Raw genomic sequence first — 71,098 nt, 5'->3', positions numbered from 1 at the left:
CAGCATCAGCAAGAGGAACAGGGGAACCCGCAGAATCAAAGCTCGGCATAAGCACGGGAGGTTTTGCTGGATGAGGAGTTTTGGGAGGCAAGCCTGAGAGCTGCAGAGCAACAGCTCCGCGCAAAGGCTCTTGCTGGTGTTTAGCCCTGCAGCGGGCTCCTGAGCCACTGCTGCTACAGATCATGCCCGCAACTCCTCATTTTGAAGTGTGAGGGTCTCCAGCTACCCTAAAGTCACTGACGACGCAAGTTTTGGGGGTCAATCGTGAGCTGCGCAGCCACTCTGCTTGCGGCCAGAGCCCCGCGATCACCTCCTGCAGCCCTGCCCGTATATTTGACTTTCCCCACCAACCTGACTGCTGGTTTCTATGGGATGCTCAATAAAGATGCAGGTGGAGAAAATTGTGCCAAACACCTTCAAACTCATCTTGCCCGGGGTCCTGGTGCTTGGTGGGGCTTTACCTGTCACGGTGTTGCCTTGGGATATCCAAGTCGCTGGTCTTCCCCAGCTGCAGCTGAACGGAATTTGCAGCAGCAGCTCCCATCACCTCTTGGGACTCCTGACGTAAAAAGGGGACAAATCAAGCTCTCTGCCTTTGGGCAAAGTGGAGATAAACTAAACACCCCGTAAAAACATATTAGAATCGATTTCTACGCAGCTCTGATCTTCCCCCAACACCTGAAGACAAGCTGTGATAGGAACAGGCAATCTCACAGCCCGAGGCAGAGGGCCAGCCCCGAGCACCCAGCAAGCTTTACCTCTTCTTCTTCGCCTTCATTTTTGGCATCGTCCAACTTCTGCTGCTGCTTGCTTTCTGGCATGAGGTCATCCAGAAAGCTGAGCTCTCGCTTTGAGAAGCAGAAATCCATCACTTTCCGCACAAAAACGAGAGCCAAAACCTTCACGAATAAGAGGGAAGATGCGGTGAGGCCAGAGATGATGCTCCATCTCCCTCCAGCGCTGCAAACATCCCGCTGCCAAGCAGCACCGGCTCTTACCATCAGGGGAAAGATGATGGCAGCACGGGACACCTTGATGGCCCAGAGCAGGACGAGGCAGATCAGCTGGATCATGGTGAAGAAATGCACCTTTCGCAAGGGGACGTGCCGCAGGTAGATGAAATCCGGCTGGTGTTTCGCCGGCATCCAAAACAGCTTCAAGCGATCGAAGAACTGCAAAACAAAAAAGTGGAAAAGTTGCCACCTTGGCACTGCGGAAAGTTTCTGGCCCTCTTGAGGCGTGGAGGGAGTTTTCAGGATCTCGCCTGCAATGAGAAATCGTGGCTCCCACTATCTTCCTCCTGGGAGCAGCACCCGTCTTCCCTCCGCTCCACCTATCAGCCAGCTGGCCCATGAGAGCTGCCCACCAAACTCCAGTTATTCCACATGATTCTATTATTGGCATTTCTCGGCCCTCTGAATCCCCCAGCAAGGATTTCCACCAGTGGCAGAAACTGCCTTCCCTTTGCACGGAATTCCCCCACTTGCACGTAACCAAACACTGACCTGCCCTAAGCCGGGAAACAGAGCGCGCTGAACTTGCCTGGTCCTCCCAGCCCTACACACCTCCTGTGCCTCCACCAAGCTTTTTCTTACGCTAAATATGTTCATTGCTTGCTTTCGGAGAGGTTTGTCCCCACTCCCACTGCTGTTTCCCTGCTCCTACGCAGATGAAATACCAGGGAGCAGACATGCTGCACGCTGTGAAAAAGTCCCTACCTGAATTCCTCGGAGCGACGACACGCCCATGTAGAGAAAGACACCGTAAAGCACAGGCATGGGTATAAACTGGAAGAAAAGAAAAAAAAAAAAAAAAGAAGGCCACAATTTCTTTTTTTAAATTGCATTTTCAGTATTACCACTCTCCTCTACAGGCACTGCCTAAACTTGCCTAAAGCCTTCCACAGTTTCCACAGGGTTAGAGATGTGCCGGATTTTAACCGGCAGAGATTTTGTGCGTGCCAGCGAGCTAATGCTCTGCTTTCGGCTGAACTTTTGAGATACGTTTTGTCAGAAGAATGCCATTTTCCAGAAAGGCTGGGGGAAAATAGGTGATTTCACCCATGCTACCATATGCCGCGTTCCGTGACGGTAGAAAAACATTTCTACATCTTCCGGCGGCAACACGCCAAAGCGACGTGCCTCCTTTTAGCCTAGAGAGGAGATTACCTTGTGGGAGGAACAGGCAAGGAAGCCCGTGGGGATGATGTCAGTGTGTTTAGCTACTGGGAAGGGCTGTTCGGAGGCATTTGCGGGGGCAAACGGCAACCAATAAAGTGCTGCCTGTTTGAAAGAGAGCAGACGTACTGGTCTGAAGAGGCTGCATTGTAACCCGTACACACGGGTGGGCCTGAAAGACACCTGAAAACTAAAGCAGTTGTCTTGCTCGCTTGCCTCGAGCGCACCAAACTGGGGTCTGAAGGGCTGGAAAGCATCACCGAGGCTGCTTCCCACCGTGGGTCAAGCCCCAAGGTTTGGGATCACCTCCTCCTCCGCTCCACAACTACTCAGGCCTGGAGAGAGGGGACTATTTTTGTATAACCTCCAAAGAAGCTTGTGGCTGTTGGGCGTTCCGCATTTTCCTCTTACCTTTAACACAGAAGTGAAGAAGACAGAGCAGCCCATGAGCACAAAGATCATCAAGCCAGTGACTCTCTGCTCTCGTATCCCCAAAAACTTGGGTTGTTCTCCTGGAGCCGAGCACTCAGACTCCACTTTGAGGCTATTCACGTGGCTGATGGACAGGACGGTCGCAGCCACAAACCAGGGCAGCCCCATCACAGAGCACACCCCGAGCATCACAGCCACCACAAAGAGGTCCAGGTGGTACCCGCATCCTTTCTGCAGGCAGCAAAACAAGAAACAGAGCATCCCACAGCACAAGAGCCAGGACCACGTCGCAAGCCAGACTCAAACCCTACTCAAGCTCGAGTCAACTTCTTGAAAATTCAAAACAAGACTTGGAGACAAATAAGGAGGTATCCAGGCTTTGCGCAAGCACCTTGCGTGAAATCCCGGCCGGAGTTCAGACAAAGTGGATTTGGAGCGTTTGTGTGGTATCTACTTCCCCCCCAAAAAAGACCCCAACCAAATTCACATTTTTTTCATTCATTCATAAAGAAATTTCCACCACTGGCAAGCAAGCTGTGTTCTGTGCAAGTAAGAGTTATCCCTGGCAGCTCATCAGACTGAGTCGTTCCCCCAGCTGCTGCTGACATTTTAAAACAAAAACGCTCTTCTCTATTGCTCCAAGATGAATTTGCTGCTCGGGAAGATTGCTCATCTGAACTCCCCTGTCGTTTGCTCCCTGTGGCATCATCAGTCCAGGAGAGCATCCTGCCACGCAGCCTGACGTTGTCCCAAACCACTGCCTTCACAAAGCTTTTGGAATAGGAGCTTCTCCCCAGACCTGCAGCCCCGAGCGGGTTGGGGACGGGGTCGTCTCTTGCAGCCCCTTACCTTCAGCCTGTGCTCCTTCCTGTTCACAATAACGGCAGAGATCTGCTGGTCCATGAATACCAAGATGGTGCAGAGCAGAGCTGGGATGAGCGCAGCCAACACCGTCCACCAAGGGTTGGCTCCTAGGGGGTTGATGAACCACCCGCGGTCGTCTCTGGTAGGCTGCAACAAAGCACACACACCAGCATCATCTCCCAGACCAGCCACCCCACTGGCTTTGGTTTTCCCCTCCACCCCTGGCTCAGAGCATCTCCCAGCCCTGGCTTCATGTCACCCTCTCCCATGGGGGTCAGCACTGCCAGCGGCCTCTTCGCAAGCACCTACAGACACTTCTCCTGTAGCTGCCTAGTTTTGGGGCTGTCGCCCTGTTTCCAGAAGGAAACAATGCACTTGGAGGCGCAAGAGGAGATGGTCACACCACCAGCATCTCCCCCAGACTCGGCCCTGTCCTGCCCCGGCCTCGCCTTGTGGCATCCCCAAGGGCTGAAACCAGCTCCATGCCAAAACACCCCATTACCTTGAACTTATCGGGGACGTGGAGCTTCGGTGAGGGGATCCCAACCATGAAGTCGATGAGCACCATGACGACGATGCTGAGGAAAACGGCAAAGTCGCTTACTGTGGACCGTACCTGGGGCGAGAAACCAGAGCTGAAAGGGGCATCGCAGACGGCGCCATAACGTGGCACGGGGAAGTTAGGGACACCAACAACATTAAGGCTGGTTAACAACATCCCACCGCTCTGAGGACGTGCAGCCAAACCCCTTGGTTAGATACTCTTGCTGTGTTTGTCCCCGTGAGATCGGGTGTCAGACAATGAAAAGAGGTTAATTAGGTGGAAAAGGGTTGGTTTAACTCAAACCTTAAAAACATCTTGGAAAAATAAGGAAGCAGATGTCTGCCACTACAGCCACGCTCACAGCTACAATGGGAAGAAGGCACTGAGGCATCATTTGCTCCTCAAAAGGAAGAAACAGTGCCTTTTCCGTGGCAGCTCCTCATTTCAAGCAACTTTCCCCTTGAGCACACAACGCACAGAAGGTGAAGAAAAAAAAGCAGCTTTGGAAGACCCCATCTCCCACCGCCTGAGCACAAAATCGCCCTGGGGCAGGTCGCGAGGCAGGTGGGAAATGCTACCATCGTTTTGCATTCCTGCAAATGAGCGAGGGACATCCAAGCTGGTGGAGAGCTTGGCCTTCAAGGTCAGCGTTTCCCAGCTTGACCAAGGGGTGGCAAATACTGCTTAGTGCTCCAGGAAAGCCATTGTGGGAAATGAGTGGGGAGACTGCTGCTGGCCACCATCTTCTACCTACTCTGGTTGGGAAGTAACGGCTGGTTTTAAACTTCTTCAGTAAGCTCGACAGGACAAAGGTGGAGAAGAAGAGGATGCAGCACCAGAAGAGGACATTAGGCGTGTAGGGGCCATTGCGTCCACAGGCAGGTCCTTGAAACTCTCCATGCAAGTCCCGACATTCCTGGAGAAACAGAGCATCAGGACACAGAGGCAGGGCACGTGCGGCAAGGAAACCTCAGATAACTCAGGGGGTTTTGAGGACCTTGGTCCAAGATCCGTGACCTTGTAACTGCTGCTGCCGATGGAGATTTCTATGTAAGGAGCAGCAGCAGCAGCAGCAGCAGCTGAACAAGGGACACATCGAACTACACAGAGGAGAGCGGAGAGGAGATGTGACGGGACACCATACCACAGACCCCCGGCACATCCTCCGCTTGAATGGCAGGTAACCATGGCTGAAGAAGACGCCAGAGGGGAAGGAAAGGCTGGAAATTCTTGGGGATAGAGACAGAGGGAACGGGGACGGAGGGCTAAGGCAACCGTGACAGGAAAGGAGAAGAGACAAACCGTCCCTTCCCAGGGGAGGCCTCACAGAGGGGACGTGGCCAAGAGGGGATGACGATGTCCAGAAGAGCCTCCCATGCTATGCCTGGGGCTCTGCTCCCAGCAACAACAGCCCGAGAGGCTGCTCAGACAGGCAAATTTATGCACGTAGCCACAGACATTGGATTTCAGCAATGCCTTTTCAGAGCAGCACTAGCACAGTTTCAAGCCCATCACCACCTGAAGGGCTCCGAGTTTTGCACCACGCAAATGCCCCTGGACCCCGTGGCCGCGGCGCGAGGAAGCAGTGGCTCGGGGCACTTACAGTCACCGTGAGGTTTTCCCAGGCGATGCCAGACACGTTGATCTTGTTGCTCTCCCAGAAACGCAGGGTTTCGTTGCTGGGATGGGTCGGTGCCTCACACTTACAGCTGCGAGGAGAGAAGCCGAGACAGGCGTAAGGGAAAGGCGATGGAGGCGCAGCCCTGAGCTCCTGCCAAGGGGCAGCGGCGTTTTAGGAGGGAAAAAACCCACGAGTAGATGGTGAGGAAGTCGAGCTTGCTGTGCATGTGCACAGGGTAGGTCTCTCGCAGGTGACTCAGCTTCTCTAGAGCCTCGTAGATGAAGATGAGGCAGATGAGGGAGGCAAAGGCTTCTTCCGTGAAGCGGGTGATGTAGCACACCAAAGAGCTGGCGTCGGTGGCCACCAGCACGATGCAGAAGAAGGCGGTCCACAGCCCGATGCACGCCCGCAGAGAGAGGTAGGAGAGCGTGTACTCCCTGCAAAACCAAAACAAAACGCAAGGCCAGCAAGAGGCTCCAAGCCATGCCTGCCTTCGGGGAAAATCGGGAGCAATGTAGGAGCCTGTCAAGGCTGCGGATGATAAATGCAGTTTCCACAGACTACTCCAGACAGCCTTGGGGCTGTGGTGCAGGGTGTGGACCCACAGGAGGAGAGGCCAATTATTTAATTGTCACTAGTTGGCAATTGTCTGGTGTTAACACCTTGGAGGCTAATTGAGGTCAGGTCCCTGTTGTGGAAGCTGGTGCTCTCCCACATCACCCTGAGGCCCTTTCAACACCAAAACCAGCTGGTTTTGCACCCAGTCACCTGCTGCCAGCCAGTTGGGGCTTAACAAGAAATTTCATTGCAGGAAGGATCAAAGTCATCACAACAGAAGGACTGTCACGGAAAACACCCATTTCACATGGAAAGCTCCTACGTTTTCAATCGAGTCATCACAACTCAAAATATTCCAGCAGAAAACTACCTGGATATTTGGGCAAAATATATTTCCACTTCCAGCAAAAAATCAGGCTGAAAAGTGCCTGGGTTTGTACCCAGAGGGAAGCAAATCTTCCCTCATTCCTAAACCAGAGTGATTTGTCTCATCTTCCTTCTGCAACCCATCTTGGGCATCCACATCCTTGTGGGCTCTCCTCCTCCCACTGCTTCACTTTCACCCGAAAAACCCCAGACCACCCCATCCAGCCTTCAGAGACCGAGGGCTCTGGCACCACCACGGACTAAAGCAGCAGTGTGCCATGTCTGTGACACAGAAGACAAACTAAATCTAACAACTAACACTGAGAAAAAGAAAAGAAAAACATCTTTTCTCCATGACTGCTGCCTGCTGAAGCCTCGCAGCACTCGGCCAAAGCAGCCAGCCTTACTTGCAGAATTTGTAGAGGATCTTCTCAAACACGAGGACGGGTCCCGTGCTGCCGAGGATGGTGAGAGGCTGGCCAGCAAAGAGGGAATATACCACGCCGGTCATGGACGCGCCCAGCAGCGACTCCATGGCACTCTGTCCGGGCAAGAGAGGCAGCAGTGAGTAAATAAATCGTTAGGGGCTGGGGGGGGGGGGGGAACCAACAAAGCAAATTCACTGCAGCAAGGACTTTTGCATGAGTGTTATCCTCCCCCATGCCACCCAACAGAGAGAGCTGCTCACTATGTGGCCATTGGTCGCCTCCCCCAGCAGGCCCCCAAAGGTGATGACAGGGGACATGCAGGCACAGTAGAGGAAGAGGAAGGACGCCAGACACTGCAGGCTCAGACCATCCCGAAAGTCGCTCCAGAACCACGGGGCTTTTCGCTTCACATCCAGGACCAAACCTCCAAAGAGCCTGGAGGAAGGAAAAAATAGACACTGTTCTCCTGGAAGAAGGGCCATCACCAGCACAGAGTAACTTGCATTGCTAAACAGAAGCAGTCTCCTTCTCCCATTTTATACCCAGTAGAAGCAGAGGCACACAAAAGAACCCGCCAACAACCACAACCACAACCACAACAGACCTAACCTGAGAGCCCATCCCCTCTTCTTGCAACAGTCCCTGGCTTTGAGAAGCAGCAGAGCTCTACCTGGAGGTATTGACACATCTGCTTCCACCCCAAATCAAGAAAACCTGTGTGCAGTGATGCTGTGGCTGAGCCCAGCTGCCCAGATCTCCCACCTGCCCAGCCCAGGGGACCAAGCTGGTAACGTGGAGCCCCTTCACTGAACCAACTAACCCCCAAAACCTGCTAGAAGGGAGGGGCGTGCTCAGGTTTTAGAGGCAAACAGAAAAAAAAACACCAAACTATTCAAGCTCACACCTTCCTGTCCGCTCCAGTTCAGGACCACTGTGTTTCTCCGCCTTGCTCTGAGAAGCACTGTCATCGAGAGCTCCTGGCACCTTCCTTTTTTCCTGTTACAATGGAAATAAGATCAAGATACATATTTGAACCACTGGCTTGTTTTGCTGCCGGTCTGGGTAGGTGACTGTGTCAAACTGGGACCTTGTGAACCTGGGCCCCTGAACAGCATCCCCAGCCGTGCTGCCATCCTGCCCGCCCCCCTCGCGCCTCCCTCCTCCTCCGCAGCACCCACCTGCGAAGGGACGTTTTTCGGGGGCTCGATTCGGATCGAGGGATCCCACTCTCCTGGCGGCAAGACCGTGACCTCATCCAGGAACTCCTCGATGCCGGCCACGAGGTCAGCCCGGTTCTTGGCTTTATAGGCAACGTCACGGAAAACCTGCCGATAGGAGACAACCCGGTGAGAGGACAACCCATCGCGGATGTCCTCAGCAGGGCAATAAGCCCTTGGCTAAAGGGGGCAAGATAGTTTTCCCCACAGGTCCTGTTGGAAAGGGCAGGGAATGTTCCCCCAAAAGGAACATCTGCGCATGGTGGTATTTGTAATCATCTCCAGGAGGCTCCCGTCCCCCACGGCACACCACAGCCTTTTGCTGAAAGAGGAGAAGTTGGACCGGCCCTGGCAATGCCACCACTGGGGACAGCGTGCTGGGCACCCGGGGAGAAGGATGAGGTGCAGGATGCACCCCGGGTGGGATTTCAGCCTCCGGGATGGGGGGTGATGCAACTCCGCAGGTTTGCTTTGGGGTGCAAACCAAGGGTGGGCTATTTGGAGAGCTGCGGGCAGCTGGCACAGCAAAGCCTCTTCCTCACTACTACAGAGACAGGGAGAGGTGAAGAAAGCCAAAAAGGACCCAGAGATCTCGCTTAGCTCGTCGCACCTCATCCGTCATGAGAGTAGCCATGGACCTGCCGATCTCATGGTACTGGTGGGCTTTTCCTTCCGGTCCAAGCAAAACAAACAGGAACCTGGGCAAGGAAAACACAGTGAGAGAGAAGAACGTGCCCTTGCTCAAAGAGCACCCAAGGAAATCCCTGGGAGCTCCCAGCCCAGAGTGCGGCTCGAGAGGGGACACGTAAGCTCCCCGACTCCGGTGATGAATTTGACATTCATCAGAACCGATCGCAAATCTAGTTTTTGGGCCAACTTTCCGTACAGTTGGCCAGTGGGTTTAAAAGCTACAGCAGGGAAGGGAGAAACGAAGGCAAGGAGATGTGGGTGCGAGAAACGTGCTTGCTCCCACTGGCCTTGTTCCCTTGGGACGCCAAACCGATGCATGCAATTCGATGTTTTCTTGGGGTTGTTTTTTTTTTTTTTCAGTCAAAACTTTGTGCTCCTCATTTGGACCTGGTTGGGATGGGAACTTCCGTCATGCCCGAGAGGAGGACAGCCGGGGTCAGGCGGACAAATGCCACGATGGGCTGGCGAAGGAAATCCAGCTCTCCTACGAGCACGTTGGACGCTTCAGCCCCTCTGGGAATTTTCTTCATGAAGTGCAGCTCCGCCTGGGCACGACAAGCGATTTTCAGGCAGTTACCCCAAAAGCAAAGCCCACAGCACTCTGCAGCACACTCTGCAGCCAAGGTTGCAAGAGCAAATCTGGCCCTAAAGGCGTAAGAAAGCCACGAGTGTCTCACCTTGCTGAAATCCATTGCGCTGGCCTCATGGCTCACCCCATTTTTAGCTTCTGCAGTGGTGGGAGAAGGATGAGGGGTGAGTGTTTGGGCTGGTGGGACAAAGAAAGACACTCAGGAGGAGGGACAAAGAGCAACTGGGACGCTTCTCCTTTGCCAGGGCAAGTCTAAAGGGGCCAAAGCCCTGCAGAAACCTTCACCTGCTGCCAAAAGCCCTGCAGAAACCCTCACCTGCTGCCATAGCCTGGCAGAAACCCTCACCTGCTGCCAAAGCCCTGCAGGAACCCTCACCTGGCTTGTCGAGGACGTGCGGGTCTGACTGCTTCTCCCTCACATCTGCAAACGAGCAGGCGATGGGGAGAAGGTTGTTTCTTTTCTTCTCGTTCTGATGGTGGTGCTGCTTCAAAAGGACTTGTCGAACTTTGGCCCGCACGCGCTCGTCAAACTCCACGGACTGTTCTTGCTGGCCCAGGATCATATCTGGGGATGGCAAAGGGAAATGAAGCTGTCAGAGCAGAAACGCCCCCAAGTCCTGGCCCTCGAAGCCCCCGGGGAAGGCTGTGCCACGCGGGACAGCCTAACGCGGGCTCCGCCTTGCTTCGCAAGACATTTTCATACAATTCAGTGGTTGCAGCAAAAGCAAGAATTGTCCTTTGCTAAGAAACATCATCAAAGTGCGTATTCACCACGCCGCTAAGAGAGTTCTTTCCCAGTCTAAATAAGGCAATTTTCTTGCCCCATCTGGCCTTTCTGCCTGACTCTACACATTTAACCAAATTATAAGCAATCCATAGCTCAGACTTTCCCAGAGTTCCCTTGGCCGATCGACTGCAATTTGCCGAGCCCAGGGAGAAATGGGCTAAGAAGAGCTGCGACTTCTCCAGCTCTTGAAAGGGCTGCATGGAGACCTGCCAGCCAAAGATCATTTCTCCAAAGCTGCTTTTTCAAGGAACTTCAATTCTCTTCCCCACAGAAATACACTGCTTGGGCATCTGCCAGACAAACTCAGCCTTTACAACTCTGAAATCCTGGATGTGAAGGCAAAAGATTAAAAAGAACGTGAGGAAACGGCTTGTGATAAATACTTGATTTGAGGAGGTTCAGCTCTTACGCGGGCTCCGTCTTTCGGAGAGCTACGCCCTGACACACACTCCTTTTTGGCTGGAGGATATTCTCTAATCGCTTCTCTAACCCCACAAATTGCTTTCAAAAGGATCCCATCGTGGAAGAAAAAGCTGGCGTGACTGTTGCACGCCCAGTCTGCATCCAAAGACAACTCACGACTGAAAAACACAGTGGCGCTTCTGGAAAAGGACGTGCCGTTGGGGCAGGGTTGGATTCGGGAGTGAAGGGCACCGCGGCAAACCGAGCTCGGCTGTTCCCGGAGGCATGTGGCGCCCACGGTACCTGCAATCTCTTCCATGCTGTTGGCGCAAATGTCCAGCAGCACCGTGCCGTTGATGATGCAGCTCCTCAGCTCAGAGAGGCTGTGCAAGGACAGCGTGGCCACGTAGGGCTTGCTCCAGCGCTCGCCGCCATCTTCCACATCCTCCTCAAACTTCAGCCACCTGCGGACATCGGGTGCGATCAGCCCCACGGCAAGAAAACAGCCTCAGCTCTGCAAGCCCTTTCATAGAGCTACGGGGTAGCAAGAGGAGCAGGCTCCTCACATCGCCACCTGCAGCTGCAAAAGCTTTGCGTCCCGGAGAGCGGAAAGCAGTGCCCGCGCGTGCTGCCGGCGCGGGGACTCCTCTCCCACCGCAGCCGGCAGCAGGGATTTACCTTGCCGTTTCCTTCCACCCGGCATCTTCGCCCTCTTTCACGCAGATCTCATCCAGCTCGGTGAACAAGTCACGAGGGACGTGCTGCTCGTCCTCCTCGGTCCCGAGGATGAACTGCACCCGCTGGGACGGGGTGTCTGGGGGCAGAAGACAAAGCCCCGTCCCGTTACCGCGCCTGAATACGGCCCGTCACGCTCACATGCAAAGTGGCCATCGGATCGGCACCAGTTCAGCCACAAATATCGGGCTGGCCCCTCTCCCCTGGGCCACATGCACCTGCTTGCAGAAGACCCCAGTGCCCACGTAGCCCCGAGGAGCTTCGTGAATGCTGTGGCGGGACTTACAGTGGTAGCCCTGCTCCGTCGGGGCAGAGTCCTTCTCCCCTTCCCGTTTCCGAGGCTTCTGGCTGCGGGGTCGGTGGTGCCGGCGGCTCTGCCTCGCCAGCGGCTTCTGCACGCCCACGTACACGGTCCGGTGGCCTGCAATAAAGCGGCATTTGCAGCGCTTTCGGCATTGTGGCAGTGGTTGACGCGGCCGGTGCCTCGCTAAGCCACGGTTAAATCCCAGGAGAAAAAAACAACTTCTCTTAATTTTATTTTCACTGGACCTCCTTTCTTCCAAGCCTATTGTACTCAAGCTTTGCAACAACAGAGCAACAACAAGTGATGGCTCCGGCTCATCTAAAAGTGCCCTCAAAGCAGCGAACCTCTTCTCAAATTCCAGCTTCGGCTGGACAACACTCACACTTGCTCATTAAGCAGCGACAGAAAGTAATTATTTTTAAAATCTTTGTATGGCACAAGGCGACAAGAGAAGATCAAATCGGTCCCATGATAATCAACTCCAGAACAAAAAAAGACAATCACAGCATCTGCAGCCATCCAATTCTTCTCCTGACCTCTCCAAGTCAGAAGCAGCTTCTGTGAGAAAACAAGCCATGAACTACCCAGGCCCACGGCTAAAACTCACACCGTGGCCTCCGCGGGGGCTTTCTCCCTCTGTTTAAGAGCCGTAATAAGAAAAAATGTCAAAATAACTGTGCTGCTTTATCAAGAAGCACGGCACGTTTTGCTGCACATGACGTGACACCGAGCAAGGGACGTTGTAGGGACTTTGTGCTACGGGAAAACGCCCTGGGCTGCTGGCCCCTCTGCCAGGATCTCAGCAGAGACTCACCTTCCAACTCCTCCTTCTCATAGTGAATACTGACAACGTTGCTCGTTCTTCCCTGGTCAATCACTGCCTCTTCGTCATGTCTCTGTTTAGCAATGAGAAGAAGGTAAAAGTTGGGGCTGCGTGTGTCGAGCTCCCGTACGTCCTCCCGGCCATCATCCACCCCTGCGTCCACGCCAGTCCACGAGCATCTCGCCTCTGCGTGCCTCCTCCTCCTCCTCCTCCTCCAGGCACGGCCCTAAAAACACGGACTTGTAGGAGCTTTGTCTTCCCATACCCAAATAAAACAGCCTGTAACATCACCTATACGGTATATAATGTGTGCCTGGAAGTATTCACCATACGGCCACAGGACATGGCCACCAACAACCTCCCAAGGCCCTCAAGAACCTGCAAGGGCAAAGCTTCGTCTTTGGCCCAGCGAGGCTCGGGCTTCCCTTGGTGCAAGCGTGCTTTCCATGGAACACATCGTTTTTCTCCTTGCAAAAGCCAAGGGCTGAGAGCCAATGCCCTCCTCGGCTGAAATACCACTGCCGGCGCTGCATGAAGAGCAGTTCTGCCTCAAAAGCCGAAGGAGAACTACAGGAGCCAGCAGAAAGAAGTCCTTTGGCGTCTCTTTTCCCCCTGCCACCAGGGCTGGGGAAGGGGATTCCCAGGCTGCGTTCAAAGAAATAAAAACCCAACCATGTCTCACAGCCGAGTCGCTACCCCAACCCCAACCTCGGACAAGGCACGGGGGGAAAGGGCTTAATAAAATCGCTTAAAATCGCAATTTAAATGAAATCGCGATTTGAATGAAATCGCCATTTAAATGAAATCACAAACTCGAGCCTGTTACGTGGCTGTCGGAGTGGGAATAAAAGGAGCGATTTGGGAGTCGCAGCTTTCAAACGCCCCGCGGGTGACACGGGGAAAGTCTCCTTCTCTCTTAGAAAGCGTTTTCCCTCCCTGCACCGACCAGCGACGCTAAACCTGCCCCTGGCAGCCCTCCCCGGTGCAGAGCATCTCCCCCTGCCCATCCTGCTGCGCTCCGGGGAAGTGCCAATGGCATTTCAGGGAGAGTTTTCCCACTCTCCGGGGGATGATCAGCCCCTGGGCAGAGCCCCGGCCGCGCTACCTGTAACTCTTCCAGAAGGGTCATTTTGTAACCCCCATTCCGGTTCATCCTCACGTCGGTCACCGGTCTTGGGGAAAACTGAACCTCCAGATCAATCCCGGGACACCGGGGTAGACCTCACCGAGAGGAGCTCAGTGGCACCCAGTGTGCACCAACTCCAGAGACACAAAAAGTGACCGTTTATGACATCAGGATCTACCGGATGCAGATCCAGGCAGTTATTTAAAGCCACGCACCCCAAAACTCTTCCCGCTTGCAAAACTTAGTGGATGGGGAGAAGCCAGCTCTGCTCTGAGCAAAAACTATCCGGAAGAGAGAAATGGGGTCTAAACGCCGCACCCTGCCGGGGAGAAAGGCGTAAGCAGCGTTTTGCTGTATTTGAAAGCACAAGCTGCCAAAAGACAAGTGAGGTGCAAACCGTTGTGAAACTACACGTTACGGGGCGGCTCCGACTTTCATCAACATTGCCTGGAAAATATCAGGGCGTTTCAGGAAGGTCTCGCTTTGGCACGGCCTCCATCCCTTTGGTGCTTCAACAAACCCTCGTTAGCCAGACCAAGTCCTAGCACGGTACGGAAACGTCCAGAGAAGCGACATTTTTTACTCTCCTCGCTTCCTCCAGCTATCTCCAGCTCTACTTTAGTTTCCCAGCTGAGCTAATCCGTCATTTCCATGCTGCAAATTCATTTGCTCTAGTCAACTTCCTCCCCGGCACCGCTTGGCACAAAGGTGAACTGCCCGGCTTGCCCTGAAAGGCGACACGGCGTGTAAAATAACATGGCGAAGGAAGGTGACACCGAGGTCTAAGCACTTAAAATCCCAGCGTGATCCAAGCTCGGATCCCCGCTGCTTGTTTGTTATTTAGTATTAAAGCTTCAGGAGCAAACATAGGAGGAAACGGGACAAGTGGGCACCTCCGGGTCCGCGGCAAGATGCTCCGAGCATCCCATCGCCCTTCCCCGGCCATTGCAGCATCCCCAAAATCGCGGCAAGCCTTGCACGGAGAGGCCACCGAAGGAAACGGCCCCACTCAGAACTCACTCGGTCCCGCTTAAGCCACTCGGATGGACTCGGAGTGGTTATTTCATTGAGGAAATTGCTGGAGGAGTTCAGGATTTCATAGGCTGCGGGATTTGTGGACCCGTGGGCTTGGGATGGGATGGAGCAGGAAGGAGAGAGGCCTCCGGAAAGCAGGTTATCCCATCCCAGGTTGTGTACCAGCACTCGCAGATGCTTTGCCTTCCCTCTCTGTCCTTCTCCACTGCCGACAGGCACCTGCAAAACATCAAATCGTCAAAACCGGGCTGGGAAAGGGGACGCCGAGCTTTGCATCGCTCACTTTTGAGTTTTGGAGCAGCCAGACTTCTTCCACTTCACTGTGTCCTAAGCACAAAGCTCCGGCTGGCTGCTTCGCAGCTTCTTTTGCTGGGAGGCTGAAAGTCATTACTGCTCGTAAAAATGAAATCAGGAGTCACTGGAGCAAAGGAGGAAGGTCCGGCTCCTCGGGGAAGGGTTGTCTTTGCAGAAGGCAAGTGCCTTTTCCTCCCTTCTTTACTACCAATCTCTGAAGAAATTAAACCAGAGAAATGAAAGTGCTTGCTGATAGGCAACCAAAAGTCTGATTTTCAGCAGCTACAGGGTGGGGGCTGGCATTTTACTCCCCCGAACCCCTAAGGCATCCAGCAAAGAGAAGAAAGGTAACACTCTCATTAATAACTCTTCTGAAGGTGCTTGTCTGAGCAACTAACGGTCGGGAAAGCTCTCCGGCACTCTGGTGATAAGCTCAAGATAGAAATATTGCTCCTCGCTAGAAAAGGGGAGGTTTGTGATAAAGTTTATTGCAATGAATTGTACCTTTACATTACACAAACCCGTTCTTGCGGCTGTGTGCCTGCACCGAAGCAAGGGTAGACGTGCCGAGAGGTAACTGTGAGGATGCAATTTTCACACGCACCCATCAAAATGCTGCCCAGACGCCTGCGAAGGAGGTTGTCTGATGCTGGATCTGTCCCGTGCCACGCTGCCAGCGCTCCCGCAGGGGCTGGGGAGGTCAATGCAAGCAAATAGTATGGGATAGGATTTTGCATATAGTTGATGTCAGGAGCAACCCTGGCCAGGCTTGGCAGACCCCCCTGAAACCAAAAATTATTTTTATCTATTATTATTATTATTATTATTATCATCGCTTTTCTGGAGGATGCTCCACACAGTAAAGTACTTTACAGGACACAACCCCTGTTCCGGGCACCTCCTGCAGGGAGGAACCAGGATGCCACCATGTGCATTGAACCACGTTTGCTTCCCCCATCCTTCTCTCCCGAGCAGAGGGCAGTCGTACGAATCCCAAAGCGCCCAAAGCTTCACGGCCAACCTCAAGCGGCACTCGGAAGGCACCTTCACCGGCGCTATGGATTTACGCACGCCGGCCACCCTCACAGGGTCCGACCCTGGGATCCCACTGAGAATGCAAAGGCCGAGTGAAGGTTTCCAATTCCTCTTTGATTAGTTCTCAGGTGCCAGCTCGAGCTGGATGCTTCCGGAGAGGGATCCCTCCCCCCGATCGCACCCCGCAGTTATACCCGAACCACCCCTATCACCCGATCCCCAAGTCCAATCACTTCATTCACCCAGACGCACCTCACGGTCACTTTGATTCCATCCACCTCCTCGGGCTCTTCCCCGGCCTCTCCCTCCGCTTTCTCCAAACCCTTCCCTCAGCACAGCCCCAAACACACTTACTTCCTCCTTCCTCTGAGGTCTCTTTGCCTTAACCCTTTCCTCATCTCCATCACTGCATACAAACGTAGCCAAACACACTACCTCCTCCACTGACTTCCCCGGCCAGGCGGGGACATGCTTAGAAAACTGTTTTTTCATAGCCGGAGCTGTTTGCTCCAAAACAGTACAGACCATTACAGGTCCATTCGCTTCCGACACTCCCTTATTTCAGACCAATTGGCAGGTTTTTGTCCTGCCAAACGTACAGCCTCTTCTTCGAAGCCTTGTCTGGCTAACTGCAATCGTCTGTCATCTGCCTCTCCACTAGGATTCCACCCGGGATCCACCGTCGGCCCGGCTCTCCGGGCAGCTGCATCTCCCCCTTGCTCTGCCCAGCGACGGTTCGCATCAAGAATTGCCTGCTTTTCCTCTGGGCTGTGTCGCGGAGGCTCACGTAGTCAAATTAGGCAGGTGACAGATTCAGAAAGAAACCTCATTTTAACCCAAAGCCTGGGGCAGAAAACTACCTGGAAATGAGGCGTCAACGCTCCGACAACACCAGTAAAGCACAGGTTCAGGAGGGCGGAGGAGGGATTAACACTGCACAGCCGGCTTTAGAAGTGAGGATCCAAACTGTGCACAGTCACTCACCTGGAAGATGAGGGCTCTCAACCGCGAGGACTTTCCTCGGGCGGCGTCCCGAGCCCAGGGGAGAGTCCCCGACTGCAGACCCGCTGCTCCCAGGAGGAGGACCGGCTCCCCTTGCCCTGCGGCGGGGCTCCATTTCTACCCTAGTCGAACCTCATCTCTGGTCAGTTCGAATTGCCTGAGGGCCTTCACTTTCTTACTCCTCGCCCGAGGTGTACACGGGACCATAAGGACTGGCCCAAGGTGGCTCCGCCACGGTCAGCACTCCCCACCTGACAGGCGCGAAAAGCAAGGGCGCAGCGGTCCTAATGCCCCCGGTCGCTCTCAGGGCGGGGGCACCTGCCGCAGACAGAGAAGGACTAGTTTTCCAAAAAAACAACCTCCCAAAAAGCAGGGAGGAGGAACTGCTCGCTCCGGATGGGGCAATTTCTGTCTGGTGCCGGCACCTTCACCCCCCAGTCCCATTTCTGAACTCCCTGCACACCCCCGGGTCTGGCAGAGGTGACATGTGTGACACTGCTGTCCCCTCCCTCCTGCCACACAGAGCTCATTGCACTTACTTGCAGAGAAAAATAAAAAAGAGAAAAATATTAAAAGGATATAATTAAAATTTTTTAAATCTAAAAATAAATTCAAAATACATTCTGAAAAAAAATTTAAAAATTAATAAATAATCAAAACCCCCAACCCACTAACTTCAAATCTTTCCCCAGTCAGCTGGTTCCTGACCCAAAGCCCCAGGGAGATGGATTTCCCCCATCACCTCCAAAACCCCCCTGAAAAAGCTCCAAAGACGCCTCCGACTCCTCTCCACCCTTCAAAAGACACGGGAGCGGCACAGCGAGACAAACGAGACTTTTATTGTATTGTTTTCCCATTACGTTCAATGGGCAACAAGAGAAAAATCAAAGACAGACACGGCTCTGGCAGGGGGAACCCCCACACGGGACCCACGAGACGGCGACACGCATTTATGTTACCTGCGTTTCACAGAATGAACCCGCAATAAATCAAGTTTAAGAAAAAAAACAAAAATCCCAAACACACAAAGATTCAGAGTGATAAATAACACAGATCTGCTTGATGGATTTTCCCCCCCCTCGGTTTTATTTGCAACACGGAGCGTTTCCAAACTAGATCATCTCTTACAATAAGAGAAATATATTTCAGCATCTCCAAAACAAAAATAATTCCTGTATTTCTACAGGTAGCACACTGGGGGAAAAATAAAATAACAAAAAAAAATGTGCCAGCACCTTATTTATTACCTTTTCACATCTCTTTTCCCCCCCCCTTAGGGATTCCATGCGCTTCCTTTTAGGAAACTTTTTCAAGGGGCCCACGGGAGATTCGCGGAGCTGTTTTAAGGCACCAAAGATGAGGAAAACGCCCAGCACCCATCCCGCATTGATGGGAAGGGGCTTGGCTGCCAACTAAAGCATCGCCGGTCACTTCAAGGGGGGGGGGTTCAGTCCTAAAGCGACTCCAGGAACACCTTTGAGAGGGTTCGTACCCCCCCGTATCATTTTCCTCTGCACAAGGAAACATTAAATCCTCCCAAAATAAGGAGCCGTCCAGGGGTTTCTGGTGTCTAAAGGGGGCAGGCAGCCGTAGCGCCGGGACTCACAGCCAGCCCAGGGGCTTACAACTACCTTTCAGATGGCCCCGAGTCACGTCATGAAGCAAGACCTCAGCTTTCATTTAATTCAAAAAATTAAAATAAAGAAAGAACAAATGCTAGCCCTGTAAACAGCAAAAGCAAAGCTTCAAATGGAGAAGACGGCTGCGCTCGGGCACGTCGAGGAAGCCTGCTTTACTTTTTCAATAAGCAACTGCCAAGGCAGCTGCCAACGTTTTGCAGCCCCCTGAGGCCAGGGGAGACGCAGACCCCCGCAGAGCTGGACCCAGCCCGCTCCTCATTAAAACCGGCATCGTTTCCCTTCCGGGGGGGGGTTCGTTCGTTCTTTCTTTCTTTCTTTCTAAGCTGGAGAGATGCCAGGCACATGCTGAAAACAATCCCAGCCCCTGGCCCGGGACCCTACCAGGAGGGAGCGGAGTTCAGCCCGGCTCTCTCCTCTTAAAGAGAGGAAAATCAAAAGGGAAAAACAAAATTCTCCTCTAGTAGAAGCCCAGTAAGTCCCTTTTAGGGGCAGGGCAGCCACAGGACTGCTACCACAACCACCCAGCGCCGCACCCACTGCGGTTCACGGGCTTAATGCCTATACCTCCACGGGAATTAAAGTCTATTTTCCAAATGGTGGAGAGATCAGGGATCTCCTCCACCGGGACCTTGTCTCTCTGGGGAGGGAGAGACAGCATGTCGGAGCAGCAAGCACAGTCCCTTCCTCAGAGCCAGGCACAGGAAGGCAGCGTGGACAGGACGGGCATGGGCATCACGGAGGAATAGCAGCCAGAAAACCCAGCCTTTGCACCTTTCCCTTCCTCCAAGCCTTTGCTCTTTTGCCTCCCCTCCTTCCTGAAGAGCTAAACCGGTTTCCTCCCCCTCCGACACTCACCACGCCACGCTGGCAGTAGTCACACGACAGTTTGCAAAACCCCATGCCGTAAACGCCGTCTCATTTTGGCCCGGCTTGGTGATGTGCCGCTTTCATCCTTCCAGAGCAATTTGGTGTTTTCTTTTCCCCACCCCTTTGCACGGAGCAACACCTTGCCGTTGTCGGTTTGGGCTGGTTTGATGCACGAAAAGGCTCCCGCAGCGGATGGGACAAGCCGATGGCAGGAGGGTTCGTGCATCCGTCCCAGCTGGGCTCGGGGCACCGGTTGCAGACGCCAACAGCCTGGAGCACGCGCTGAGCCCACAGCAAGGTGGAGGGCTGCAAGGGGACCTTTTCTTCTGGGCTGTCCTCTCCTCCCAGGCTCCATGGCCACCCGACTCAAACGCACGTGCCGGGGCTGACACCGCAGCCCAACAACCCCCCAAAAGGCAAAGAGAGCACGAGAACCATCTCTGCTTAAGGAAAGTGGAGGAACAACGGAGGGGGCAGCCCAGGGGCACAGAGCCCCAGCTGTGTGCGGTACCTGCCCGCTCCCATGACCATACAGCGTATTCAAGGTTTTCGATTTGAAGCGCTCCCTTATATTCAGTTTACAGCCAGGGGACAAGAAGGTGGCATTTCTGCATTTTGCAGCTTCCAGGCTGATGGCAGAGCCAAAGCAAAAGAAAAAAGAAAAAAAAAAAAAAAAAAAAAGATGTAAAACCGGAGCGCAGGCAGCAAGTGCTTTTCCTTCGCCTTAGCCCAACTGCTCGGACGCTCTTTACGCTGCCCCGCCATGGAGAGCATCCCTCTCGCACCAGTGAGAGACCTAAGAGTGAATTAAAGGCAGGACCCCAAAGTGATGTAAGTTTGCAGGAGGCTGTCATTGATTCATGTGCAATATTTTGCCCAATGCTTTTGTTAAGCATTCAAGTGGCTGTTTAACGTAGGATCTAAGAAAACTGTGACACAATAACCTCTTTTGCTAAGTGAAGTCTCTGTCAAGCGAAACCTCAAAGAATGGATAGTGGCGATCCAAGCCTGAAATAACCAATTTGCTGCAGGAACCGAGCAGCAGCGGTTGAAGCATGAAGCTAAAGGTGAAGAAGAGGCAATTGCGGCAGGGGGAGATCACGACCACCGACTCACGGCCCACCGACCCAAGAAACCCTCCGACCCAAATGCGGAGAGACACTGAGCATGCAAACGAATTAGCATAAGAGGCGAGAAGACCATTTGACAGAGACTATAACTAGCGAAAGGTTTTGATAATCGGAGAGCTAGTCTTTTGTGGGCTACCACCTAGCTCCCTACTTTGCGCAAACTAGAATAAAGAAATGGAAATACCTCGTCGCGGTGTGTGAATTGGCATTGCGCACCGGGCAACGAGCCCGCATTTGGGACAACAAAACCAGACCAAGAACCCGGTCGTGATGAAGAAGGAAGTGGAGAATGCGTCAAATAGAACAGAAAACGGTTTTGTACATTATAGAATCATAGAATAGTTTGGGTTGGAAGGGACCTCTAAAGGTCATCCAGTCCAACCCCCCTGCCGTGGGCAGGGACATCTTCAACTAGACCGGGTTGCTGAGTTTTTACTGGGGAAAAAAGAGAAAGGAGAGGAGGAATTAGATATTAAAAAGATAGCACTGAATGATAAAGCAGTCCCTCTACCACTACAAAACCGCACCACCACACACACGTACACACGGAGGCTTACCACCACCCAACTCCCATGGACTGTGATGTGCGCCTCAGTTTGCTGCTCGAGAGATACTGAATGCCTGAAGCACACCAAGGATAACTGAAAACATCTGCATGGCTTTAATGGGAATCCGCCAGTTGGAAAAAATAACAAACAACAGTTTCTCCCCGTGTCTGCGTTGGCACATCCCTGAGTCACGTTCTCACTCCTCTCCTTCAAAGCCAAGAGTCCTAAACGTGAAAACTGGGCGGGGGAAGAAAGAGGAAAAGAGGGAGAGCATCATCAGTGGAAGACCTGCCGGCTGCTGCTGATTCGGCCCCGGTCGTGGGACCACCCCGGCAGAGAGGAGCTGGTTTGCATGCCTTGCCGGCCAAAGCACGCTTGCAGAGGAGCACGGTCACGTTCACGTGCAATCCTTTACCTCTTTCCTCCCCGGATTCAGACCGTTTCCGTGTTCATAGGGAGAGCCTGCCAGACGGTCTTTTTCGACATTTCATCCGAGAGATTAATCTTGAAAGGACCAGCCCTGCAGGAAATATTTTACATAGCAACCCGTGATTATGGGAACTGATGCCAGCGAGTGCATCAGCATCAGCAAGAGGAACAGGGGGACCCGCAGAATCAAAGCTCGGCATAAGCACGGGAGGTTTTGCTGGATGAGGAGTTTTGGGAGGCAAGCCTGAGAGCTGCAGAGCAACAGCTCCGCGCAAAGGCTCTTGCTGGTGTTTAGCCCTGCAGCGGGCTCCTGAGCCACTGCTGCTACAGATCATGCCCGCAACTCCTCATTTTGAAGTGTGAGGGTCTCCAGCTACCCTAAAGTCACTGACGACGCAAGTTTTGGGGGTCAATCGTGAGCTGCGCAGCCACTCTGCTTGCGGCCAGAGCCCCGCGATCACCTCCTGCAGCCCTGCCCGTATATTTGACTTTCCCCACCAACCTGACTGCTGGTTTCTATGGGATGCTCAATAAAGATGCAGGTGGAGAAAATTGTGCCAAACACCTTCAAACTCATCTTGCCCGGGGTCCTGGTGCTTGGTGGGGCTTTACCTGTCACGGTGTTGCCTTGGGATATCCAAGTCGCTGGTCTTCCCCAGCTGCAGCTGAACGGAATTTGCAGCAGCAGCTCCCATCACCTCTTGGGACTCCTGACGTAAAAAGGGGACAAATCACGCTCTCTGCCTTTGGGCAAAGTGGAGATAAACTAAACGCCCCGTAAAAACATATTAGAATCGATTTCTATGCAGCTCTGATCTTCCCCCAACACCTGAAGACAAGCTGTGATAGGAACAGGCAATCTCACAGCCCGAGGCAGAGGGCCAGCCCCGAGCACCCAGCAAGCTTTACCTCTTCTTCTTCGCCTTCATTTTTGGCATCGTCCAACTTCTGCTGCTGCTTGCTTTCTGGCATGAGGTCATCCAGAAAGCTGAGCTCTCGCTTTGAGAAGCAGAAATCCATCACTTTCCGCACAAAAACGAGAGCCAAAACCTTCACGAATAAGAGGGAAGATGCGGTGAGGCCAGAGATGATGCTCCATCTCCCTCCAGCGCTGCAAACATCCCGCTGCCAAGCAGCACCGGCTCTTACCATCAGGGGAAAGATGATGGCAGCACGGGACACCTTGATGGCCCAGAGCAGGACGAGGCAGATCAGCTGGATCATGGTGAAGAAATGCACCTTTCGCAAGGGGACGTGCCGCAGGTAGATGAAATCCGGCTGGTGTTTCGCCGGCATCCAAAACAGCTTCAAGCGATCGAAGAACTGCAAAACAAAAAAGTGGAAAAGTTGCCACCTTGGCACTGCGGAAAGTTTCTGGCCCTCTTGAGGCGTGGAGGGAGTTTTCAGGATCTCGCCTGCAATGAGAAATCGTGGCTCCCACTATCTTCCTCCTGGGAGCAGCACCCGTCTTCCCTCCGCTCCACCTATCAGCCAGCTGGCCCATGAGAGCTGCCCACCAAACTCCAGTTATTCCACATGATTCTATTATTGGCATTTCTCGGCCCTCTGAATCCCCCAGCAAGGATTTCCACCAGTGGCAGAAACTGCCTTCCCTTTGCACGGAATTCCCCCACTTGCACGTAACCAAACACTGACCTGCCCTAAGCCGGGAAACAGAGCGCGCTGAACTTGCCTGGTCCTCCCAGCCCTACACACCTCCTGTGCCTCCACCAAGCTTTTTCTTACGCTAAATATGTTCATTGCTTGCTTTCGGAGAGGTTTGTCCCCACTCCCACTGCTGTTTCCCTGCTCCTACGCAGATGAAATACCAGGGAGCAGACATGCTGCACGCTGTGAAAAAGTCCCTACCTGAATTCCTCGGAGCGACGACACGCCCATGTAGAGAAAGACACCGTAAAGCACAGGCATGGGTATAAACTGGAAGAAAAGAAAAAAAAAAAAAAGAGAAGGCCACAATTTCTTTTTTTAAATTGCATTTTCAGTATTACCACTCTCCTCTACAGGCACTGCCTAAACTTGCCTAAAGCCTTCCACAGTTTCCACAGGGTTAGAGATGTGCCGGATTTTAACCGGCAGAGATTTTGTGCGTGCCAGCGAGCTAATGCTCTGCTTTCGGCTGAACTTTTGAGATACGTTTTGTCAGAAGAATGCCATTTTCCAGAAAGGCTGGGGGAAAATAGGTGATTTCACCCACGCTACCATATGCCGCGTTCCGTGACGGTAGAAAAACATTTCTACATCTTCTGGCGGCAACACGCCAAAGCGACGTGCCTCCTTTTAGCCTAGAGAGGAGATTACCTTGTGGGAGGAACAGGCAAGGAAGCCCGTGGGGATGATGTCAGTGTGTTTAGCTACTGGGAAGGGCTGTTCGGAGGCATTTGCGGGGGCAAACGGCAACCAGTAAAGTGCTGCCTGTTTGAAAGAGAGCAGACGTACTGGTCTGAAGAGGCTGCATTGTAACCCGTACACACGGGTGGGCCTGAAAGACACCTGAAAACTAAAGCAGTTGTCTTGCTCGCTTGCCTCGAGCGCACCAAACTGGGGTCTGAAGGGCTGGAAAGCATCACCGAGGCTGCTTCCCACCGTGGGTCAAGCCCCAAGGTTTGGGATCACCTCCTCCTCCGCTCCACAACTACTCAGGCCTGGAGAGAGGGGACTATTTTTGTATAACCTCCAAAGAAGCTTGTGGCTGTTGGGCGTTCCGCATTTTCCTCTTACCTTTAACACAGAAGTGAAGAAGACAGAGCAGCCCATGAGCACAAAGATCATCAAGCCAGTGACTCTCTGCTCTCGTATCCCCAAAAACTTGGGTTGTTCTCCTGGAGCCGAGCACTCAGACTCCACTTTGAGGCTATTCACGTGGCTGATGGACAGGACGGTCGCAGCCACAAACCAGGGCAGCCCCATCACAGAGCACACCCCGAGCATCACAGCCACCACAAAGAGGTCCAGGTGGTACCCGCATCCTTTCTGCAGGCAGCAAAACAAGAAACAGAGCATCCCACAGCACAAGAGCCAGGACCACGTCGCAAGCCAGACTCAAACCCTACTCAAGCTCGAGTCAACTTCTTGAAAATTCAAAACAAGACTTGGAGACAAATAAGGAGGTATCCAGGCTTTGCGCAAGCACCTTGCGTGAAATCCCGGCCGGAGTTCAGACAAAGTGGATTTGGAGCGTTTGTGTGGTATCTACTTCCCCCCCAAAAAAGACCCCAACCAAATTCACATTTTTTTCATTCATTCATAAAGAAATTTCCACCACTGGCAAGCAAGCTGTGTTCTGTGCAAGTAAGAGTTATCCCTGGCAGCTCATCAGACTGAGTCGTTCCCCCAGCTGCTGCTGACATTTTAAAACAAAAACGCTCTTCTCTATTGCTCCAAGATGAATTTGCTGCTCGGGAAGATTGCTCATCTGAACTCCCCTGTCGTTTGCTCCCTGTGGCATCATCAGTCCAGGAGAGCATCCTGCCACGCAGCCTGACGTTGTCCCAAACCACTGCCTTCACAAAGCTTTTGGAATAGGAGCTTCTCCCCAGACCTGCAGCCCCGAGCGGGTTGGGGACGGGGTCGTCTCTTGCAGCCCCTTACCTTCAGCCTGTGCTCCTTCCTGTTCACAATAACGGCAGAGATCTGCTGGTCCATGAATACCAAGATGGTGCAGAGCAGAGCTGGGATGAGCGCAGCCAACACCGTCCACCAAGGGTTGGCTCCTAGGGGGTTGATGAACCACCCGCGGTCGTCTCTGGTAGGCTGCAACAAAGCACACACACCAGCATCATCTCCCAGACCAGCCACCCCACTGGCTTTGGTTTTCCCCTCCACCCCTGGCTCAGAGCATCTCCCAGCCCTGGCTTCATGTCACCCTCTCCCATGGGGGTCAGCACTGCCAGCGGCCTCTTCGCAAGCACCTACAGACACTTCTCCTGTAGCTGCCTAGTTTTGGGGCTGTCGCCCTGTTTCCAGAAGGAAACAATGCACTTGGAGGCGCAAGAGGAGATGGTCACACCACCAGCATCTCCCCCAGACTCGGCCCTGTCCTGCCCTGGCCTCGCCTTGTGGCATCCCCAAGGGCTGAAACCAGCTCCATGCCAAAACACCCCATTACCTTGAACTTATCGGGGACGTGGAGCTTCGGTGAGGGGATCCCAACCATGAAGTTGATGAGCACCATGACGACGATGCTGAGGAAAACGGCAAAGTCGCTTACTGTGGACCGTACCTGGGGCGAGAAACCAGAGCTGAAAGGGGCATCGCAGACGGCGCCATAACGTGGCATGGGGAAGTTAGGGACACCAACAACATTAAGGCTGGTTAACAACATCCCACCGCTCTGAGGACGTGCAGCCAAACCCCTTGGTTAGATACTCTTGCTGTGTTTGTCCCCGTGAGATCGGGTGTCAGACAATGAAAAGAGGTTAATTAGGTGGAAAAGGGTTGTTTTAACTCAAACCTTAAAAACATCTTGGAAAAATAAGGAAGCAGATGTCTGCCACTACAGCCACGCTCACAGCTACAATGGGAAGAAGGCACTGAGGCATCATTTGCTCCTCAAAAGGAAGAAACAGTGCCTTTTTCCGTGGCAGCTCCTCATTTCAAGCAACTTTCCCCTTGAGCACACAACGCACAGAAGGTGAAGAAAAAAAAGCAGCTTTGGAAGACCCCATCTCCCACCGCCTGAGCACAAAATCGCCCTGGGGCAGGTCGCGAGGCAGGTGGGAAATGCTACCATCGTTTTGCACTCCTGCAAATGAGCGAGGGACATCCAAGCTGGTGGAGAGCTTGGCCTTCAAGGTCAGCGTTTCCCAGCTTGACCAAGGGGTGGCAAATACTGCTTAGTGCTCCAGGAAAGCCATTGTGGGAAATGAGTGGGGAGACTGCTGCTGGCCACCATCTTCTACCTACTCTGGTTGGGAAGTAACGGCTGGTTTTAAACTTCTTCAGTAAGCTCGACAGGACAAAGGTGGAGAAGAAGAGGATGCAGCACCAGAAGAGGACATTAGGCGTGTAGGGGCCATTGCGTCCACAGGCAGGTCCTTGAAACTCTCCATGCAAGTCCCGACATTCCTGGAGAAACAGAGCATCAGGACACAGAGGCAGGGCACGTGCGGCAAGGAAACCTCAGATAACTCAGGGGGTTTTGAGGACCTTGGTCCAAGATCCGTGACCTTGTAACTGCTGCTGCCGATGGAGATTTCTATGTAAGGAGCAGCAGCAGCAGCAGCAGCAGCTGAACAAGGGACACATCGAACTACACAGAGGAGAGCGGAGAGGAGATGTGACGGGACACCATACCACAGACCCCCGGCACATCCTCCGCTTGAATGGCAGGTAACCATGGCTGAAGAAGACGCCAGAGGGGAAGGAAAGGCTGGAAATTCTTGGGGATAGAGACAGAGGGAACGGGGACGGAGGGCTAAGGCAACCGTGACAGGAAAGGAGAAGAGACAAACCGTCCCTTCCCAGGGGAGGCCTCACAGAGGGGACGTGGCCAAGAGGGGATGACGATGTCCAGAAGAGCCTGGGGCTCTGCTTCCAGCAACAACAGCCCGAGAGGCTGCTCAGACAGGCAAATTTATGCACGTAGCCACAGACATTGGATTTCAGCAATGCCTTTTCAGAGCAGCACTAGCACAGTTTCAAGCCCATCACCACCTGAAGGGCTCCGAGTTTTGCACCACGCAAATGCCCCTGGACCCCGTGGCCGCGGCGCGAGGAAGCAGTGGCTCGGGGCACTTACAGTCACCGTGAGGTTTTCCCAGGCGATGCCAGACACATTGACCTTGTTGCTCTCCCAGAAACGCAGGGTTTCGTTGCTGGGATGGGTCGGTGCCTCACACTTACAGCTGGGAGGAGAGAAGCCGAGACAGGCGTAAGGGAAAGGCGATGGAGGCGCAGCCCTGAGCTCCTGCCAAGGGGCAGCGGCGTTTTAGGAGGGAAAAAACTCACGAGTAGATGGTGAGGAAGTCGAGCTTGCTGTGCATGTGCACAGGGTAGGTCTCTCGCAGGTGACTCAGCTTGTCTAGAGCCTCGTAGATGAAGATGAGGCAGATGAGGGAGGCAAAGGCTTCTTCCGTGAAGCGGGTGATGTAGCACACCAAAGAGCTGGCGTCGGTGGCCACCAGCACGATGCAGAAGAAGGCGGTCCACAGCCCGATGCACGCCCACAAAGAGAGGTAGGAGAGCGTGTACTCCCTGCAAAACCAAATCAAAACGCAAGGCCAGCAAGAGGCTCCAAGCCATGCCTGCCTTCGGGGAAAATCGGGAGCAATGTAGGAGCCTGTCAAGGCTGCGGATGATAAATGCAGTTTCCACAGACTACTCCAGACAGCCTTGGGGCTGTGGTGCAGGGTGTGGACCCACAGGAGGAGAGGCCAATTATCTAATTGTCACTAGTTGGCAATTGTCTGGTGTTAACACCTTGGAGGCTAATTGAGGTCAGGTCCCTGTTGTGGAAGCTGGTGCTCTCCCACATCACCCTGAGGCCCTTTCAACACCAAAACCAGCTGGTTTTGCACCCAGTCACCTGCTGCCAGCCAGTTGGGGCTTAATAAGAAATTTCATTGCAGGAAGGATCAAAGTCATCACAACAGAAGGACTGTCACGGAAAACACCCATTTCACATGGAAAGCTCCTACGTTTTCAATCGAGTCATCACAACTCAAAATATTCCAGCAGAAAACTACCTGGATATTTGGGCAAAATATATTTCCACTTCCAGCAAAAAATCAGGCTGAAAAGTGCCTGGGTTTGTACCCAGAGGGAAGCAAATCTTCCCTCATTCCTAAACCAGAGTGATTTGTCTCATCTTCCTTCTGCAACCCATCTTGGGCATCCACATCCTTGTGGGCTCTCCTCCTCCCACTGCTTCACTTTCACCCGAAAAACCCCAGACCACCCCATCCAGCCTTCAGAGACCGAGGACTCTGGCACCACCACGGACTAAAGCAGCAGTGTGCCATGTCTGTGACACAGAAGACAAACTAAATCTAACAACTAACACTGAGAAAAAGAAAAGAAAAACATCTTTTCTCCATGACTGCTGCCTGCTGAAGCCTCGCAGCACTCGGCCAAAGCAGCCAGCCTTACTTGCAGAATTTGTAGAGGATCTTCTCAAACACGAGGACGGGTCCCGTGCTGCCGAGGATGGTGAGAGGCTGGCCAGCAAAGAGGGAATACACCACGCCGGTCATGGACGCGCCCAGCAGCGACTCCATGGCACTCTGTCCGGGCAAGAGAGGCAGCAGTGAGTAAATAAATCGTTAGGGGCTGGGGGGGGGGGGAACCAACAAAGCAAATTCACTGCAGCAAGGACTTTTGCATGAGTGTTATCCTCCCCCATGCCACCCAACAGAGAGAGCTGCTCACTATGTGGCCATTGGTCGCCTCCCCCAGCAGGCCCCCAAAGGTGATGACAGGGGACATGCAGGCACAGTAGAGGAAGAGGAAGGACGCCAGACACTGCAGGCTCAGACCATCCCGAAAGTCGCTCCAGAACCACGGGGCTTTTCGCTTCACATCCAGGACCAAACCTCCAAAGAGCCTGGAGGAAGGAAAAAATAGACACTGTTCTCCTGGAAGAAGGGCCATCACCAGCACAGAGTAACTTGCATTGCTAAACAGAAGCAGTCTCCTTCTCCCATTTTATACCCAGTAGAAGCAGAGGCACACAAAAGAACCCGCCAACAACCACAACCACAACCACAACAGACCTAACCTGAGAGCCCATCCCCTCTTCTTGCAACAGTCCCTGGCTTTGAGAAGCAGCAGAGCTCTACCTGGAGGTATTGACACATCTGCTTCCACCCCAAATCAAGAAAACCTGTGTGCAGTGATGCTGTGGCTGAGCCCAGCTGCCCAGATCTCCCACCTGCCCAGCCCAGGGGACCAAGCTGGTAACGTGGAGCCCCTTCACTGAACCAACTAACCCCCAAAACCTGCTAGAAGGGAGGGGCGTGCTCAGGTTTTAGAGGCAAACAGAAAAAAAAACACCAAACTATTCAAGCTCACACCTTCCTGTCCGCTCCAGTTCAGGACCACTGTGTTTCTCCGCCTTGCTCTGAGAAGCACTGTCATCGAGAGCTCCTGGCACCTTCCTTTTTTCCTGTTACAATGGAAATAAGAGCAAGATACGTATTTGAACCACTGGCTTGTTTTGCTGCCGGTCTGGGTAGGTGACTGTGTCAAACTGGGACCTTGTGAACCTGGGCCCCTGAACAGCATCCCCAGCCGTGCTGCCATCCTGCCCGTCCCCCTCGCGCCTCCCTCCTCCTCCGCAGCACCCACCTGCGAGGGGACATTTTTCGGGGGCTCGATTCAGATCGAGGGATCCCACTCTCCTGGCGGCAAGACCGTGACCTCATCCAGGAACTCCTCGATGCCGGCCACGAGGTCAGCCCGGTTCTTGGCTTTATAGGCAACGTCACGGAAAACCTGCCGATAGGAGACAACCCGGTGAGAGGACAACCCATCGCGGATGTCCTCAGCAGGGCAATAAGCCCTTGGCTAAAGGGGGCAAGATAGTTTTCCCCACAGGTCCTGTTGGAAAGGGCAGGGAATGTTCCCCCAAAAGGAACATCTGCGCATGGTGGTATTTGTAATCATCTCCAGGAGGCTCCCGTCCCCCACGGCACACCACAGCCTTTTGCTGAAAGAGGAGAAGTTGGACCGGCCCTGGCAATGCCACCACTGGGGACAGCGTGCTGGGCACCCGGGGAGAAGGATGAGGTGCAGGATGCACCCCGGGTGGGATTTCAGCCTCCGGGATGGGGGGTGATGCAACTCCGCAGGTTTGCTTTGGGGTGCAAACCAAGGGTGGGCTATTTGGAGAGCTGCGGGCAGCTGGCACAGCAAAGCCTCTTCCTCACTACTACAGAGACAGGGAGAGGTGAAGAAAGCCAAAAAGGACCCGGAGATCTCGCTTAGCTCGTCGCACCTCATCCGTCATGAGAGTAGCCATGGACCTGCCGATCTCATGGTACTGGTGGGCTTTTCCTTCCGGTCCAAGCAAAACAAACAGGAACCTGGGCAAGGAAAACACAGTGAGAGAGAAGAACGTGCCCTTGCTCAAAGAGCACCCAAGGAAATCCCTGGGAGCTCCCAGCCCAGAGCGCGGCTCGAGAGGGGACACGTAGGCTCACCGACTCCGGTGATGAATTTGACATTCATCAGAACCGATCGCAAATCTAGTTTTTGGGCCAACTTTCCGTACAGTTGGCCAGTGGGTTTAAAAGCTACAGCAGGGAAGGGAGAAACGAAGGCAAGGAGATGTGGGTGCGAGAAACGTGCTTGCTCCCACTGGCCTTGTTCCCTTGGGACGCCAAACCGATGCATGCAATTCGATGTTTTCTTGGGGTTTTTTGGTTTTTTTTCCAGTCAAAACTTTGTGCTCCTCATTCGGACCTGGTTGGGATGGGAACTTCTGTCATGCCCGAGAGGAGGACAGCCGGGGTCAGGCGGACAAATGCCACGACGGGCTGGCGAAGGAAATCCAGCTCTCCTACGAGCACGTTGGACGCTTCAGCCCCTCTGGGAATTTTCTTCATGAAGTGCAGCTCCGCCTGGGCACGACAAGCGATTTTCAGGCAATTACCCCAAAAGCAAAGCCCACAGCACTCTGCAGCACACTCTGCAGCCAAGGTTGCAAGAGCAAATCTGGCCCTAAAGGCGTAAGAAAGCCACGAGTGTCTCACCTTGCTGAAATCCATTGCGCTGGCCTCATGGCTCACCCCATTTTTAGCTTCTGCAGTGGTGGGAGAAGGATGAGGGGTGAGTGTTTGGGCTGGTGGGACAAAGGAAGACACTCAGGAGGAGGGACAAAGAGCAATTGGGACGCTTCTCCTTTGCCAGGGCAAGTCTAAAGGGGCCAAAGCCCTGTAGAAACCCTAACCCTAACCCTAACCCTAACCCTAACCCTAACCCTAACCCTAACCCTAACCCTACCATCGTCCATCAAATATTTGGGGGCTTTCTGAGATCCAGAGGTACTTTCCCATGACTATTGCTCTCCTTGGAATTGTCTGTGCCCTTCTGTCTGCCTGTGATAAACAGCTGGTCGTGTGACTGGCGTAGTAGGTATGGAGGACGTAAACCGGCACAGCCAGTCCACTTCCCTTATCGCTGAGCATTTCCATTTGCCTTCCAGTCACATGCTTGAGCTGCAAAGCGGTTTCCGATTCCTACGAGGCCTTCCTGGATGTCCCTTTGGATATAAAAGTAAGAGGGTTTGTAGCTGTGATTCAAGACGTCCCAAGGCCCCTGTAGCTTCCCAGAATAAACACAGGGGGCGGAAAAACACATACTGTGAACAAAAGAGAGCTGAGTGGTGGGTGGGAGGTGGAACGGACTGTGTCCTTCTGGGGAGGCCGTGGCAGCGGTCCCCCTGTAGGTGCTGGCTTTAAGCTGGACAAGCACGCATTATCCTCTCCGCACCCTTGACGTACTCTCATCCTTCTTCCCTCTGCCCTGCCTCAACACCCGTCTGGCTCCCAGGCTGATGGGTTGTATTGGTTTCATTATTGATGACCCTGCACACCATCGGTAGCTGAACTGCGGTGTGCCACAGGGAGGTAGCTCTTGAGTGCCCCAGGAATCCCTGGGAAAGGAGGGAAATGTTCAGCATAATACCCGCTTTCTGCCTCCTTCTGGACACTGCTGGCGGGTTCACAGTGGGTCTCCTCAGCCTCGGGTACCTGGGCTGCCTTGTCAGCTCCTAGGAAGTGTTTGGGCGAGGGCGTTTCCCCGAGCTCACTGCTCTCCTTTCTCACTCCTCCAGGCAGCCTCATCTGTCACCGCAGCTCTGGAGGACTTTGTGAAACCCGAGCAGCTGGACGGCGAAAACTGCTTTAAATGTAGCAAGTAAGATGATTGCCATCGACATATTAATATTAGATCCTGCGTGAAGGTGCTGCATGTCATCGAGCGTAAGTCATCTTTTCACGTATGTTCAACGCACGATCATGACACGCAGCTGTTTTGTTTAATATGTCCTTATGCAACTGAAGAGCCTTAAAATAGGGTAAGGATGTGCGAGACATGAAAGCCTGTCTGGCTTTCTGGGTGGGAAAAAGGGTGCATTTCAGCACTTGGCTCTGTGCTTGGTTTCAAGGTGTGACAAGATGGTTGCCGCCTCCAAGAGGTTTACAATCCACCGTGTGCCCAAGGTTCTCACGCTGTGTCTGAAAAGGTTTGAAGAGTTCACCGGCAGGAAGATCAGCAAGGTGTGTACGCCAGTGGAGCGCAACTTTCTCTTCCCGGAGCAGGAGATTTCCCAAAGCAGTACGCTCTTTCACAAGCTGTTCAGGTTGAGTTTTTCGTGTTCCCTTCTGGGGAGGGGAGAGGAGAGGTCCCGTGGGAAGACAAGCATGTACTCCACTCCGACAGAGCTGCTTTGGCCGGGAACAGTTTCCTGCCACCCAAACCATTACATGTTGAAGGCTATTTCATGTAGTATTTCAGGATGATTTCTGAGCCCTCTTGGTCTCTCCGTAGGTGGTGGAGTATCCCGAGTACTTGGATCTTCGGCCATACACATCTCAGGCGGCTGGAGAACCGCTCCTCTACGCCTTGTATGCTGTCCTGGTGCATAGCGGTGGCAGCTGTGATGCAGGACACTATTTCTGCTACACAAAGGTAAAGAGCAACTTCCTTCCTAGCAGGGGAAAAACGTGTGCTGGGGAAGACACGCTTTCACAGCAGTGTTACTGGCAGCCAAGGCTTTGGGGGAGAAGGTCTCCTTACCAGCTGCATTGGATTTGTTTTAGCGTACTCTTGGTTCTGTTGCTTTCTGCCTGTGTTATCGTTGAGAAACCATGCAGTTCATCTCCAGATATCGTTGCCCTTTTTTACAGGCCAGCAATGGACTGTGGTACGAGATGAACGATTCGTCTGTGGATGGTCGTGGCATCGATACAGTTCTCAGGCAGCAAGCCTATTTGCTGTTTTATGTCAGGTAATAACAAGATTTAAAATGTGTTCAGAATACGTTTCCTTTTCCCGGCTTTGCTGTTTTTCTTCTCATCCTCCGGAGTGTTTCTCTTTCTGTCACAGGAGACAATTACTACCTGCATTATTCGGTGCTGTCAAATGTGAACTACCCCCCGTCAGTCTTTCTCTCTCCTAGCTGGGCTTTAGGCTCCTGCCCTGCTGTGAACTGCTACTTGCCTGCTCTCTGAAGCTGGCTAATGTAGAGAAGAATACTTAGAGGCAATTCCGACAGGAAAGATGGGGAGGGACTATTTATCAGGGAGTGCAGTGATAGGACGAGGGGTAACGGTTTTGAACTGAAAGAGGGAAGATGTAGATTAGATATTAGGAAGAAATTGTTTACGGTGAGGGTGGTGAGACACTGGAAGAGGTTGCCCAGAGAAGTTGTGGATGCCCCCTCCCTGGAAGTGGTCAAGGCCGGGTTGGATGGGGCTTTGAGCAACCTGATCTAGTGGAAGGTATCCCTGCCCATGGCAGAGGAGTTGGAACTAGATGATCTTTAAGGTCCCTTCGGACCCAAGCCATTTTATGATTCTACGATTCTATGAAATGGAGGCCGTAGGGGGTGTAAAGACGAGGACTTGCTCTGACAGGGGTAGACCTGGTGGGAAGACCCCAGTCGAATTTCCCATTGGTAGTCTTGGTAGCGTCTTCTCTCTGCCATAGAAACCGCTCCAAGAAGATGACTGAACGCCAGGGGAGGCTGCAAGAACAGCCTTAAACGGAGACCACTCTTTTTTTTCTCCAGGCGCTCTGATTTGAGAACAGGAGAAAGGGCTTCTTCCTCACCGGCACCATCATATGCCCGTTCCTTCCTCAGTCAGTGGGGGGCTGACAGCGAGCAGGCGGGTTCTGTGGGACCACAGGGCCTGCCTCGCAGGACTAAGGTAACTCTGGGGAGGTGGGTCAGGGCACCAGATGTGGACAGTGGATTTCTTTCTGGGATCTTGGCATTACTCTCTTTTCCCTCCCACGCTGCAGCTTTCTTCACAGCCACAACGCGGCTCCCTCTCAAAGCATCCCGCCTAGATCCACCCCGTTTGTCTGCCTTTGGCCCTTCTGCCTTTGCAGCCCTCCGGGAGAGCCTTTGGGAGGCCCTTAGCTGTCCCCTCACACAGCTCCTGGGGGTTCCCCACTTTTCTGGTCCTTTCAGGAGCAAAGGGCAGGACCTTTTCACTCTCTCTTTGCAGGACATGGCAGTGGGCATGGAGGGCTCTCCAGAGGACAGCGCCTCCTCCGCAACAGCCAGCACCAGCCAGCTAACCCGGGCAGGTGCACGGGAGGCATCTGCAGGCTGGCCGTGCCCCACCTGGCCAGGCAGGCTCAACATCGCCTCCTACATTGGCTTCTGCTTGCACCGCTTCTTCTGCGGCTGTATGAGGCTGGTGTCCAGAAGGAAAGCTGCGTGCCCGGTCTGCTGTCAACCATTTGACCATGTGCTGCACACCATGCGAGAAGGCAGCAATAAAGACGAGCATGGATTCAGCCCTTCTTCCCGCTGCCAGAGGAACGGTGCCAGGGAGAGGGCCCGGAGCAGATCCCCGCAGTGGCGCAATGATCTCCGCAGCTGGTTCGTGGACGCCACGGACTATGACCACGCAGCAGGGAGGAGGAGAACTGGTCCTCCAAGTTGTGACAGCGCTCCCAGGGATGACGCAGCTCCAGGGCCCTCCAACGGCAGCTCCCAGTCGGCTCCCACACCCAGTGCTGCTCGGGAGCCAACCCTGCCAATGCAGAGAGAGCGGAGCAGATCCCTGCGGCAGGGCTACGATCTCCGCAGCCGCTTTGTGGAGATCACGGACTACCACCGCTCAGCAAGGAGGAGGAGGAGGTGGAGAGCAAGTCCTCCACGTCGTGACGGAGCCCCAAGGGATGACGGAGCTCCAGGGCCCTCCAACGGCAGCTCCCAGTTGGCTCCCACGCCCAGTGCTGCTCGGGAGCCAACCCTGCCAATGCAGAGAGAGCGGAGCAGATCCCTGCGGCAGGGCTACGATCTCCGCAGCCACTTTGTGGAGGTCACAGACTGCCACCGCTCAGCAAGGAGGAGGAGGAGGTGGAGAGCAAGTCCTCCACGTCGTGACGGAGCCTCAAGGGATGACGGAGCTCCAGGGCCCTCCAACGGCAGCTCCAAGTGGGCTCCCACACGCAGGGCTGCTCAGGAGCAAACTCTGCCGAGGCAGAGGGAGCGGAGCAGATCCCCGCGACGGGGCCATGATTTCTGCAGCCGGTTTGTGGACACCACAGACTATGACCCCTCAGCAGGGAGGAGGAGGAGGAGGGTTTCGGCGCCCCAGAGATGCACGTCGGACAAATACTCAGGGCGCTGCGGTGGTGACGGGGGCAGATTGTGACCCTGGATGGGGGAGGGGCACAGCATCTGACTCCTGCAGTGCCGGAGAGGAGGAGGACGAAGAATCCAGGAAGCACCAAAACTGCCCCCAGCAGGGACCAAGCTGCACAAAGGGCACCCGCAGCGCACCCTGTCCCTCCTCCCAGTACTGCCTCTGGCCAGGAAGAGCTCAGAGGGACCTTCCAGAGACTTGGACAGCTCTGCCGGCTAGCCCGTCTGCCCACAGGCCCCTTGAGGAAGAGCTTTCATCCCTGTTCAGCTGTTGGGATCGCCTTGCAAAAACAACACACATTTGGTACCAACAGGCAGAAAAGCCAAAGCCAGAATTAAAAACACTTGTTGGCCTTGCATATATCATTCATGGGGTGTTTTCTTCTCTGTAGGTGTTGGGAAATACCCAGTGTGGGAGGTTTATGTCTTGGGATTTTGAAAGCTGTGTGCTTGCGTATGCCCATCTTGCAATCTCTTCTTTTTAAATACGGAGTTCAAGTCACTCGAACAGAAATGGGCTGGATGAGCCGACAGCGAGCGGGACTGAAACGGGCTGAACGGCCGGGCCCGGAGGGTGCTGCTCAGTGGCACCAAGTCTAGCGCGAGGCAAGTAACTAGCGGTGTCGCCCAGGGGTCAGTACTGGGTCCGATCCTGTTTAACATCTTCCTTAATTAATGGCCTGGATGATGGGGCAGAGTGTAAGTCACCTCAGGTGGCTTTCTTTTTACGTAGTTTTTGGTTTTCAAAGACGCTTTTGTGTAAACATCCTTGAGAGTTTAAGCAGGAGGGCTTCAAAGCGGGCTGAAAGAGGGCTGCAGAGCAGCCCCCTCCTGCTGCCCTGCTGTGGATCGCTCCTCTGTGCTCGGTCCCCACGGCATCGGAGGCGGTGCTGAGGTGCTGGAGTGAAACGTTAGGGTGCTGCAAAGGAGCAGGCAGTGACGGCCAAGAGGCAGATCCTCTCCTCGGCTGCACAGTCACTCCTGTGTTTAGCAAAGTCGTTGGTTTCCAGCGGTGCCAGGGAACAGTTTGCGGTGCCTGGCAGGAGCATCACAGACTAGTTGGGTCTCCTTCTGTGCTCTGAACTTGCAGAGAGCTACAGAGGTGACAAAACTTCTTGGCCAGGAAGACCCTCCTCAGGTGACCCAACGCGTGTTTGAAATCCACCTAGAGAGTATTGATCCTTGTAGAAGAGAGACGATCCCAAAGCATCAAGTTTGGATCGCTGCAGCAGCTTTTGGAGTGGAAAACGATGGCAAAGTTAGAGCATTTCCGGTTTTGTTTCTCTCAGTTAAAGCATTGTCAGATGCCACAGTGATGGGCAACGTATCAAGTGCGAAGACAGCTTCCTAAGTTGGCGTTTCCGATGTCCATAATGTCTAATGAGGACAGACACAGTCTGCACAGGCCTGACATAGCTTCCTAGAGCCTGGAAGCCCTGGCAGCTGGTTCTGGTCAGGCTCCTCGTTGCCTTTACTAATAATAGCAACGAAATACATATATTTTTTTTAATCTTTCTTTTTTTTTTTTCTTTTTTTTTTTTTTTTTTTCCCCACCAGGCACCTTCATAGGAATAATAGTAAAAAGTGAAATAAGAAAAAACTCTGGCCAGGTCACCTGATGGATAAGATGCCTTCCATAAAAGGAGCCCCTCGGGGCTCAGGCATTCTTCAGCCACGTTCACCTGACCAAGCCCGCCTGCTGTGGCATTTTGTGAAGGGCAATGAACGTCACGCTGCCCAAGCACAAGAGCTGTAGCTGAAGTGTGTGAGTGAGGAGCGGGCAGCGAAGGCACACCCTGCTCGACATCCAGCTGCCAGGATCCTCTGCTTCCCCGGGTAGCATGGGGCGCTGCCAGCTCCTGAGCCCTGACCCCGTGTCGTGGTTTAACCCCAGGAGGCAGCTCAGCACCACACAGACGCTCACTCACTCCCCCCCGCACCGATGGGATAGGGGAGAGAATCAGGAGGGTAAAAGTGAGGAAACTCATGGGTTGAGATAAAGACGGTTTAATAATTAAAGCAAAAGCCGCGCACGCAAGCCAAGCAAAATAGGGAATTCATTCACCACTTCCCATTGGCAGGCAGGTGTTCAGCCATCTCCAGGAAAGCAGGGCTCCATCACGCCTAACGGTGACTTGGGAAGACAAAACGCCATCACTCCGAACGTCTCCCCTTTCTTTTCCTTCTTCCCCCAGCTTTTATTGCTGAGCGTGACACCATGGGGTATGGAATATGAACCTGTAGGAGACCAGGTGCTTTGCTACACGAGTCTCATGGACGCAGTCCTGGACCTGGAAAAAGTGGAAAAGCAACCCTCAGCAACCCAAATGTGCCAGCCAAAGCTGTGAACAGGCACGCTTACAGCCCTGGGCAGGTTTTATTCATCCGGCTGGTGCGGCTCCGGGAAGAAGTGGGAGCTCTGCCGGCGGACGAAGAGCCCTTTGCCAGCTGCTGGGGTCTGGGAGGTGCCCGGGCCGTGGCAGCCGTGTGGCCTCAAGGGGACGCATCCCCGTGCAGGCCCGTGTCACAAAGGGGCAGTGAAGTGGCACCCGCCCGGCGCTTGTGACCTCACCTGGCCAGGGCTTGGGATCCCGAAAAGCGGGCCAGCGAAAGGTAGTTGGGCTGAGCCGGCCTTCGGGATAACTCGGCTCCTTCCCTTGCTACTTGCGTGCCTACTTTTTTCCAAGCATTCATCATTTACTGCCCACTTCTCCTCACCTTCCATCCTCTTTCAAAGGTAATTCTGAGTTGACTTTCGGGACAGATCATAGAGTAGGTAGACTGGGATAAAAGTATAGGCTGGTCTATACCTTCTAGAGCTCTAGGCTGAGCTATTTACACCTCTGTAGGCTGGCCAGATATGCGCTGTGGGTAGAGTTCCTATTTGCTAATTCTTATTTCTTTACCGTATGCTAGGATAGGTAAGTAGCGGGGGTGGTAGTGTAGTCTGAGGCCTTGGGCTCAGCCTAGAATGCCAGGAAGCCCACCCTGACTGACGTGGTAGGAAGGGAGACAGAAAAGGAGCACAGCAAAGGCAGCCGTTAAAGTAGCGGCCGAAAGCTGGTCACCCCTGCATACAAGGTGGGAAGACGTGAGCTGGAGAGCCAGAGGGCTCTGCCGCTAACGCTAGCCACAGATCAGCAGCAGGTCCTCTTCGGAGAAGGTGACACGCAATGCAGTCTTTCAAAAGGGCCTCGGTCAATCGGAGTCCTGTGACAGGGACACTAGGGCCATCAGCCTGCAGCTCTGCAGCACTTCCGCTCCGGTTTCAGTACCACTGAAACACTTTTGATGGTGGATGCTGTTCTGTGGGTTGTGTTTGGGGTTTTTTTTTTTATCCTTTTGTTGAGCTACAGTTATTTCTTTGCCATCAGGTGACGGGATTGGCACTGATCTCTTTCTGGAGTGCGTCCTGACATCCTTTGTCATCCAAAGCTGTCCCCTCTGTTCGTGAGAGGAGCGATGGCCGCAATGGGGAACGACTCCTGTGAGTAACGACTTCACCAGCAGGCTTGGACTTTGTGAATCCCCAAAGGCAACGGACGTGGCTGGTGCTCCATCCCTGAACGTTGATGTGCTGACAGCCTCGAGTGAATTCTGGGGCGTTTCCTGGTAGCAGCCAGACTTGCCCAGGTGTTTTCGATTAGACACAGGAAAACGCATTTTATCACTCCTCTGCCACTATGTACAAGACTTTGAAAGATGACGTTGCTCGTAGAAAGTTCTGACATCAGTAGGGTTACTTTCTGTGCTAGGTACTTGCTTGTTTTCATCAGGTTACAGTCAGGAAAAGGGAAGGCTTGACCTGATAATCCAATTCACGACTCTAGGGGGAAAGGAAGGTAGCCCAAGGCACAGAAATCAGTGTGGGTTCATTGGCCTTTCGGCAAAGGCAGCGGGGGAACAGAGTATTTTCCAAAACCGCTTCTTGACCAGTAATTGTCAACGGCAGTGATAGGCTTCCTCCGATGGTTCTGTGTTGGAGGTTGGAGCTGGTTCTTCTGCGCGCTCCTGTAGACAACTTGACTTTTAAATACGCTTTCGTGCAACAATATCGTCTCCTCTCTTTTCAAATGTCATTTCCCTGCAGTCCTTGCCGAGGGAATGGCTCCGCCACAAAGGATCCTCTTTCCCCCGGAGAAGATTTGCATGGCCTGGCAGCAAAGACAGAGACCTGGAGCGGGACTCCACAACCTGGGCAATACGTGCTTCCTCAACTCCGTCCTGCAGTGCCTGACGTACACACCCCCTCTGGCCAACTACCTGCTCTCTCGGGAGCACAGCCGGTCCTGTGAGTCCTTTTAGGAACGTCTCCTTGCACATCAGCTGGGCACTGATCCCAAGGATTCCCAGCATCTGGAATTTGATTTAAGGAGAAAAGCAGCCCTTCTTTCCAACCCCCCGAGTTGGTGTTCTTTGAACACTCAAGCCTAGGAGACGCTTGTCGTGTCTAGGTGTCCTCATCTTCAGAAAGGCACCTCTTTCTAGCCCCGGGTCTCGGTCCCTACTCCCGCAAGTTCAACTCTCTTTGCTCGTTGCACAGAAAACTTCTGTCAGTTTAGCATCTCTCTGAAGAAAGTTTTCTATGCACTAAAATGTCCCGGGCTTGTTGGGATGCCGGCACCTTGGGAGAAGAGGAGTGGAGACTGTTCTTATAACGTCAAGACCTCCACGAGGTTTCCCATGGCTAGGGATATTTTGCTCACCTGAGAAGCTTCCTTCCCTCCCTCCCTCCCTCTTTAGGTCGTCAGCAAGGCTTCTGCATGATGTGCGTAATGGAGGCGCACGTTAACAAGGTCCTGCATTTCTCAGCCAGTGCCATCCAGCCTTGGACTGTCGTCCGTGTCCTCACACGTAAGTCATTTCAGGTGCTTTCACAGGTTTTCTTCCCTTCTTGGAGGGGAGAGCTATTAACCTCTTCTTTCTTAGGAATAGGAGAACATTTCCGGCATGGCATGCAGGAAGACGCCCATGAGTTCTTACGCTATACTGTCGATGCCATGCAGAGAGCTTGTCTGAGTGGAAGCAGCAAGTAAGCACGAGCAAATTACCTTTTCAATGTTCCTGAGCCCTTTGGACTCCTTGATGTACTCCCATCAAGGAAACCCTACACCCAGGGTTTTCAGACAAAGCAAAACTCTTGGGGGAGATAACTCTCTGCCCTACTTCTGAGCTCCAACTACCATTTGTTTCCAGCTGGGACATCTCTTCTCAAGCAACTACCATCGTCCATCAAATATTTGGGGGCTTTCTGAGATCCAGAGGTACTTTCCCATGACTATTGCTCTCCTTGGAATTGTCTGTGCCCTTCTGTCTGCCTGTGATAAACAGCTGGTCGTGTGACTGGCGTAGTAGGTATGGAGGACGTAAACCGGCACAGCCAGTCCACTTCCCTTATCGCTGAGCATTTCCATTTGCCTTCCAGTCACATGCTTGAGCTGCAAAGCGGTTTCCGATTCCTACGAGGCCTTCCTGGATGTCCCTTTGGATATAAAAGTAAGAGGGTTTGTAGCTGTGATTCAAGACGTCCCAAGGCCCCTGTAGCTTCCCAGAATAAACACAGGGGGCGGAAAAACACATACTGTGAACAAAAGAGAGCTGAGTGGTGGGTGGGAGGTGGAACGGACTGTGTCCTTCTGGGGAGGCCGTGGCAGCGGTCCCCCTGTAGGTGCTGGCTTTAAGCTGGACAAGCACGCATTATCCTCTCCGCACCCTTGACGTACTCTCATCCTTCTTCCCTCTGCCCTGCCTCAACACCCGTCTGGCTCCCAGGCTGATGGGTTGTATTGGTTTCATTATTGATGACCCTGCACACCATCGGTAGCTGAACTGTGCGGTGTGCCACAGGGAGGTAGCTCTTGAGTGCCCCAGGAATCCCTGGGAAAGGAGGGAAATGTTCAGCATAATACCCGCTTTCTGCCTCCTTCTGGACACTGCTGGCGGGTTCACAGTGGGTCTCCTCAGCCTCGGGTACCTGGGCTGCCTTGTCAGCTCCTAGGAAGTGTTTGGGCGAGGGCGTTTCCCCGAGCTCACTGCTCTCCTTTCTCACTCCTCCAGGCAGCCTCATCTGTCACCGCAGCTCTGGAGGACTTTGTGAAACCCGAGCAGCTGGACGGCGAAAACTGCTTTAAATGTAGCAAGTAAGATGATTGCCATCGACATATTAATATTAGATCCTGCGTGAAGGTGCTGCATGTCATCGAGCGTAAGTCATCTTTTCACGTATGTTCAACGCACGATCATGACACGCAGCTGTTTTGTTTAATATGTCCTTATGCAACTGAAGAGCCTTAAAATAGGGTAAGGATGTGCGAGACATGAAAGCCTGTCTGGCTTTCTGGGTGGGAAAAAGGGTGCATTTCAGCACTTGGCTCTGTGCTTGGTTTCAAGGTGTGACAAGATGGTTGCCGCCTCCAAGAGGTTTACAATCCACCGTGTGCCCAAGGTTCTCACGCTGTGTCTGAAAAGGTTTGAAGAGTTCACCGGCAGGAAGATCAGCAAGGTGTGTACGCCAGTGGAGCGCAACTTTCTCTTCCCGGAGCAGGAGATTTCCCAAAGCAGTACGCTCTTTCACAAGCTGTTCAGGTTGAGTTTTTCGTGTTCCCTTCTGGGGAGGGGAGAGGAGAGGTCCCGTGGGAAGACAAGCATGTACTCCGCTCCGACAGAGCTGCTTTGGCCGGGAACAGTTTCCTGCCACCCAAACCATTACATGTTGAAGGCTATTTCATGTAGTATTTCAGGATGATTTCTGAGCCCTCTTGGTCTCTCCGTAGGTGGTGGAGTATCCCGAGTACTTGGATCTTCGGCCATACACATCTCAGGCGGCTGGAGAACCGCTCCTCTACGCCTTGTATGCTGTCCTGGTGCATAGCGGTGGCAGCTGTGATGCAGGACACTATTTCTGCTACACAAAGGTAAAGAGCAACTTCCTTCCTAGCAGGGGAAAAACGTGTGCTGGGGAAGACACGCTTTCACAGCAGTGTTACTGGCAGCCAAGGCTTTGGGGGAGAAGGTCTCCTTACCAGCTGCATTGGATTTGTTTTAGCGTACTCTTGGTTCTGTTGCTTTCTGCCTGTGTTATCGTTGAGAAACCATGCAGTTCATCTCCAGATATCGTTGCCCTTTTTTACAGGCCAGCAATGGACTGTGGTACGAGATGAACGATTCGTCTGTGGATGGTCGTGGCATCGATACAGTTCTCAGGCAGCAAGCCTATTTGCTGTTTTATGTCAGGTAATAACAAGATTTAAAATGTGTTCAGAATACGTTTCCTTTTCCCGGCTTTGCTGTTTTTCTTCTCATCCTCCGGAGTGTTTCTCTTTCTGTCACAGGAGACAATTACTACCTGCATTATTCGGTGCTGTCAAATGTGAACTACCCCCCGTCAGTCTTTCTCTCTCCTAGCTGGGCTTTAGGCTCCTGCCCTGCTGTGAACTGCTACTTGCCTGCTCTCTGAAGCTGGCTAATGTAGAGAAGAATACTTAGAGGCAATTCCGACAGGAAAGATGGGGAGGGACTATTTATCAGGGAGTGCAGTGATAGGACGAGGGGTAACGGTTTTGAACTGAAAGAGGGAAGATGTAGATTAGATATTAGGAAGAAATTGTTTACGGTGAGGGTGGTGAGACACTGGAAGAGGTTGCCCAGAGAAGTTGTGGATGCCCCCTCCCTGGAAGTGGTCAAGGCCGGGTTGGATGGGGCTTTGAGCAACCTGATCTAGTGGAAGGTATCCCTGCCCATGGCAGAGGAGTTGGAACTAGATGATCTTTAAGGTCCCTTCGGACCCAAGCCATTTTATGATTCTACGATTCTATGAAATGGAGGCCGTAGGGGGTGTAAAGACGAGGACTTGCTCTGACAGGGGTAGACCTGGTGGGAAGACCCCAGTCGAATTTCCCATTGGTAGTCTTGGTAGCGTCTTCTCTCTGCCATAGAAACCGCTCCAAGAAGATGACTGAACGCCAGGGGAGGCTGCAAGAACAGCCTTAAACGGAGACCACTCTTTTTTTTCTCCAGGCGCTCTGATTTGAGAACAGGAGAAAGGGCTTCTTCCTCACCGGCACCATCATATGCCCGTTCCTTCCTCAGTCAGTGGGGGGCTGACAGCGAGCAGGCGGGTTCTGTGGGACCACAGGGCCTGCCTCGCAGGACTAAGGTAACTCTGGGGAGGTGGGTCAGGGCACCAGATGTGGACAGTGGATTTCTTTCTGGGATCTTGGCATTACTCTCTTTTCCCTCCCACGCTGCAGCTTTCTTCACAGCCACAACGCGGCTCCCTCTCAAAGCATCCCGCCTAGATCCACCCCGTTTGTCTGCCTTTGGCCCTTCTGCCTTTGCAGCCCTCCGGGAGAGCCTTTGGGAGGCCCTTAGCTGTCCCCTCACACAGCTCCTGGGGGTTCCCCACTTTTCTGGTCCTTTCAGGAGCAAAGGGCAGGACCTTTTCACTCTCTCTTTGCAGGACATGGCAGTGGGCATGGAGGGCTCTCCAGAGGACAGCGCCTCCTCCGCAACAGCCAGCACCAGCCAGCTAACCCGGGCAGGTGCACGGGAGGCATCTGCAGGCTGGCCGTGCCCCACCTGGCCAGGCAGGCTCAACATCGCCTCCTACATTGGCTTCTGCTTGCACCGCTTCTTCTGCGGCTGTATGAGGCTGGTGTCCAGAAGGAAAGCTGCGTGCCCGGTCTGCTGTCAACCATTTGACCATGTGCTGCACACCATGCGAGAAGGCAGCAATAAAGACGAGCATGGATTCAGCCCTTCTTCCCGCTGCCAGAGGAACGGTGCCAGGGAGAGGGCCCGGAGCAGATCCCCGCAGTGGCGCAATGATCTCCGCAGCTGGTTCGTGGATGCCACGGACTATGACCACGCAGCAGGGAGGAGGAGAACTGGTCCTCCAAGTTGTGACAGCGCTCCCAGGGATGACGCAGCTCCAGGGCCCTCCAACGGCAGCTCCCAGTCGGCTCCCACACCCAGTGCTGCTCGGGAGCCAACCCTGCCAATGCAGAGAGAGCGGAGCAGATCCCTGCGGCAGGGCTACGATCTCCGCAGCCGCTTTGTGGAGATCACGGACTACCACCGCTCAGCAAGGAGGAGGAGGAGGTGGAGAGCAAGTCCTCCACGTCGTGACGGAGCCCCAAGGGATGACGGAGCTCCAGGGCCCTCCAACGGCAGCTCCCAGTTGGCTCCCACGCCCAGTGCTGCTCGGGAGCCAACCCTGCCAATGCAGAGAGAGCGGAGCAGATCCCTGCGGCAGGGCTACGATCTCCGCAGCCACTTTGTGGAGGTCACAGACTGCCACCGCTCAGCAAGGAGGAGGAGGAGGTGGAGAGCAAGTCCTCCACGTCGTGACGGAGCCTCAAGGGATGACGGAGCTCCAGGGCCCTCCAACGGCAGCTCCAAGTGGGCTCCCACACGCAGGGCTGCTCAGGAGCAAACTCTGCCGAGGCAGAGGGAGCGGAGCAGATCCCCGCGACGGGGCCATGATTTCTGCAGCCGGTTTGTGGACACCACAGACTATGACCCCTCAGCAGGGAGGAGGAGGAGGAGGGTTTCGGCGCCCCAGAGATGCACGTCGGACAAATACTCAGGGCGCTGCGGTGGTGACGGGGGCAGATTGTGACCCTGGATGGGGGAGGGGCACAGCATCTGACTCCTGCAGTGCCGGAGAGGAGGAGGACGAAGAATCCAGGAAGCACCAAAACTGCCCCCAGCAGGGACCAAGCTGCACAAAGGGCACCCGCAGCGCACCCTGTCCCTCCTCCCAGTACTGCCTCTGGCCAGGAAGAGCTCAGAGGGACCTTCCAGAGACTTGGACAGCTCTGCCGGCTAGCCCGTCTGCCCACAGGCCCCTCGAGGAAGAGCTTTCATCCCTGTTCAGCTGTTGGGATCGCCTTGCAAAAACAACACACATTTGGTACCAACAGGCAGAAAAGCCAAAGCCAGAATTAAAAACACTTGTTGGCCTTGCGTATATCATTCATGGGGTGTTTTCTTCTCTGTAGGTGTTGGGAAATACCCAGTGTGGGAGGTTTATGTCTTGGGATTTTGAAAGCTGTGTGCTTGCGTATGCCCATCTTGCAATCTCTTCTTTTTAAATACGGAGTTCAAGTCACTCGAACAGAAATGGGCTGGATGAGCCGACAGCGAGCGGGACTGAAACGGGCTGAACGGCCGGGCCCGGAGGGTGCTGCTCAGTGGCACCAAGTCTAGCGCGAGGCAAGTAACTAGCGGTGTCGCCCAGGGGTCAGTACTGGGTCCGATCCTGTTTAACATCTTCCTTAATTAATGGCCTGGATGATGGGGCAGAGTGTAAGTCACCTCAGGAGGCTTTCTTTTTACGTAGTTTTTGGTTTTCAAAGACGCTTTTGTGTAAACATCCTTGAGAGTTTAAGCAGGAGGGCTTCAAAGCGGGCTGAAAGAGGGCTGCAGAGCAGCCCCCTCCTGCTGCCCTGCTGTGGATCGCTCCTCTGTGCTCGGTCCCCACGGCATCGGAGGCGGTGCTGAGGTGCTGGAGTGAAACGTTAGGGTGCTGCAAAGGAGCAGGCAGTGACGGCCAAGAGGCAGATCCTCTCCTCGGCTGCACAGTCACTCCTGTGTTTAGCAAAGTCGTTGGTTTCCAGCGGTGCCAGGGAACAGTTTGCGGTGCCTGGCAGGAGCATCACAGACTAGTTGGGTCTCCTTCTGTGCTCTGAACTTGCAGAGAGCTACAGAGGTGACAAAACTTCTTGGCCAGGAAGACCCTCCTCAGGTGACCCAACGCGTGTTTGAAATCCACCTAGAGAGTATTGATCCTTGTAGAAGAGAGACGATCCCAAAGCATCAAGTTTGGATCGCTGCAACAGCTTTTGGAGTGGAAAACGATGGCAAAGTTAGAGCATTTCCGGTTTTGTTTCTCTCAGTTAAAGCATTGTCAGATGCCACAGTGATGGGCAACGTATCAAGTGCGAAGACAGCTTCCTAAGTTGGCGTTTCCGATGTCCATAATGTCTAATGAGGACAGACACAGTCTGCACAGGCCTGACATAGCTTCCTAGAGCCTGGAAGCCCTGGCAGCTGGTTCTGGTCAGGCTCCTCGTTGCCTTTACTAATAATAGCAACGAAATACATATATTTTTTTTAATCTTTCTTTTTTTTTTTTCTTTTTTTTTTTTTTTTTTCCCCACCAGGCACCTTCATAGGAATAATAGTAAAAAGTGAAATAAGAAAAAACTCTGGCCAGGTCACCTGATGGATAAGATGCCTTCCATAAAAGGAGCCCCTCGGGGCTCAGGCATTCTTCAGCCACGTTCACCTGACCAAGCCCGCCTGCTGTGGCATTTTGTGAAGGGCAATGAACGTCACGCTGCCCAAGCACAAGAGCTGTAGCTGAAGTGTGTGAGTGAGGAGCGGGCAGCGAAGGCACACCCTGCTCGACATCCAGCTGCCAGGATCCTCTGCTTCCCCGGGTAGCATGGGGCGCTGCCAGCTCCTGAGCCCTGACCCCGTGTCGTGGTTTAACCCCAGGAGGCAGCTCAGCACCACACAGACGCTCACTCACTCCCCCCCGCACCGATGGGATAGGGGAGAGAATCAGGAGGGTAAAAGTGAGGAAACTCATGGGTTGAGATAAAGACGGTTTAATAATTAAAGCAAAAGCCGCGCACGCAAGCCAAGCAAAATAGGGAATTCATTCACCACTTCCCATTGGCAGGCAGGTGTTCAGCCATCTCCAGGAAAGCAGGGCTCCATCACGCCTAACGGTGACTTGGGAAGACAAAACGCCATCACTCCGAACGTCTCCCCTTTCTTTTCCTTCTTCCCCCAGCTTTTATTGCTGAGCGTGACACCATGGGGTATGGAATATGAACCTGTAGGAGACCAGGTGCTTTGCTACACGAGTCTCATGGACGCAGTCCTGGACCTGGAAAAAGTGGAAAAGCAACCCTCAGCAACCCAAATGTGCCAGCCAAAGCTGTGAACAGGCACGCTTACAGCCCTGGGCAGGTTTTATTCATCCGGCTGGTGCGGCTCCGGGAAGAAGTGGGAGCTCTGCCGGCGGACGAAGAGCCCTTTGCCAGCTGCTGGGGTCTGGGAGGTGCCCGGGCCGTGGCAGCCGTGTGGCCTCAAGGGGACGCATCCCCGTGCAGGCCCGTGTCACAAAGGGGCAGTGAAGTGGCACCCGCCCGGCGCTTGTGACCTCACCTGGCCAGGGCTTGGGATCCCGAAAAGCGGGCCAGCGAAAGGTAGTTGGGCTGAGCCGGCCTTCGGGATAACTCGGCTCCTTCCCTTGCTACTTGCGTGCCTACTTTTTTCCAAGCATTCATCATTTACTGCCCACTTCTCCTCACCTTCCATCCTCTTTCAAAGGTAATTCTGAGTTGACTTTCGGGACAGATCATAGAGTAGGTAGACTGGGATAAAAGTATAGGCTGGTCTATACCTTCTAGAGCTCTAGGCTGAGCTATTTACACCTCTGTAGGCTGGCCAGATATGCGCTGTGGGTAGAGTTCCTATTTGCTAATTCTTATTTCTTTACCGTATGCTAGGATAGGTAAGTAGCGGGGGTGGTAGTGTAGTCTGAGGCCTTGGGCTCAGCCTAGAATGCCAGGAAGCCCACCCTGACTGACGTGGTAGGAAGGGAGACAGAAAAGGAGCACAGCAAAGGCAGCCGTTAAAGTAGCGGCCGAAAGCTGGTCACCCCTGCATACAAGGTGGGAAGACGTGAGCTGGAGAGCCAGAGGGCTCTGCCGCTAACGCTAGCCACAGATCAGCAGCAGGTCCTCTTCGGAGAAGGTGACACGCAATGCAGTCTTTCAAAAGGGCCTCGGTCAATCGGAGTCCTGTGACAGGGACACTAGGGCCATCAGCCTGCAGCTCTGCAGCACTTCCGCTCCGGTTTCAGTACCACTGAAACACTTTTGATGGTGGATGCTGTTCTGTGGGTTGTGTTTGGGGTTTTTTTTTTTATCCTTTTGTTGAGCTACAGTTATTTCTTTGCCATCAGGTGACGGGATTGGCACTGATCTCTTTCTGGAGTGCGTCCTGACATCCTTTGTCATCCAAAGCTGTCCCCTCTGTTCGTGAGAGGAGCGATGGCCGCAATGGGGAACGACTCCTGTGAGTAACGACTTCACCAGCAGGCTTGGACTTTGTGAATCCCCAAAGGCAACGGACGTGGCTGGTGCTCCATCCCTGAACGTTGATGTGCTGACAGCCTCGAGTGAATTCTGGGGCGTTTCCTGGTAGCAGCCAGACTTGCCCAGGTGTTTTCGATTAGACACAGGAAAACGCATTTTATCACTCCTCTGCCACTATGTACAAGACTTTGAAAGATGACGTTGCTCGTAGAAAGTTCTGACATCAGTAGGGTTACTTTCTGTGCTAGGTACTTGCTTGTTTTCATCAGGTTACAGTCAGGAAAAGGGAAGGCTTGACCTGATAATCCAATTCACGACTCTAGGGGGAAAGGAAGGTAGCCCAAGGCACAGAAATCAGTGTGGGTTCATTGGCCTTTCGGCAAAGGCAGCGGGGGAACAGAGTATTTTCCAAAACCGCTTCTTGACCAGTAATTGTCAACGGCAGTGATAGGCTTCCTCCGATGGTTCTGTGTTGGAGGTTGGAGCTGGTTCTTCTGCGCGCTCCTGTAGACAACTTGACTTTTAAATACGCTTTCGTGCAACAATATCGTCTCCTCTCTTTTCAAATGTCATTTCCCTGCAGTCCTTGCCGAGGGAATGGCTCCGCCACAAAGGATCCTCTTTCCCCCGGAGAAGATTTGCATGGCCTGGCAGCAAAGACAGAGACCTGGAGCGGGACTCCACAACCTGGGCAATACGTGCTTCCTCAACTCCGTCCTGCAGTGCCTGACGTACACACCCCCTCTGGCCAACTACCTGCTCTCTCGGGAGCACAGCCGGTCCTGTGAGTCCTTTTAGGAACGTCTCCTTGCACATCAGCTGGGCACTGATCCCAAGGATTCCCAGCATCTGGAATTTGATTTAAGGAGAAAAGCAGCCCTTCTTTCCAACCCCCCGAGTTGGTGTTCTTTGAACACTCAAGCCTAGGAGACGCTTGTCGTGTCTAGGTGTCCTCATCTTCAGAAAGGCACCTCTTTCTAGCCCCGGGTCTCGGTCCCTACTCCCGCAAGTTCAACTCTCTTTGCTCGTTGCACAGAAAACTTCTGTCAGTTTAGCATCTCTCTGAAGAAAGTTTTCTATGCACTAAAATGTCCCGGGCTTGTTGGGATGCCGGCACCTTGGGAGAAGAGGAGTGGAGACTGTTCTTATAACGTCAAGACCTCCACGAGGTTTCCCATGGCTAGGGATATTTTGCTCACCTGAGAAGCTTCCTTCCCTCCCTCCCTCCCTCTTTAGGTCGTCAGCAAGGCTTCTGCATGATGTGCGTAATGGAGGCGCACGTTAACAAGGTCCTGCATTTCTCAGCCAGTGCCATCCAGCCTTGGACTGTCGTCCGTGTCCTCACACGTAAGTCATTTCAGGTGCTTTCACAGGTTTTCTTCCCTTCTTGGAGGGGAGAGCTATTAACCTCTTCTTTCTTAGGAATAGGAGAACATTTCCGGCATGGCATGCAGGAAGACGCCCATGAGTTCTTACGCTATACTGTCGATGCCATGCAGAGAGCTTGTCTGAGTGGAAGCAGCAAGTAAGCACGAGCAAATTACCTTTTCAATGTTCCTGAGCCCTTTGGACTCCTTGATGTACTCCCATCAAGGAAACCCTACACCCAGGGTTTTCAGACAAAGCAAAACTCTTGGGGGAGATAACTCTCTGCCCTACTTCTGAGCTCCAACTACCATTTGTTTCCAGCTGGGACATCTCTTCTCAAGCAACTACCATCGTCCATCAAATATTTGGGGGCTTTCTGAGATCCAGAGGTACTTTCCCATGACTATTGCTCTCCTTGGAATTGTCTGTGCCCTTCTGTCTGCCTGTGATAAACAGCTGGTCGTGTGACTGGCGTAGTAGGTATGGAGGACGTAAACCGGCACAGCCAGTCCACTTCCCTTATCGCTGAGCATTTCCATTTGCCTTCCAGTCACATGCTTGAGCTGCAAAGCGGTTTCCGATTCCTACGAGGCCTTCCTGGATGTCCCTTTGGATATAAAAGTAAGAGGGTTTGTAGCTGTGATTCAAGACGTCCCAAGGCCCCTGTAGCTTCCCAGAATAAACACAGGGGGCGGAAAAACACATACTGTGAACAAAAGAGAGCTGAGTGGTGGGTGGGAGGTGGAACGGACTGTGTCCTTCTGGGGAGGCCGTGGCAGCGGTCCCCCTGTAGGTGCTGGCTTTAAGCTGGACAAGCACGCATTATCCTCTCCGCACCCTTGACGTACTCTCATCCTTCTTCCCTCTGCCCTGCCTCAACACCCGTCTGGCTCCCAGGCTGATGGGTTGTATTGGTTTCATTATTGACCCTGCACACCATCGGTAGCTGAACTGTGCGGTGTGCCACAGGGAGGTAGCTCTTGAGTGCCCCAGGAATCCCTGGGAAAGGAGGGAAATGTTCAGCATAATACCCGCTTTCTGCCTCCTTCTGGACACTGCTGGCGGGTTCACAGTGGGTCTCCTCAGCCTCGGGTACCTGGGCTGCCTTGTCAGCTCCTAGGAAGTGTTTGGGCGAGGGCGTTTCCCCGAGCTCACTGCTCTCCTTTCTCACTCCTCCAGGCAGCCTCATCTGTCACCGCAGCTCTGGAGGACTTTGTGAAACCCGAGCAGCTGGACGGCGAAAACTGCTTTAAATGTAGCAAGTAAGATGATTGCCATCGACATATTAATATTAGATCCTGCGTGAAGGTGCTGCATGTCATCGAGCGTAAGTCATCTTTTCACGTATGTTCAACGCACGATCATGACACGCAGCTGTTTTGTTTAATATGTCCTTATGCAACTGAAGAGCCTTAAAATAGGGTAAGGATGTGCGAGACATGAAAGCCTGTCTGGCTTTCTGGGTGGGAAAAAGGGTGCATTTCAGCACTTGGCTCTGTGCTTGGTTTCAAGGTGTGACAAGATGGTTGCCGCCTCCAAGAGGTTTACAATCCACCGTGTGCCCAAGGTTCTCACGCTGTGTCTGAAAAGGTTTGAAGAGTTCACCGGCAGGAAGATCAGCAAGGTGTGTACGCCAGTGGAGCGCAACTTTCTCTTCCCGGAGCAGGAGATTTCCCAAAGCAGTACGCTCTTTCACAAGCTGTTCAGGTTGAGTTTTTCGTGTTCCCTTCTGGGGAGGGGAGAGGAGAGGTCCCGTGGGAAGACAAGCATGTACTCCGCTCCGACAGAGCTGCTTTGGCCGGGAACAGTTTCCTGCCACCCAAACCATTACATGTTGAAGGCTATTTCATGTAGTATTTCAGGATGATTTCTGAGCCCTCTTGGTCTCTCCGTAGGTGGTGGAGTATCCCGAGTACTTGGATCTTCGGCCATACACATCTCAGGCGGCTGGAGAACCGCTCCTCTACGCCTTGTATGCTGTCCTGGTGCATAGCGGTGGCAGCTGTGATGCAGGACACTATTTCTGCTACACAAAGGTAAAGAGCAACTTCCTTCCTAGCAGGGGAAAAACGTGTGCTGGGGAAGACACGCTTTCACAGCAGTGTTACTGGCAGCCAAGGCTTTGGGGGAGAAGGTCTCCTTACCAGCTGCATTGGATTTGTTTTAGCGTACTCTTGGTTCTGTTGCTTTCTGCCTGTGTTATCGTTGAGAAACCATGCAGTTCATCTCCAGATATCGTTGCCCTTTTTTACAGGCCAGCAATGGACTGTGGTACGAGATGAACGATTCGTCTGTGGATGGTCGTGGCATCGATACAGTTCTCAGGCAGCAAGCCTATTTGCTGTTTTATGTCAGGTAATAACAAGATTTAAAATGTGTTCAGAATACGTTTCCTTTTCCCGGCTTTGCTGTTTTTCTTCTCATCCTCCGGAGTGTTTCTCTTTCTGTCACAGGAGACAATTACTACCTGCATTATTCGGTGCTGTCAAATGTGAACTACCCCCCGTCAGTCTTTCTCTCTCCTAGCTGGGCTTTAGGCTCCTGCCCTGCTGTGAACTGCTACTTGCCTGCTCTCTGAAGCTGGCTAATGTAGAGAAGAATACTTAGAGGCAATTCCGACAGGAAAGATGGGGAGGGACTATTTATCAGGGAGTGCAGTGATAGGACGAGGGGTAACGGTTTTGAACTGAAAGAGGGAAGATGTAGATTAGATATTAGGAAGAAATTGTTTACGGTGAGGGTGGTGAGACACTGGAAGAGGTTGCCCAGAGAAGTTGTGGATGCCCCCTCCCTGGAAGTGGTCAAGGCCGGGTTGGATGGGGCTTTGAGCAACCTGATCTAGTGGAAGGTATCCCTGCCCATGGCAGAGGAGTTGGAACTAGATGATCTTTAAGGTCCCTTCGGACCCAAGCCATTTTATGATTCTACGATTCTATGAAATGGAGGCCGTAGGGGGTGTAAAGACGAGGACTTGCTCTGACAGGGGTAGACCTGGTGGGAAGACCCCAGTCGAATTTCCCATTGGTAGTCTTGGTAGCGTCTTCTCTCTGCCATAGAAACCGCTCCAAGAAGATGACTGAACGCCAGGGGAGGCTGCAAGAACAGCCTTAAACGGAGACCACTCTTTTTTTTCTCCAGGCGCTCTGATTTGAGAACAGGAGAAAGGGCTTCTTCCTCACCGGCACCATCATATGCCCGTTCCTTCCTCAGTCAGTGGGGGGCTGACAGCGAGCAGGCGGGTTCTGTGGGACCACAGGGCCTGCCTCGCAGGACTAAGGTAACTCTGGGGAGGTGGGTCAGGGCACCAGATGTGGACAGTGGATTTCTTTCTGGGATCTTGGCATTACTCTCTTTTCCCTCCCACGCTGCAGCTTTCTTCACAGCCACAACGCGGCTCCCTCTCAAAGCATCCCGCCTAGATCCACCCCGTTTGTCTGCCTTTGGCCCTTCTGCCTTTGCAGCCCTCCGGGAGAGCCTTTGGGAGGCCCTTAGCTGTCCCCTCACACAGCTCCTGGGGGTTCCCCACTTTTCTGGTCCTTTCAGGAGCAAAGGGCAGGACCTTTTCACTCTCTCTTTGCAGGACATGGCAGTGGGCATGGAGGGCTCTCCAGAGGACAGCGCCTCCTCCGCAACAGCCAGCACCAGCCAGCTAACCCGGGCAGGTGCACGGGAGGCATCTGCAGGCTGGCCGTGCCCCACCTGGCCAGGCAGGCTCAACATCGCCTCCTACATTGGCTTCTGCTTGCACCGCTTCTTCTGCGGCTGTATGAGGCTGGTGTCCAGAAGGAAAGCTGCGTGCCCGGTCTGCTGTCAACCATTTGACCATGTGCTGCACACCATGCGAGAAGGCAGCAATAAAGACGAGCATGGATTCAGCCCTTCTTCCCGCTGCCAGAGGAACGGTGCCAGGGAGAGGGCCCGGAGCAGATCCCCGCAGTGGCGCAATGATCTCCGCAGCTGGTTCGTGGATGCCACGGACTATGACCACGCAGCAGGGAGGAGGAGAACTGGTCCTCCAAGTTGTGACAGCGCTCCCAGGGATGACGCAGCTCCAGGGCCCTCCAACGGCAGCTCCCAGTCGGCTCCCACACCCAGTGCTGCTCGGGAGCCAACCCTGCCAATGCAGAGAGAGCGGAGCAGATCCCTGCGGCAGGGCTACGATCTCCGCAGCCGCTTTGTGGAGATCACGGACTACCACCGCTCAGCAAGGAGGAGGAGGAGGTGGAGAGCAAGTCCTCCACGTCGTGACGGAGCCCCAAGGGATGACGGAGCTCCAGGGCCCTCCAACGGCAGCTCCCAGTTGGCTCCCACGCCCAGTGCTGCTCGGGAGCCAACCCTGCCAATGCAGAGAGAGCGGAGCAGATCCCTGCGGCAGGGCTACGATCTCCGCAGCCACTTTGTGGAGGTCACAGACTGCCACCGCTCAGCAAGGAGGAGGAGGAGGTGGAGAGCAAGTCCTCCACGTCGTGACGGAGCCTCAAGGGATGACGGAGCTCCAGGGCCCTCCAACGGCAGCTCCAAGTGGGCTCCCACACGCAGGGCTGCTCAGGAGCAAACTCTGCCGAGGCAGAGGGAGCGGAGCAGATCCCCGCGACGGGGCCATGATTTCTGCAGCCGGTTTGTGGACACCACAGACTATGACCCCTCAGCAGGGAGGAGGAGGAGGAGGGTTTCGGCGCCCCAGAGATGCACGTCGGACAAATACTCAGGGCGCTGCGGTGGTGACGGGGGCAGATTGTGACCCTGGATGGGGGAGGGGCACAGCATCTGACTCCTGCAGTGCTGGAGAGGAGGAGGACGAAGAATCCAGGAAGCACCAAAACTGCCCCCAGCAGGGACCAAGCTGCACAAAGGGCACCCGCAGCGCACCCTGTCCCTCCTCCCAGTACTGCCTCTGGCCAGGAAGAGCTCAGAGGGACCTTCCAGAGACTTGGACAGCTCTGCCGGCTAGCCCGTCTGCCCACAGGCCCCTCGAGGAAGAGCTTTCATCCCTGTTCAGCTGTTGGGATCGCCTTGCAAAAACAACACACATTTGGTACCAACAGGCAGAAAAGCCAAAGCCAGAATTAAAAACACTTGTTGGCCTTGCGTATATCATTCATGGGGTGTTTTCTTCTCTGTAGGTGTTGGGAAATACCCAGTGTGGGAGGTTTATGTCTTGGGATTTTGAAAGCTGTGTGCTTGCGTATGCCCATCTTGCAATCTCTTCTTTTTAAATACGGAGTTCAAGTCACTCGAACAGAAATGGGCTGGATGAGCCGACAGCGAGCGGGACTGAAACGGGCTGAACGGCCGGGCCCGGAGGGTGCTGCTCAGTGGCACCAAGTCTAGCGCGAGGCAAGTAACTAGCGGTGTCGCCCAGGGGTCAGTACTGGGTCCGATCCTGTTTAACATCTTCCTTAATTAATGGCCTGGATGATGGGGCAGAGTGTAAGTCACCTCAGGAGGCTTTCTTTTTACGTAGTTTTTGGTTTTCAAAGACGCTTTTGTGTAAACATCCTTGAGAGTTTAAGCAGGAGGGCTTCAAAGCGGGCTGAAAGAGGGCTGCAGAGCAGCCCCCTCCTGCTGCCCTGCTGTGGATCGCTCCTCTGTGCTCGGTCCCCACGGCATCGGAGGCGGTGCTGAGGTGCTGGAGTGAAACGTTAGGGTGCTGCAAAGGAGCAGGCAGTGACGGCCAAGAGGCAGATCCTCTCCTCGGCTGCACAGTCACTCCTGTGTTTAGCAAAGTCGTTGGTTTCCAGCGGTGCCAGGGAACAGTTTGCGGTGCCTGGCAGGAGCATCACAGACTAGTTGGGTCTCCTTCTGTGCTCTGAACTTGCAGAGAGCTACAGAGGTGACAAAACTTCTTGGCCAGGAAGACCCTCCTCAGGTGACCCAACGCGTGTTTGAAATCCACCTAGAGAGTATTGATCCTTGTAGAAGAGAGACGATCCCAAAGCATCAAGTTTGGATCGCTGCAACAGCTTTTGGAGTGGAAAACGATGGCAAAGTTAGAGCATTTCCGGTTTTGTTTCTCTCAGTTAAAGCATTGTCAGATGCCACAGTGATGGGCAACGTATCAAGTGCGAAGACAGCTTCCTAAGTTGGCGTTTCCGATGTCCATAATGTCTAATGAGGACAGACACAGTCTGCACAGGCCTGACATAGCTTCCTAGAGCCTGGAAGCCCTGGCAGCTGGTTCTGGTCAGGCTCCTCGTTGCCTTTACTAATAATAGCAACGAAATACATATATTTTTTTTAATCTTTCTTTTTTTTTTTTCTTTTTTTTTTTTTTTTTTTCCCCACCAGGCACCTTCATAGGAATAATAGTAAAAAGTGAAATAAGAAAAAACTCTGGCCAGGTCACCTGATGGATAAGATGCCTTCCATAAAAGGAGCCCCTCGGGGCTCAGGCATTCTTCAGCCACGTTCACCTGACCAAGCCCGCCTGCTGTGGCATTTTGTGAAGGGCAATGAACGTCACGCTGCCCAAGCACAAGAGCTGTAGCTGAAGTGTGTGAGTGAGGAGCGGGCAGCGAAGGCACACCCTGCTCGACATCCAGCTGCCAGGATCCTCTGCTTCCCCGGGTAGCATGGGGCGCTGCCAGCTCCTGAGCCCTGACCCCGTGTCGTGGTTTAACCCCAGGAGGCAGCTCAGCACCACACAGACGCTCACTCACTCCCCCCCGCACCGATGGGATAGGGGAGAGAATCAGGAGGGTAAAAGTGAGGAAACTCATGGGTTGAGATAAAGACGGTTTAATAATTAAAGCAAAAGCCGCGCACGCAAGCCAAGCAAAATAGGGAATTCATTCACCACTTCCCATTGGCAGGCAGGTGTTCAGCCATCTCCAGGAAAGCAGGGCTCCATCACGCCTAACGGTGACTTGGGAAGACAAAACGCCATCACTCCGAACGTCTCCCCTTTCTTTTCCTTCTTCCCCCAGCTTTTATTGCTGAGCGTGACACCATGGGGTATGGAATATGAACCTGTAGGAGACCAGGTGCTTTGCTACACGAGTCTCATGGACGCAGTCCTGGACCTGGAAAAAGTGGAAAAGCAACCCTCAGCAACCCAAATGTGCCAGCCAAAGCTGTGAACAGGCACGCTTACAGCCCTGGGCAGGTTTTATTCATCCGGCTGGTGCGGCTCCGGGAAGAAGTGGGAGCTCTGCCGGCGGACGAAGAGCCCTTTGCCAGCTGCTGGGGTCTGGGAGGTGCCCGGGCCGTGGCAGCCGTGTGGCCTCAAGGGGACGCATCCCCGTGCAGGCCCGTGTCACAAAGGGGCAGTGAAGTGGCACCCGCCCGGCGCTTGTGACCTCACCTGGCCAGGGCTTGGGATCCCGAAAAGCGGGCCAGCGAAAGGTAGTTGGGCTGAGCCGGCCTTCGGGATAACTCGGCTCCTTCCCTTGCTACTTGCGTGCCTACTTTTTTCCAAGCATTCATCATTTACTGCCCACTTCTCCTCACCTTCCATCCTCTTTCAAAGGTAATTCTGAGTTGACTTTCGGGACAGATCATAGAGTAGGTAGACTGGGATAAAAGTATAGGCTGGTCTATACCTTCTAGAGCTCTAGGCTGAGCTATTTACACCTCTGTAGGCTGGCCAGATATGCGCTGTGGGTAGAGTTCCTATTTGCTAATTCTTATTTCTTTACCGTATGCTAGGATAGGTAAGTAGCGGGGGTGGTAGTGTAGTCTGAGGCCTTGGGCTCAGCCTAGAATGCCAGGAAGCCCACCCTGACTGACGTGGTAGGAAGGGAGACAGAAAAGGAGCACAGCAAAGGCAGCCGTTAAAGTAGCGGCCGAAAGCTGGTCACCCCTGCATACAAGGTGGGAAGACGTGAGCTGGAGAGCCAGAGGGCTCTGCCGCTAACGCTAGCCACAGATCAGCAGCAGGTCCTCTTCGGAGAAGGTGACACGCAATGCAGTCTTTCAAAAGGGCCTCGGTCAATCGGAGTCCTGTGACAGGGACACTAGGGCCATCAGCCTGCAGCTCTGCAGCACTTCCGCTCCGGTTTCAGTACCACTGAAACACTTTTGATGGTGGATGCTGTTCTGTGGGTTGTGTTTGGGGTTTTTTTTTTTATCCTTTTGTTGAGCTACAGTTATTTCTTTGCCATCAGGTGACGGGATTGGCACTGATCTCTTTCTGGAGTGCGTCCTGACATCCTTTGTCATCCAAAGCTGTCCCCTCTGTTCGTGAGAGGAGCGATGGCCGCAATGGGGAACGACTCCTGTGAGTAACGACTTCACCAGCAGGCTTGGACTTTGTGAATCCCCAAAGGCAACGGACGTGGCTGGTGCTCCATCCCTGAACGTTGATGTGCTGACAGCCTCGAGTGAATTCTGGGGCGTTTCCTGGTAGCAGACAGACTTGCCCAGGTGTTTTCGATTAGACACAGGAAAACGCATTTTATCACTCCTCTGCCACTATGTACAAGACTTTGAAAGATGACGTTGCTCGTAGGAAGTTCTGACATCAGTAGGGTTACTTTCTGTGCTAGGTACTTGCTTGTTTTCATCAGGTTACAGTCAGGAAAAGGGAAGGCTTGACCTGATAATCCAATTCATGACTCTAGGGGGAAAGGAAGGTAGCCCAAGGCACAGAAATCAGTGTGGGTTCATTGGCCTTTCGGCAAAGGCAGCGGGGGAACAGAGTATTTTCCAAAACCGCTTCTTGACCAGTAATTGTCAACGGCAGTGATAGGCTTCCTCCGATGGTTCTGTGTTGGAGGTTGGAGCTGGTTCTTCTGCGCGCTCCTGTAGACAACTTGACTTTTAAATACGCTTTCGTGCAACGATATCGTCTCCTCTCTTTTCAAATGTCATTTCCCTGCAGTCCTTGCCGAGGGAATGGCTCCACCACAAAGGATCCTCTTTCCCCCGGAGAAGATTTGCATGGCCTGGCAGCAAAGACAGAGACCTGGAGCGGGACTCCACAACCTGGGCAATACGTGCTTCCTCAACTCCGTCCTGCAGTGCCTGACGTACACACCCCCTCTGGCCAACTACCTGCTCTCTCGGGAGCACAGCCGGTCCTGTGAGTCCTTTTAGGAACGTCTCCTTGCACATCAGCTGGGCACTGATCCCAAGGATTCCCAGCATCTGGAATTTGATTTAAGGAGAAAAGCAGCCCTTCTTTCCAACCCCCCGAGTTGGTGTTCTTTGAACACTCAAGCCTAGGAGACGCTTGTCGTGTCTAGGTGTCCTCATCTTCAGAAAGGCACCTCTTTCTAGCCCCGGGTCTCGGTCCCTACTCCCGCAAGTTCAACTCTCTTTGCTCGTTGCACAGAAAACTTCTGTCAGTTTAGCATCTCTCTGAAGAAAGTTTTCTATGCACTAAAATGTCCCGGGCTTGTTGGGATGCCGGCACCTTGGGAGAAGAGGAGTGGAGACTGTTCTTATAACGTCAAGACCTCCACGAGGTTTCCCATGGCTAGGGATATTTTGCTCACCTGAGAAGCTTCCTTCCCTCCCTCCCTCCCTCTTTAGGTCGTCAGCAAGGCTTCTGCATGATGTGCGTAATGGAGGCGCACGTTAACAAGGTCCTGCATTTCTCAGCCAGTGCCATCCAGCCTTGGACTGTCGTCCGTGTCCTCACACGTAAGTCATTTCAGGTGCTTTCACAGGTTTTCTTCCCTTCTTGGAGGGGAGAGCTATTAACCTCTTCTTTCTTAGGAATAGGAGAACATTTCCGGCATGGCATGCAGGAAGACGCCCATGAGTTCTTACGCTATACTGTCGATGCCATGCAGAGAGCTTGTCTGAGTGGAAGCAGCAAGTAAGCACGAGCAAATTACCTTTTCAATGTTCCTGAGCCCTTTGGACTCCTTGATGTACTCCCATCAAGGAAACCCTACACCCAGGGTTTTCAGACAAAGCAAAACTCTTGGGGGAGATAACTCTCTGCCCTACTTCTGAGCTCCAACTACCATTTGTTTCCAGCTGGGACATCTCTTCTCAAGCAACTACCATCGTCCATCAAATATTTGGGGGCTTTCTGAGATCCAGAGGTACTTTCCCATGACTATTGCTCTCCTTGGAATTGTCTGTGCCCTTCTGTCTGCCTGTGATAAACAGCTGGTCGTGTGACTGGCGTAGTAGGTATGGAGGACGTAAACCGGCACAGCCAGTCCACTTCCCTTATCGCTGAGCATTTCCATTTGCCTTCCAGTCACATGCTTGAGCTGCAAAGTGGTTTCCGATTCCTACGAGGCCTTCCTGGATGTCCCTTTGGATATAAAAGTAAGAGGGTTTGTAGCTGTGATTCAAGACGTCCCAAGGCCCCTGTAGCTTCCCAGAATAAACACAGGGGGCGGAAAAACACATACTGTGAACAAAAGAGAGCTGAGTGGTGGGTGGGAGGTGGAACGGACTGTGTCCTTCTGGGGAGGCCGTGGCAGCGGTCCCCCTGTAGGTGCTGGCTTTAAGCTGGACAAGCACGCATTATCCTCTCCGCACCCTTGACGTACTCTCATCCTTCTTCCCTCTGCCCTGCCTCAACACCCGTCTGGCTCCCAGGCTGATGGGTTGTATTGGTTTCATTATTGATGACCCTGCACACCATCGGTAGCTGAACTGTGCGGTGCCACAGGGAGGTAGCTCTTGAGTGCCCCAGGAATCCCTGGGAAAGGAGGGAAATGTTCAGCATAATACCCGCTTTCTGCCTCCTCCTGGACACTGCTGGCGGGTTCACAGTGGGTCTCCTCAGCCTCGGGTACCTGGGCTGCCTTGTCAGCTCCTAGGAAGTGTTTGGGCGAGGGCGTTTCCCCGAGCTCACTGCTCTCCTTTCTCACTCCTCCAGGCAGCCTCATCTGTCACCGCAGCTCTGGAGGACTTTGTGAAACCCGAGCAGCTGGACGGCGAAAACTGCTTTAAATGTAGCAAGTAAGATGATTGCCATCGACATATTAATATTAGATCCTGCGTGAAGGTGCTGCATGTCATCGAGCGTAAGTCATCTTTTCACGTATGTTCAACGCACGATCATGACACGCAGCTGTTTTGTTTAATATGTCCTTATGCAACTGAAGAGCCTTAAAATAGGGTAAGGATGTGCGAGACATGAAAGCCTGTCTGGCTTTCTGGGTGGGAAAAAGGGTGCATTTCAGCACTTGGCTCTGTGCTTGGTTTCAAGGTGTGACAAGATGGTTGCCGCCTCCAAGAGGTTTACAATCCACCGTGTGCCCAAGGTTCTCACGCTGTGTCTGAAAAGGTTTGAAGAGTTCACCGGCAGGAAGATCAGCAAGGTGTGTACGCCAGTGGAGCGCAACTTTCTCTTCCCGGAGCAGGAGATTTCCCAAAGCAGTACGCTCTTTCACAAGCTGTTCAGGTTGAGTTTTTCGTGTTCCCTTCTGGGGAGGGGAGAGGAGAGGTCCCGTGGGAAGACAAGCATGTACTCCGCTCCGACAGAGCTGCTTTGGCCGGGAACAGTTTCCTGCCACCCAAACCATTACATGTTGAAGGCTATTTCATGTAGTATTTCAGGATGATTTCTGAGCCCTCTTGGTCTCTCCGTAGGTGGTGGAGTATCCCGAGTACTTGGATCTTCGGCCATACACATCTCAGGCGGCTGGAGAACCGCTCCTCTACGCCTTGTATGCTGTCCTGGTGCATAGCGGTGGCAGCTGTGATGCAGGACACTATTTCTGCTACACAAAGGTAAAGAGCAACTTCCTTCCTAGCAGGGGAAAAACGTGTGCTGGGGAAGACACGCTTTCACAGCAGTGTTACTGGCAGCCAAGGCTTTGGGGGAGAAGGTCTCCTTACCAGCTGCATTGGATTTGTTTTAGCGTACTCTTGGTTCTGTTGCTTTCTGCCTGTGTTATCGTTGAGAAACCATGCAGTTCATCTCCAGATATCGTTGCCCTTTTTTACAGGCCAGCAATGGACTGTGGTACGAGATGAACGATTCGTCTGTGGATGGTCGTGGCATCGATACAGTTCTCAGGCAGCAAGCCTATTTGCTGTTTTATGTCAGGTAATAACAAGATTTAAAATGTGTTCAGAATACGTTTCCTTTTCCCGGCTTTGCTGTTTTTCTTCTCATCCTCCGGAGTGTTTCTCTTTCTGTCACAGGAGACAATTACTACCTGCATTATTCGGTGCTGTCAAATGTGAACTACCCCCCGTCAGTCTTTCTCTCTCCTAGCTGGGCTTTAGGCTCCTGCCCTGCTGTGAACTGCTACTTGCCTGCTCTCTGAAGCTGGCTAATGTAGAGAAGAATACTTAGAGGCAATTCCGACAGGAAAGATGGGGAGGGACTATTTATCAGGGAGTGCAGTGATAGGACGAGGGGTAACGGTTTTGAACTGAAAGAGGGAAGATGTAGATTAGATATTAGGAAGAAATTGTTTACGGTGAGGGTGGTGAGACACTGGAAGAGGTTGCCCAGAGAAGTTGTGGATGCCCCCTCCCTGGAAGTGGTCAAGGCCGGGTTGGATGGGGCTTTGAGCAACCTGATCTAGTGGAAGGTATCCCTGCCCATGGCAGAGGAGTTGGAACTAGATGATCTTTAAGGTCCCTTCGGACCCAAGCCATTTTATGATTCTACGATTCTATGAAATGGAGGCCGTAGGGGGTGTAAAGACGAGGACTTGCTCTGACAGGGGTAGACCTGGTGGGAAGACCCCAGTCAAATTTCCCATTGGTAGTCTTGGTAGCGTCTTCTCTCTGCCATAGAAACCGCTCCAAGAAGATGACTGAACGCCAGGGGAGGCTGCAAGAACAGCCTTAAACGGAGACCACTCTTTTTTTTCTCCAGGCGCTCTGATTTGAGAACAGGAGAAAGGGCTTCTTCCTCACCGGCACCATCATATGCCCGTTCCTTCCTCAGTCAGTGGGGGGCTGACAGCGAGCAGGCGGGTTCTGTGGGACCACAGGGCCTGCCTCGCAGGACTAAGGTAACTCTGGGGAGGTGGGTCAGGGCACCAGATGTGGACAGTGGATTTCTTTCTGGGATCTTGGCATTACTCTCTTTTCCCTCCCACGCTGCAGCTTTCTTCACAGCCACAACGCGGCTCCCTCTCAAAGCATCCCGCCTAGATCCACCCCGTTTGTCTGCCTTTGGCCCTTCTGCCTTTGCAGCCCTCCGGGAGAGCCTTTGGGAGGCCCTTAGCTGTCCCCTCACACAGCTCCTGGGGGTTCCCCACTTTTCTGGTCCTTTCAGGAGCAAAGGGCAGGACCTTTTCACTCTCTCTTTGCAGGACATGGCAGTGGGCATGGAGGGCTCTCCAGAGGACAGCGCCTCCTCCGCAACAGCCAGCACCAGCCAGCTAACCCGGGCAGGTGCACGGGAGGCATCTGCAGGCTGGCCGTGCCCCACCTGGCCAGGCAGGCTCAACATCACCTCCTACATTGGCTTCTGCTTGCACCGCTTCTTCTGCGGCTGTATGAGGCTGGTGTCCAGAAGGAAAGCTGCGTGCCCGGTCTGCTGTCAACCATTTGACCATGTGCTGCACACCATGCGAGAAGACAGCAATAAAGACGAGCATGGATTCAGCCCTTCTTCCCGCTGCCAGAGGAACGGTGCCAGGGAGAGGGCCCGGAGCAGATCCCCGCAGTGGCGCAATGATCTCCGCAGCTGGTTCGTGGACGCCACGGACTATGACCACGCAGCAGGGAGGAGGAGAACTGGTCCTCCAAGTTGTGACAGCGCTCCCAGGGATGACGCAGCTCCAGGGCCCTCCAACGGCAGCTCCCAGTCGGCTCCCACACCCAGTGCTGCTCGGGAGCCAACCCTGCCAATGCAGAGAGAGCGGAGCAGATCCCTGCGGCAGGGCTACGATCTCCGCAGCCGCTTTGTGGAGATCACGGACTACCACCGCTCAGCAAGGAGGAGGAGGAGGTGGAGAGCAAGTCCTCCACGTCGTGACGGAGCCCCAAGGGATGACGGAGCTCCAGGGCCCTCCAACGGCAGCTCCCAGTTGGCTCCCACGCCCAGTGCTGCTCGGGAGCCAACCCTGCCAATGCAGAGAGAGCGGAGCAGATCCCTGCGGCAGGGCTACGATCTCCGCAGCCACTTTGTGGAGGTCACAGACTGCCACCGCTCAGCAAGGAGGAGGAGGAGGTGGAGAGCAAGTCCTCCACGTCGTGACGGAGCCTCAAGGGATGACGGAGCTCCAGGGCCCTCCAACGGCAGCTCCAAGTGGGCTCCCACACGCAGGGCTGCTCAGGAGCAAACTCTGCCGAGGCAGAGGGAGCGGAGCAGATCCCCGCGACGGGGCCATGATTTCTGCAGCCGGTTTGTGGACACCACAGACTATGACCCCTCAGCAGGGAGGAGGAGGAGGAGGGTTTCGGCGCCCCAGAGATGCACGTCGGACAAATACTCAGGGCGCTGCGGTGGTGACGGGGGCAGATTGTGACCCTGGATGGGGGAGGGGCACAGCATCTGACTCCTGCAGTGCCGGAGAGGAGGAGGACGAAGAATCCAGGAAGCACCAAAACTGCCCCCAGCAGGGACCAAGCTGCACAAAGGGCACCCGCAGCACACCCTGTCCCTCCTCCCAGTACTGCCTCTGGCCAGGAAGAGCTCAGAGGGACCTTCCAGAGACTTGGACAGCTCTGCCGGCTAGCCCGTCTGCCCACAGGCCCCTCGAGGAAGAGCTTTCATCCCTGTTCAGCTGTTGGGATCGCCTTGCAAAAACAACACACATTTGGTACCAACAGGCAGAAAAGCCAAAGCCAGAATTAAAAACACTTGTTGGCCTTGCGTATATCATTCATGGGGTGTTTTCTTCTCTGTAGGTGTTGGGAAATACCCAGTGTGGGAGGTTTATGTCTTGGGATTTTGAAAGCTGTGTGCTTGCGTATGCCCATCTTGCAATCTCTTCTTTTTAAATACGGAGTTCAAGTCACTCGAACAGAAATGGGCTGGATGAGCCGACAGCGAGCGGGACTGAAACGGGCTGAACGGCCGGGCCCGGAGGGTGCTGCTCAGTGGCACCAAGTCTAGCGCGAGGCAAGTAACTAGCGGTGTCGCCCAGGGGTCAGTACTGGGTCCGATCCTGTTTAACATCTTCCTTAATTAATGGCCTGGATGATGGGGCAGAGTGAACCCTCAGCAAGTTGGCTGATGACACCAGACTGGGAGGAGTGGCGCTTAGGCCAGGGGGCCGTGCTGCCATCCCGAGGCACCTGGGCAGGCTGGAGAGATGTTCTGTCGTCCTCACACTGGCTCATCACCCGGTGCGCAACACAAATTTACACACCGAGGCGAGGTATTTCCATTTCTTTTAGTCTAGTTGGCGCAAAGGAGGGAGCTAGGTGGTAGCCCACAAAAGACTAGCTCCCCGATTATCAAAACTTCACACTATTTATATTCTATCTCCGACTGGTTAAACGATTCTCTCGCCTCTTATGCTAATTAGTCCGCATGCTCAGTCTTTCTCTTCTTTTGGGTCGGAAGGTTTCTTGAGTCGGTGGACCGTGAGTCAGTGGTCGTGATCTCCCCTTGTTGGAATTAACTCTCCTTCACCTTTAGTTTCACGCTTCAGCTGTTGCAGCCAAATTCCTGTGGTTTTGCTGATAAAACAAGGTATCTCCTAACAGCCTGATTTATACAAGCCTATCCTGGTTTCGGCAGGGATAGAGTTAATTTCCTTCCTAGTTTCTGGTACAGTGCTGTGTTTTGGATTTAGGGTGAGAACAATGTTGATAACACACCGATGTTTTAGTTGTTGCTAGGTAGTGTTTACACTAGTCAAGGACTTTTCAGCTTCCCATGCTCTACCAACTGAGAAGGCTGGAGGTGCACAAGAAGCTGGGAGGGGGCACAGCCAGGACAGCTGACCCAAACTGGCCAAAGGGATATTCCATACCATGTGACGTCATGCTCAGTATATAAAGCTGGGGGAAGAAGAAGGAAAGGGGGGGACGTTTGGAGTGATGGCGTTTGTCTTCCCAACTAACCGTTACGCGTGATGGAGCCCTGCTTTCCTGGAGATGGCTGAACACCTGCCTGCCGATGGGATGTAGTGAATGAATTCCTTGTTTTGCTTTGCTTGCGTGCGTGGCTTTTGCTTTACCTATTAAACTGTCTTTATCTCAACCCATGAGTTTTCTCACTTTTACCCTTCCGATTCTCTCCCCCATCCCACTGGGGGGGAGTGAGCGAGCGGCTGCATAGTGCTTAGTTGCCGACTGAGATTAAACCACGACAAAGCCAGGATGCCCGGTTTGTCCAGGATGTTTCTGATTGATCTTCCTTGGGATTAGATGCCATGCCAAGTATTTACTTCGAACCTCCCCAACCTTGAATAGTTAACAAAGCACTGGAGAAAATGATTGCAACATTAATCAATGGCAGTGTCCTGGTTTCGGCAGGGATAGAGTTAATTTCCTTCCTGGTAGCTGGTACAGTGCTGTGTTTTGGATGTAGGATGAGAACAATGTTGATAACGCACCCATGTTTTAGTTGTTGCTAGGTAATGCTTACACTAGCCAAGGACTTTTCAGCTTCCCATGCTCTACCAACTGAGAAGGCTGGAGGTGCACAAGAAGCTGGGAGGGGGGCACAGCCAAACTGGCCAAAGAAACATTCCATGCCATGTGACGTCATGCTCAGTACATGAACTGGGGAAAGCTGGCCGGGGGGGCCGTTGCTTGGGGACTGGCTGGGCATCGGTCAGCGGGTGGTGAGCAATTGCACTGTGCATCACTTGCTTTCTGTATTTATTATTGTTGTTGTTGTTGTTGTTGTTATTATTATTATCATTTTATTTCAATTATTAAGCTGTTTTTATCTCAACCCACGAGTTTTTCTCACTTGTGCTCTTCCAATTCTCTCCCCCATCCCACCGTGGGACGGGGGGGGAGTGAGCGAGTGGCTGTGTGGTACTTGGTTGCCGACAGGTTAAACCATGACAGGCAACGTCCTGCAAACTTACATCATCGCCATGCAGGTTAGACACCCCAAGGGAGGATGTCACCTGGACGAGGAAGGACACTTGCTGGGCAGCAGCCGCTGAACGTGGTCCTCTGAGGACACGGAGCCTCTGCTGCTGTGCACAGCTTGGAGGAGGGCAGGGTGAGGGCCAGGCCAGGCTGTCACAGTGGCATGCCAGCTCTCAGGAGCCTCCGAGCTGGAGCTGCTGAGCAGGAGCCACGGTTCCAGCTGCTGGCTCCCTGCCCATCCTGCTGCACCACTCAGCACTGCGCTGCAGGCAGGGCAGGCAGGGCAGGCCCCAAGAGCGCTGCCCGGTGGTCTCCACTGACGGGCTCTTCTCTATTTTCCTTTCATAGAATCATAGAATCATAGAATCATTAAGGTTGGAAAAGACCTCTAAGATCATCGAGTCCAACTGTCAACCCAACACCACCATGCCCACTAAACCATGTCCCTAAGCGCCACATCTACATGGATGAGCCAAACTGGCCAAAGGGACATTCCATACCATGTGACGTCATGCTCAGTACATAAACTGGGGAAAGCTGGCTGGGGGGGGCCGCTGCTCGGGGACTGGCTGGGCATCAGTCGGCAGGTGATGAGCAGTTGCCCCGTGCATCACTTGCTTTCTGTACTACTATTATTATTATTATTATTATTATTATTATTATTATTATTGTAATAATAATAATATTGTTGTTATTATTTTATTTCACTTATTAAACTGTTTTTATCTCAACCCACGAGTTTTTCTCACTTCTACTCTTCCAATTCTCTCCCTATCCCACTGGGGGGGTGGAGGAGGAGCGAGCGAGCGGCTGTGTGGTACTCAGTTGCCGACTGAGGTTAAACCACAACACCTTCTCTTCTCCAGGCTGAACAACCCCAACTCTCTCAGCCTTTCTTCAGAGCAGAGGTGTTCCATCCCTCTGATCATTTTTGTGGCCCTCTTCTGGACCCACTCCAACAGGTCCATGTCGTTCCTGTGCTGAGGACTCCAGAGCTGGACGCAGTACGCCAGGTGGGGTCTCACCAGAGTGGAGTAGAGAGGCAGAATCACCTCCCTCGACCTACTGGCCACTCTTCGTTGGATGCAGCCCAGGATACGATTGGCCTTCTGGGCTGCGAGCACACATTGTCAGCTCACGTCCAGCTTTTCATCCACCAGTACCCCAAGTCATCCTCCACAGGGCTGCTCTCCATCCCTTCATGCCCTAGCCTGTATGGATACCGGGGGTTTCCCCGACCCAGGTGCAGGACCTTGCACTTGGCCTTCTTAAACCTCATGAGGTTCACATGGGCCCACTTCTCGAGCTTGTCCAGGTCCCTCTGAATAGCACCCCGTCCCTTGGGCGTGTCAACCGCACCACTCAGCCTGGTGGCATCTGCAAACTTGCTGAGGGTGCACTCGATCCCCCTGTCTATGGCATTGATGAAGATATTAAACAGTACTGGTCCCAATACGGATCCCTGAGGGACACCACTCATCACTGATCTCCATCCGGACATTGAGCTGTTGACCACTACTCTCTGGATGCGACCATCCAACCAATTCCTCACCCACCGGACAGTCCACCCGTCAAATCCATATGTCTCCAATTTAGAGAGGAAGGATCTTCTCCTACAGTGGGAGGGACTTTGCTCCCTCAGTTCCTGCCTTGAGGTCCAGCCACTGGAGAGGTATGGGAAGAGAGGTTGCCAGTGAAGGCTGAGGCAAAAAAGTCCTTGAGAACCTCAGCCTTCTCCTCAGCTGTTGTTACCAGTTTGCCAGTGAGAAGATGGACAGTCTCCAGGGCAGGGTTGTTCTGAGCGACCACCATGATCCCAACCATGGTCACCAGGCCGGCCAGCCAGGGGAGAAGACACTGGAGAGCAAAAGACTTTCTTGGGGTGCTTGGGCCACTCCAGGAACGTTGGGTATCGCCAGGGGTGGTCTCCATTCTAAGGTGGGCTTTGACCAGATGTTCTCCAGCACCTTCAACCTCTCTTCTTCCTCTTCTCCTCTTGGATTTGACCTTGAAACTATCTCAGGACTCCGGATGTCTCCACCAGAGTGGTTTTCTTCTCAGTCAACACCCAAGGTTGAGCTTGAGACCTTCTAAAGATCTAAAGGCCACCTGGAACCATCTGAGGAGGACAAGCTTTGAGCCCACCCAAGCTCTGGAGAAGACTTGGGCAGAGGCTTCCCACCAAGGAAGGCTGGATGAGGTGAAGGGGGGTCTCAGCTAAGGGCTGAAGGTGCTGGGGGAGGTGGGGCTGCCCCACAGGAAGGTGAAGGTCCAGAAGTGGGGCTGCAGCTGGGGCCAGAGGACACGTGGGGCGTGGTGTGGGGGAGGAGAGGGTGGGGAGGGAGGGGTCTGGATGATGGACACACTTAGGGGGTCCCAAGGTTGTGCTTAGGGATCCAGGGGGACATGTAGGGGTCTGTGGAGCACCTAGGGGTTGCAAGGTTGCACTTAGGGGTGCAGGGGGGCACTTAGGGCCCTGGGGGAACTTAGGGGTCTAAAGGGGCAGTTAGGGGTCTGTACTGGGACAGAATCCAGTCTGTACTGGGAGGGGCCCAGGGATCCAGTTTTTACTGGAATGATGGCCAGTCTGTTCCTGGAGGGGATCAGAAGATCCGGTTTGTACGGAGAGGGGGCCAAGTCCGTTCTAGGAGGGCTTAAAGGGATCCAGTTTAAACTGGGACGGGGTCCAGTCTGTACTGAGAGAGGTAAAAGAGATCCTGTTTGAACTGGGAGGAGTCCCAGTCTGTACTGGGAGGAGATCAGGGAATCCAGTTTGAACGGGAACGGGGACCATTCTGTATTGGGAGGGGATCGGGGAATACAATCTGTAAAGGGATGGGGCCCAGTCTGCACCAGGAGTGGTTAATGGTATCCAGTTTGTGCTGGGACGGGGCCCATTCTCTACTTGGAGAGGTAAAAGGGATCCATTTTATGCTGGGACAGGGCCCAGTCTGTACTGGGAGGCAGGTGATCCAGTTTGTACTGGGAAGGGGCCCAGTCAGTACCGGGTGGGGATCAGTGGATCCAGTCTGTCCTGGGACGGGGCCCAGTCTGTACTGTGAGAGGGCCAGGTAATCCCGTTTCTAATGGGAGGGGCTCAGTCCGCAATGAGAGGGTTTAAAGGCACACAGTTTGTACTGGGAGAGGGCCCAGTTTGTAGTGGGAGGAGATCAGAAGATCCAGTTTGTTCTGAGAGGGGGCCCAGTCTGTTCTGGGAGGGCACCAGGGGATCAAGTTTGTACCTGAGCGGGGCTCAGTCTGTACTGGGAGGGGGCCGGGGGATCGAATTTCTACTGGGACAGAGCCCAGTCTGTACTGGGTGGGGATCAGTGGATGCAGTCTGTACTGGGACTGGGCCCAGTGTGTAATGGGAGAGGTTCAAGGGACCCAGTTTGTACTGGGAGGGGGCAAGTCTGTACTGAGAGGGGTTAAATGAATCCAGCTTCTAATGGGACGGGGCCCAGTCTGTACTGTGAGAGGTTAAAGGGATCCAGTTTGTACTGGCAGGGATCCCAGTCTGTACTGGGAGGAGTTCAAGGGATGCAGTTTGTACTGGGATGGGGCCCTGTCTGTACTGGGAGGGAATCCGGAGATCCAGTTTGTACTTGAACGGGGCCCAGTCTATACTGGGAGGGAATCAGGGGATCCAGTTTGTACTGAGACAGGTCCCAGACTGTACTGGGAGTGGGTAAAGGGATCCAGACTGTACTGGGAGAGGGCCTGGTCTGTACTGGGTTGGTGCCAGGGGAT

The sequence above is a fragment of the Aptenodytes patagonicus genome, unplaced genomic scaffold (assembly GCF_965638725.1).
Source record: "Aptenodytes patagonicus unplaced genomic scaffold, bAptPat1.pri.cur scaffold_49, whole genome shotgun sequence".
Classification (NCBI taxonomy): domain Eukaryota; kingdom Metazoa; phylum Chordata; class Aves; order Sphenisciformes; family Spheniscidae; genus Aptenodytes; species Aptenodytes patagonicus.
The sequence above is the reverse complement of the archived record's forward strand: the minus strand, read 5'-3'. Positions refer to the sequence as shown.